This window comes from Setaria viridis, chromosome 1 (genome assembly GCF_005286985.2).
Source record: "Setaria viridis chromosome 1, Setaria_viridis_v4.0, whole genome shotgun sequence".
Lineage (NCBI taxonomy): Eukaryota > Viridiplantae > Streptophyta > Magnoliopsida > Poales > Poaceae > Setaria > Setaria viridis.
The window spans coordinates 12,916,136-12,986,609 of record NC_048263.2 but is presented as its reverse complement, the minus strand read 5'-3'; the positions used below and the strand labels follow the sequence as shown (position 1 = coordinate 12,986,609).

Here is a 70,474-nt window from a genome sequence, read left to right as displayed (position 1 = left end):
CTATATGGTTTGCCATACGAAAAGCGATTCATGAAAATATTTTTCAGAGCCCGTTATCCACCCACTGCTTCGTGGAGGTGGTCAAAGTACGTCGGAGAAAAAGATGAGCGAGAAGAGGAATGTGTCTAAATGGATTCCTCCTCCGACGGGTTTTGTTAAGAACAACGTCGATGCAGCCATATCAAAAAACTCAAGGCGAGGTTCAGTGGCAGCAGTGGCACGCGACATAACTGGAGCTTTCCTGGGAGCTTCGGCTGTGATCACGGAAGGGACAACGGAGCCAGAAACGATGGAGGCTGTGGATACGAATATCATGACCGTGTCCTCTTTTTTTAGAATCGAACCTCTTCCATGACGAAGTGTGGTGCCGCCCAGTTGAGAACATGCTTGTCAGATGATCACGGTCTTCAAGTTCAACAAGTTCTGCAGACATACCGTGTTCATCTCGGTAAGCATGTTCTCCGTGGAGCAGCAACGGATGTTAAGGAGGAGCTTCAATTTTAAGAAAAAGCGGCAACAAACATCGTGGAAGACTGTGTCCCCTTTCTCATAAAATTGAAGCTCTTCCATGACGAAGTACGGTGGTGCCCAGTTGAGAACATACTTGCCGAGATGATCATGATCTTCAAGTTCAACAAATTCTGCAGTGCTAAGGTAAGAATTTTTGTACATAGATGGCTTCTGCTACCGGGACAAGCCTGAATCTCACTCTTTTCATAAAGCAGGTTATAACTAATCAATGGGAGATTTAACTATGTGAGCTCTTGATCGAGAGCCTCAACTATTTGAATAGTTTTATAACTTTGCGTAGAGGTGTACACTTTACCCGCACGTTCGATCAGCCCATACCTTGTATGGAGGTGGTATTGACCCACAAGACCCGTACCCACCCGTATCTATTCCTAGACAACATTCCCTAACTCTGCCCACAGATATGGCTGGGGTAGGTCACACTATGTCCACTTGTGGACTCTGTCCCGGGAAAAGATGCATCATAACTTGACATACAATGTCAACAGGTCCTACGGACCTCAACTCATGACCCATGCTGACCAGACCTGGGACTCTGCGAAGGTCCTGCTCCAGTCTATCTGTTGCCCACTGTGGCCCCTTGGGATGGTTTATTAGGTTTAGTTGTTGGGGTGTGAATCTAGGTCTCACATGTTTAGGCACTCTTGAAGGGTGTACCTTTTTATCACGCGCGGCTGTACTGTCCACTAGAAAGACTTTCCCATGAGCCGGTCCTCATATGACTAAAGTAAGCTTTTAGGATACGATCCTCTACCGAGGCTACCCTCTTACTCGCGGGTCTAGCCTTAACTGGTTGCTAGACTCACTTTAGTTGCATTTATGCCATTTCTAAAAGTACTCTCACTCTTCCTTAGGATTTGTGAGTCATGATATGACCTAGTGTATATGGGGTTCATGATATCAAGGAGGGCTCAAAATTATTAGGATGAGCTAAGCAAGGAAATAAAGAAAATATGTAAAGCTTATAAAGTAAATTAGTTATTATCTTAGTTTATTTTGTTAATAAAGCTTGGGATCAAAAGATGATGATGATTTGTGGTACTTGCCTTCCTTGAAGTCCGGATCGTTCAAAGCTTCTTCCTCATAATCCGGGTCATCAAAAGTGTTTCCGGCATCGTTGTTTTCTACATAATTGTAGTTATACGTAAGAAATCAAGCAAGCAATCATAGAAATACATAAACATGGGTTAAAAGAGTATAATTGGGGTTTGGAGTAAAAGGGAAATTGGCTCCCCGTTACATTGACTCTTATGAGATTGTGGAAATTTGCGGACCCGTCGCGTACCGAATCCAGCTACCCGAACAGCTCTCAGTCATTCATGATGTTTTCCATGTCTCCCAACTGAGGAAATGTGTCCAAGTCTCGACTGAAATCTTGGAACAGGAGCAACTTCAAGTTGAACCCGACCTGACCTATGCCGAGTACCCGGCCAAAGTCCTCGACCGTAAGGAGAGACACACCCAACGACAAATGGTGAAAATATACAAGATTCTATGGAGTAACCACACAGAGGATGAAGTAACATGGGAAACAGAGGAGTATCTGAACAAGCACTTTAGAGGCTTTCTTTTTAGCCAAGGAGGTAAGCATCGCACACCCCCAGTGGTTGCCCTTACACCCGAATCTTGGGACGAGATTCTTTTTAAGGGGGGTAGGCTGTAACGACTTAGGTTTTATTAGCCGAGTTAATCTTAAGACAAGTCCCTAATCCAGTTGACTCAGCTTTTCTCGAGCCATATCCGCTAAAGTCCAGTTATCAGCCCGACCCCTGAAACCCAACAAATAGCAGCTTTTCTCTAAGTCCCGAAACCAGTGTCTTCCCAACTTTGGGAGAACCAAAGACCGGAGGATGGACCCAGAAATAGATCCCATGGATCTCTCGGGTCAGGCGCGTCAGAGCAAGCGTGCGCCTTGTTTCAGAGCCTCTCCGCCGCGTGGCTCAGCCTCCCCAACGAGCGCCGCCTCGCCCAGTCGCCAGCTGCGACAAGATGGATCAGCGCGCCTCGTCCCCAATCACGTGCGGAAGCGCCCAGCAGCCCTTTCCATCTCGTCTCATCTCACCCGCAACCTCGCCGGCCGTGCCAGGCGCCCTGTCGCCGCTACAACCAAGGATTGGCCGCTGCCGTGCCACACAGCCTCGCCTCCCGCGCGCATCTCCTCACCAGATCCCCGGCCGCGTCCCAATGCCTTCCAACTTTTCCGTCACCCCCTCAGTTGCGCTGCCCACGCATGCGCCCCGCGACGATACCGCCTTCGCCAACCACGGCTCCGGCAGTGATAACTCCTTTTTCCGCCTCGCCAGTAGCGTGCCCCAGCAAAGCCGCTGGTCTATGCCTGCTAGCGTCGCCGCTCGCCCTGTCACCTCGCCTGCAGCGCCCTCACCTGCAGTGCCCCTTCCTTCCTTCCTACCGCACGCTAGCCGAGCCGCCGCCCCCAACCCGCCGCTTGACACGACCAGACCCGCGCTCGCTATCGCCAATCCTTCCTTCCGGCAAAACCGTGCCTGCACAAGCTCTGTATCTAGTGCCCAATGACCGAAGACCCTATCCCCGAAGCTCCGCTTCGCCGGCCAATGGAGGTGTCGACCAATCGCCACCATGGCAGAGCACTTCATCCTCTTCCGGCCTGATCCTCGCACTGCCCGGACTCCTTCTCTTCCGCGCAGCTATAAAAGGGAGTACCAGAGCCTCTACCAGAGTCCCCGTCGCCATCGTTGCCTTGCTGCACCTTTCTCTGTTTCGCACTCAAGCGCTACCGCATAAACTCTTAAGGAACCCCCCCTCTCCGCTTAACGCTCGCTTTTTCCAACCCACCAGCCGTTTGTGTCCTCCGCACGGTGCTAGAGCTTACTTGTTGTCCACAAGAAGCACCGCCGCCGCCGGAGCACCGCCAGACCCTATCGCCGCCTATGCCTTAGCACCTTAAACCTTTCCGCCTTAGTCTGTTCCTTCCCAACCCCAAGACTTCACCAGTAGGCCCAAAAGGTAAGCTGTCGACCCCTATCCGGTTCGCCCGACCCCTTTTCCGTCTCGCCCAACCCTATCTGTTTCGCCCGACCTTTGTCCGCCTCGCCCAGGGCTCGGTTGTATCCTTTTCTTTTGACCAAGGGTATCTGTGTAAAATTCGGGAACTTCTCTGTGTTAAGTCTGAGGACCCCGGTACAGTTATTCCTTAGGTCTGAGGGTCAGATCATAAGTTTTTCCCCAATCCGACTCTTTTACCTTATTCTCTATCAACAGAAGCTGGGATTTCCACACTTTTCGTGTAGTTTTGCTACATTTTCTAGTCTAAAGCTTGCAAGTGTTGTTGAATTAACTGTCTAAATGTTTAACCCCTGCATTTGCATTTCCGTGTAGAACTAAACCTCACCGACGGCACCTACGAGCTGCACCCGGTGCCAAAAGACAGAGTGGTAGCCGAGCTGCCAACCCCAGGAGCTGAAGTAGAGCATGCCAAAGACCAGTTTGCTTCCGCCCCGCTCGAAGGCAAGCCCGGGAGCATAACCCAATCTTTCTAAACTTGCGCATGCCTTCTTTTGTATGTATGTGCATTTACGTTATAGGAGTGGTTTGAAACCATAGATGTATGACTCAGTTCCCTTGATCTGAACACTAGTCTGATAAGTCCGAGTAGTTGCAATGCTTAACAGGACTCGGTAAAAGTCAAGTGGTTCCCTGTGACTCGCAAGTTATAGGAGTTGCTTGTTCTCCTTCTAGTTACAACTATAAGGACGGTGGATGGGGCAGAGCCTTGTGAACTCTTTTTGGTAGTTGGTGGATTGCCCCGTCTGTCTACATGAATCTGTTAAGGTCAGAAAGTGATGGTGTTCGTGATTAAGTGTTTGAAGGTACTAATCTCATACCTAGTATGGGATGGGGAAGCCTAGTACCTGATTGAACCTGGACGTGAGCGGTTCGATCCACTGTCTCTGGAACAGAGTTTCCCTTGCGGCTGCATGTGGTGACAAGTGTGGTCACAGAACGGCAGAGGCCGGGTCTGTGGAACATTGCACCAAGAGAAGTGGGCCTGACATGGGTCAGGGGATCCATGGGGACGGCCGACACAGGAAGCGACCCTCGGTGGTGCGCGGATGTCGTGAGATTAGGTTCGCCATGCATGGTTAAGAAACTCAAATCGATTCGTCTGCCTCTCACAGTTTGAGACTGCTTGATCGCTATGCTACACTGAGTAAAGATGGAACATGAGGATGATATGAACTTGATGCACGTTCTATATACATATTGTTTGGAACGATGTTTGTTTAGCATAAGCTGCTAATGTAGACTGGTTAATAAACTTAGAATCGGAGCTAAAATATTGAAAGTAAGGACCTACTGTAGTTGCTTTTGACAAAACAAACCCCTCAGCCAAAGAGCCTTGCATGTCTAGAAGTTGGAGGAGTAGTATTTCCCACCGGTCCGTTAAGTCTTGTTGAGCTTAGTAGCTCAGCCTTGCTTGTGGCATCTCTTTCAGGTGAAGTTGAAGCTTCTGAGTGTGCTGCTGTTGGCACTTGGCCTCCCCAGCTTCCTCCTGGGTGGACGGTCGAGTGGGATCCCTCCTCGGATGGCGAGGAAAGAGATCACTGATGTCCTAATCGGCCTCATCAGGGACACCAAACCCAGCGCTAGCTTCTGCGATTTATCTTTCCGCTGCTTTTGAACCTTGTTAAAACTCTGATTTTCGAACCAGTGTTGTAATAAAATTTGTACTTGTTTAAGAGGTTGATCTGTTGTATTCTCTGGAACCACTCACCTTCGTGTGAGCTATGCTAACTCGGTCCTGTAAAGTGGTTTATCGGATGAAATCCGACGGATCGCGAGTTAACTTGATTAAAGCATGTGGATCGCGTGTTAGGCGACTTAAATGTGCTTTAGTTAAGTTAATCCGAGGTGTTCCGCCACACGTACTTTCCGGCGATGGCTAGTGAGGTAGCAATGAAGGGTGCAAGAAGGCTTTTATAGGCGGCCAGGGCTGCCAGCGGGGCTCGGGGAGGCCACAGCAAGACCCCGGGACAGGTAGCATGGTGTGGCGGTGGCTTGGCGACGTGTGGCTCCAGCGACGGGGGTGGATAAGGCCGAGGAGGCATGCACTGGCATGGGTTGAGGAACGCATTGAATGCGCCTGGTGTAGGCGCATGTGGTGCTCTTGACGAGGAGGCAAATCTGGCTGGGGATGTGGAGATTGGGGTGGCCATGCCACCGGTCGTGTGCTCCGGTGCGCGCGTGGGTGGAGGGGATAGCCGGGTTCCAGGCCGGAGGGGGCGCTCTGGCTCACTGTAACGACCGACCCCTAATCCTTCCAAGTTAGGCTTGATCTCAGCCCTTAACCTTAGTCAGCTGTTTTGCTTAACCGCACCTAGGTGCCCAGTCTTCCGCCAAGTCCCGACCCCTGAGATCCGACCCCTTCTTGCTTCGCTCCTCTCCCGACCCCGGCGAGCTCAGTCCCCCGTCGGATCCTGCTGATCTCCCTCACCCGTCCGATCTACCCACCGGTGGACCCGCGAGATCCTTTCCAGATCCCCCGCGCCAGCCGCACTCGAGTTGCATGGCCGCCTCAGAGTCTTCCTGCCGCGTGGCTCGTCTTCTCCGACGCCATCGCCCAGTTTTGTCTCTAGCAAGCAACAGGGTGGGTTCCCGCGCCCCTTTTTCCCCAATAGCAGCGGAAACCCTCTGCACCCTTTCTGCAGAACCTCGTCTCCCGCGCCCATCATCACGCCACCAGATCCCGGCCCCAGAGCCCGATGTCGCCCGTCTTTTCCGTCCCTTCCAGCCACAGTTGCGCCACCCGGTCGTCGCTACACGACGATTCCTCCACCGCCAACCCCGACCGCGGCCGCGACAGTTCTTTTCCCCACTCTGTCAGACGCCGCCCGACAATCTGTTGTTCCGTGCTCTCCCCCGCGCCCGCGTCCGCCTGTCTTCTCACCTGTGCGCCCTCGATTCTAGCGCCGTTTAACCGGTCGCTTCCATCGCCTCTTCCGCACGACGACGCCCGCTCTCCGCCAAATCTCAACCACCAATCTACCCGCCCCTACGCCGCCCTGACGGCAGAACGCAATGATCGCTGGCGTCACCCCCGGAGTTCTGCAGCACCACCCTGGTTGCTCAATCGCCGCCACGGCAGAGCACTCCATTGCTTCTCCCCGGCCTTCGCGCCGCACCCCTTCTCTCTTTCCGCGACGTTTCCGTTCCTCTGCTCCAGCAGCTATAAAAGGAATGCCCCCGTCGCCGGAGTTCCCTCCGCCTCTGTTGCCTTCAGCTTCTCCATCCCTCTGCTCAAGCTCCTAGCGCCATCCACCCAGTTCTTGAGGAGTTCTTCTCCCGGTTCCCTCTCAGTTCCTCCAGTCACCCAGCAGCTTGCTCCCCCATGCTGCGTAAGAGCTCTCTTGTGTTCCGCAAGAAGCAGCGTCGCCGCCGGAGTATTGCCAGTCTCAGCCCTTGCTCGAAGCTTTAGTCCCTCCGCCCAAGTCTGCCTCTTCCCGACCCCAAGCCTTCCTTTCAGGAAGAAGGTGAGTTGCCGACCCCAAGTCCGCCTCGCCCGACCCCTCCTATCCACCCGACCCCAGTTCCGTCTCGCCCGACCCTGTCTGTTCTGCCGACCCTTATCCGCCTCGCCCGAGGGCTTGGCTGTGATCTTTTTCTTCAACTCGAGGGTGTATGTGTAAAACTTGGGAACCCTTCAGCGCTTGCGTCTAAGGACCCCTAGTTTCTCACATCCTCTAGTGCAAGGATCAGACCACTAGTTCCTTCTACCCTTACCTTTTGATCACCATCAGCTCTTGAACCACCATCACCACCTGCTCGTTGTCGCGAGTTTCTGGGCTCAGGCGAGCCAGTGTTGCTGTTGAACTAACCGTCTAAGCTAACCCTTGCATTACATTCGTGTAGAGCTGCACCTCGCCGACGGTTTCTACGAGCTTCATCCGGCGCCCGAAGAAGAAGCTGTAGCCGAGCTTCTGCCCTCCGAAGCCGAAGTCGCCCCCGAAGCCGAGCAGTTTCCGTCCTCCTTGCTTGAAGGCAAGCCCCGGTTGCATCAAAGTCCTACGTGTTTTACCAGTCTTGCGCATGCCTTCTGTAACATGCTTGTGCATTTACGTATAGGAGTTGTGTGAAACCCTAGATGCATGACTCAGTGACCCATGATCTGAGCACTAGCTGTTGGACCGAGTAGCTGCATTGCTTAACTAGGAAAACGGTAAAAGCCGAGTGATTTCCTGTCACTCGCGAGTTATAGGAGTTGCATGTTTACTCTCCTGTTATAACCATAAGGACGATGGACGGGGCAGGTTTTGGGTAACTCTTTGGTGGTTGGATGGTCGCCCCGTCTGTCTATGAAAATTTTGCTAAGGCCCGACAGTGGTGGTGTTCGTGATCAAGTGTTTGAAAGTACTAGCCTCATACTTAGTATGGGATGAGGAAGCCTAGTACCGGATTGAACCTAGACGTGAGCGGTCGCCCCATTGTTCTTGGAACGGAGTTTCCCCTGCTGGTTGTCACACGTGGTGGCAATGTGTGGTCACAGGACGGCAGAGGCCGAGTCTGTGGGACCTTGCACCAAAGGAAATGGGCCCGACATGGGTTAGGGGATTGATGGGGAAGGCCGACACAGGAAGCGACCTCCAGGTGCGCGGATGTCGTGAGGCTAGGTTCACCATGCATGGTTAAAGAACTCGAATCGATTCGTCTGCCTCTCACAGTTTGAGATTGCTTGATCGCTATGTCACCCTAAGTAAGTAAGGAATCTGATGATGGCAATGTTGTTGTTATGTTTACACATCATGTTTGGCTCTATGATTGCTTAGAATAGGTTGCACAACCTAGAATGGTAAGTGAACCTAGAACTGGAGCTAAAACTTGAAATAGGGTTACTTAGTGCTTTTGGCAAACAAACCCCTCAGCCAAGAAGCCTTGCATGTCTAGAAGGAGGAGTAGTCCTTACTCCTATCGGTTAAGTCTTGTTCAGCTTAGTAGCTCAGCCTTGTTGTGGCTTCTGTTTCAGGTGAAGTTGCCGCGTCTGACCCCTCTCTGGTTGGTGCTTGGTCGCCCCAGCTCCCGCCAGGCTGGACGATCGAGTGGGACCCCTCCTCGGACGGCGAGGAGAGGACTCAGTGATGTTCTGGCTGGCCTCGCCCGGACATCCGACCCCGACGAAGTCTTCCGCTAGTGTTTCCTCTGTTGTTCTTTTGTTTCATAAAACTCTGATGTTGGAATTTAGGATTGAACTAAAATAGGTGAAACCTGTTTAACTCAGTGGACTTGTTGTATTCTCTGTAACCACTCACCTTCGTGTGGGTTTGCTAAACTCGATCCTGTTAAGTGGTTAAATCGGATGAAATTCGACGGCACCCCGTGTTAGCTCGGTTTAAGCAGGAGTGTCGCATGTTAGGCGACTTAACCTTGCTTAATCAAGCTAATCCGAGGTGGTTCCGCCACAGCTGGTATCAGAGCCGTGTTTAGCATTCAGAGAACCCGATGAGCCCTAAACACTTCTTTGAAAGGGATAAAAGTTGCAAGAAACTTTTGAAAACCTCATACGATCGTTAAGGATGACTTAGTGCGAGAGGCCCTAGGGGATTTTGGGGGGTTGTTTTAGGTGACTAATAAGTACTTGGTTATCTTGCTAACTCTTCCAGCACTTCGCCACGTCTATCATACGTGTGCCGGATTTCGCATCACGAGTATGCGAGGGTTGATAGGGAGCTCCATTCGAAGGACCCTATCTTCGCGGTTGTTTTCGCCCACGTCTATTACACGTGCGCAGGTTCCGTATGTGCTCCATACGAAGGTTGGTACGGTTCGATTCTAACGAACCTATCGGCACGGTTGTTTCGCCACGTCTATCATACGTGTGCCGATTCCGCATCACGAGTATGCGAAGGGTTATATGGATCCATTCAAAGGGAGCCTATTTCCACGGTTGAGTGCTGTCCATGCAGCCTTAAACGCATGGGTGCCGTTCCTATAGTGAGCGGTAATGTTTGGGAACGCTTTCGTGGGTGCTGGCACGGAAGGTTCGTGTGTGGTGTTTTCTGCAGGTTGCTAACCGCGCTCGTTAAGACGTTGCTAGAACCGACTAGTTATTATAGGGAGAGACGTATTGTTGCCTTGTCACCGGCGCTGACTGCGTAAGACCCAAGGTTTGGGCAGTTGTTTTGGTTAAGAGTACGGTAGGCCGTGCATGCGTCATATCTAAAAAGGGTGTACGGTCCCTTTTCTCAGCAGCAACCCTGTCCGAAAGAGTTCTTTTGGTCTAAGGATTTCTAGTTTCTCTTAGTTGCTCTCGGTGAAACCCGTCTGCTTTTCTATCCGACCCCTGATCCTTCAATCTATCTCACGTGGTTTTCGGTTTTTCTTGGTTCCAGATGGCTGTTCCCGGACATGTGGTTTTTGGAGCAGACGGTACCTTCCAGTCAACGTGCCTGCATTTCGAGGGGTTTCCCGCGATTTTGTGGGATACGCTGCAGTGGTTTGGGTATCAGTCCCCACCCTTGTATGCCGGGCGGTTATATATGGAACAGGGCATTCAGACGTGCCAGGTGCAAGCGTTGGTACCACCTCCCCTTGCGCAGCCCGACTGGCCCTCTCTGGGCATAATAGCCTATGGTCTTGCTCCGGAAGACACATGGGAATCCGCCGCCCTCCAGTTGCTCACCCAGTTCTGTCAGTTGCACCCCGTGGAGATCACGCTAGACCCGATCGGTCTCTTCCCCATCAGGAGTCGGCTGGACCCGGCCTGGCTGGACCGCATCGGAAACATTGAGGTGTTGGCCACTACCTGTGCTATGGTTACCATCTCCACCAACGTCCGATGCATGGCCGCCCTCTACAGGTTGATAGAGCTCCAGGGAAGAGCCATGACCCTCTTCGCCCGGACGGCTGCAGATACCCACGGTTACCTCTAGGCAGCAAGAAGGGACATGGTAGGCCAAACCTACCAGCTAATCCAGCGTGGTATCCAGATCCACGATATGCAAGATCGTATCTCCGAGCTAGAAGGAGAAGTCGCCGACCTCGTGGACGGCATGATAGAGCTCTCGGAGAAAAAGATGGAGGTGGAAATGGAGCTAGCAGTCGCCAATGCCCACCTGGAGGAGCACCAAGCCGAGCTCAAGGATATGCATGCCCTTAACATGCAGCTCGAAGCTCAGGAGGACCCTGAGGAAGACGAGGGAGCGTCCAGCATGGACATAGAAGAAGATGGCGCCCCTTCTCCGACTCATAGTGTCCAGTGGTAGTTTAAGGGTTCTCAGGGAACCTTCTTTCTTTTTGTTGTACTCCTCGGCAGCCTAGATTTTGGAAAGTTGTAATAGGTTAGCCTTGAGTTGAGTACTCCCTGTGTTGAACCATCGTTGTCTATAAAGTCAACCGGTACATAGTTTTATCCTTTTCGTATGGTGTGGATGCTAGGGTGGAGTAAGTTGTGTCGTAACCCTAGGCTGTTTTCGGGGAGCCTGTTCAGTTGGCCGACCCTAGTTTGCGAGCCAGAGTGCGCCAACCGTTGAGGCAGTCTCCGCCTCGTCCGACCCTTTCCGAAGTATGGACCGTGTCCGACCCCTTGGTTTGAGTGGATCAGATTCTAGGAGTCGGTATGTGGCATGTGTGCCTGAAGTGGAGTACCAGGATAAGTAGAGGTTATCTATGCTGAAAATGGGAGGAATGTGCTTCCTCTATGAGGACGTGTGATGCACCATTGGCAAGAGTCGCATTAAAGGATTTAATTCATACGTTCCCATTTGTTGGAGTACACCTAAGGTTATGAAACTAATGGGGCATTAACTCTTGCAGATGGCGCACCGCACTAGGTCTGGATCTATGCCCAGTGGTAGTGATCAGCGACAGGATCTTCCCCCGTCCCCGCCCCCATCGCCGTTGGAGGCAATCCTAGCAACTCAAACTGAGCTGCTAAGGCATCTGGTGCAAGGACAACAGCAATAGCCACAGGGTGGAAGAGCACAGCAGCAGCCGCATATCGCGCGGTACGAGGACTTTCTGGGGACACAGCCCCAGCTGTTCCAAAAGACACAAGAACCGCTCGACGCTGATGCATGGGTTCGTACGATCGAATCCAAGTTCGAGCTCCTCACCGCTCCATGCCCCGACAACAACAAGGCGCGGTTCGCAGCTCAGCAGCTGCGTGGCTTCGCACGGCTTTGGTGGGACCACTACCATGCCATGCTGCCGGCTGGCCACGAGGTCAGCTGGAACGAGTTCAAGACGGCGTTCAAGGCGCATCACATTCCCGAAGGTCTCCTGGAGCGTAAGCTCAACGAGTTTCTGGCCCTCACCCAAGGAACTCAGGATGTGCTGCATTACGCCCAAGCGTTCAATGACCTATGCCGTTATGCTGGCTATCATGCGGACACCGATGAGAAGAAGCGGGACAGATTCCGCCGAGGACTGAGCTTGGAGCTCAGGGAAAGGCTGAACCCCATCAGGGTGGACACCTACAACGAGTTGGTCAACCTGGCCATCTCTCAGGAGGACTGCATGCAAGCTCTCAAGGACGACTAGAAGAGAAAGGCCTCTGTGGCATTTCCGAGTCCGCCGACTCGAAGGTTCCGGATGATTCCTCCACAAACCCCTGGCCGACCCCAGCAGTCAGGGAAATGGATCGCCCGACCCCCACCAGCAACAACGCCTCGTTTTCCAGGCTTCCAGCCGCAAGTGCCCCGGCCGACCCTGCCAACGCCACCTCGCCCGACAGCCAGTAATCGGTGTTTTACCTGCGGCAATGAAGGACATTTTGCAAAGGACTGCCCCAGGAATAAGAATCAGCAGCAAGGCCAGAACCCCATGGCAACCAGAGGAAGAAGGCCCAAGGTGCAAGTCCGACAAGGCCGACTCAACTACACCAGCTTGACCGAACTTCCCGAAGGTGCGTCAGTAATGACGGGTACTTTCCTCATTTTAAATCAAGCTGTTGTTGTGTTGTTTGATTCGGGAGCTTCTCATAGCTTTATCGGGAATAAGGCAAGGGAAAGATGTGGGCTAAGTGTCGGTCACACTAAGGAACCCTACGTGATCGCCACTCCTGGAGGAAGGATAACGTCGGATCAGGTCGTTATTCTTGTACCTCTCCAGCTAGGCCCCACCCTCTTCAAGGAAAACCTTATCATCCTTGACCTAAAGGGCATAGATGTCATCCTTGGTATGGACTGGATGGCCCGACATCATGCTGTTCTAGATACATCAGCCCGATCTCTTTACATCAGTTCACCCTCTCATGGCAGTTTTACCCTATCCTTGACCCATCTTGAGTCTCCGACTCCTTGTGCTTACCCTCTCTTGGGAGCCCGTCTAGAAGACCTCCCTGCTATCTGTGAGTACCCTGATGTGTTTCCAGAAGATTTGCCGGGTATGCCCCCTGATAGAGAAGTGGAGTTTTCCATAGAGTTGATTCCTGGCACAACCCCGATATCTAAGAGACCCTATCGGATGCCACCCGCTGAGTTAGCCGTGTTGAAGACCCAGTTGCATGATCTGTTGGAAAAGGGCTTCATTCGACCCAGTACATCATCTTGGGGTTGCCCCGCCCTGTTTGTGAAGAAGAAAGACGGCAGTTTACGGATGTGTGTGGACTACCGACCCCTCAATGCGGTAACAGTCAAGAACAAGTACCCACTGCCACGCATTGATGTCTTGTTCGATCAGTTAGCCGGAGCAAAAATGTTCTCCAAGATCGATCTTCATTCTGGTTATCACCAAATCAAGATTCGACCTTGCGACATACCCAAGACAGCCTTCTCTACCAGATATGGACTGTACGAGTACCTAGTCATGTCCTTTGGACTCACCAATGCACCCGCTTATTTCATGTACCTTATGAACTCGGTGTTTATGCCCGAGCTGGACAAGTTTGTCGTGGTGTTCATTGATGATATCCTAGTGTACTCGAAGAACGAGGAAGAGCATGCCGACCATCTTCACATAGTTCTCCAACGTCTGAGAGATCACCAGCTCTATGCCAAGTTCTCCAAGTGTGAGTTTTGGTTAGATAGTGTCAAGTTTTTGGGACACACTATCTCCAAAGATGGTATCGCCGTTGATCCCAGTAAGGTGCAAGAAGTCATGGAATGGAAGTCTCCTGCCTCGGTACACTAGATCAGGAGTTTCCTTGGACTGGCAGGTTACTATCGGCGTTTCATACCGGATTTCTCCAAGATAGCTAAGCCGATGACCGAGTTGCTGAAGAAGGAGGTCAAGTTTGTGTGGGACACCAAGTGTGAAGAGGCCTTCAAGACCCTGAAGCACTTGCTGACCACCGCCCCAGTTTTGGCTCAACCCGACCCCTCTAGGCCGTATGACGTATACTGTGACGCCTTTGGTACTGGACTCGGATGTGTTCTTATGCAAGACAGCCGAGTCATTGCCTATGCCTCACGTGCGTTATGACCTCATGAGCTAAACTACCCGACACATGACCTTGAGTTGGCAGCAGTGATACATGCCTTAAAGATATGGAGGCACTACCTAATGGGAGCTCACTGCAACATCTACACCGACCACAAGAGCCTCAAGTACATCTTCACTCAAGCCGACCTCAACATGCGTCAGAGAAGATGGCTAGAGTTGATAAAGGATTATGAGTTGGAAGTGCACTATCATCCTGGCAAGGCCAATGTGGTGGCCGATGCCCTCAGTCGCAAACCCCATTGCAACTGCTTGCTGTCAGCAGCCTTCACCAAAACCCTATGTCACGAGATGGGAAAACTAAGTTTGGAGATTATTCCTCATGGAACCCTTGGTCACATCATCCTTGACTCAATTTTGGAGGACCAAATTCGATCGGCACAAGTTAAGGATGAAGAAATAAAACGGATCATCAGTAAGATCTCAGTAAAGGATAAAGGATATAAGCAATTCCGTCAGGACGAAACAGGAGGTGTGTATTATGGAAACCGACTAGTAGTGCCCGCCGACCCTGAGTTGAGGAAGCAAATCCTAGACGAAGCTCATCTCTCCAAGTTCTCGATCCATCCTGGCAGCAATAAGATGTACCATGATCTTCGTCAAACCTTTTGGTGGAGTGGAATGAAACCAGAGATAGCTCATTATGTTTCGGAATGTGACACCTGTCAACGTGTCAAGGCCAGTCACTTGAAGGTAGCAGGAACCTTGCAGCCGCTACCTATCCCCTCTTGGAAATGGGAAGACATCAGCATGGACTTCATAGTTGGATTACCCATTACAACTCAACGGTATGATTCCATCTGGGTTATAGTGGACCGTCTGACCAAGACGGCACATTTCCTTCCCGTTCGTACCACCTATACGGTCAAGCAATATGCAGAGTTGTACCTCGACCGTATCGTTTCCCTACATGGTATACCCAAGACCATCATCTCTGATCGAGGAGTTCAGTTTGTGGCCCGTTTTTGGGAGCAACTACAAGCATCTATGGGCACCAAGCTCATCCGAAGCTCGACGTATCATCCTCAAACCGATGGCCAAACCAAGAGAGTTAACCAGATTCTTGAAGATATGCTAAGAGCCTGTGTTATCCACTACGATAAAAGCTGGGACAAGTGTCTGCCCTTAGCAGAATTCTCCTACAATAACAGCTATCAGGCCAGTTTGAAGATGGCACCGTTCGAAGCCCTGTATGGCCGGAGATGCAGGACACCCTTGAACTGGTCCCAACCAGGAGAAAGACAGGTTTACGGCCCCGACTTAGTGGCAGAAGCCGAAGAGCAAGGGAAGGTAATTCAAGCAAATGTCAAGGCTGCCCAATCTCGACAGAAGAGTTACTCCGACCAGCGGAGGAGACCCCTGCAGTTCGACCTTGGTGATCATGTGTACCTTAGAGTATCCCCGACCAAAGGAGTGCAGCGGTTTGGAATAAAGGGCAAGTTAGCTCCCCGCTATGTTGGCCCTTATGAGATTGTGGAGAGATGTGGACCCGTTGCTTACCGGATCCAACTCCCAGAACAGCTATCAGCCATACATGATGTTTTTCATGTGTCTCAACTGAAGAAGTGTGTCCGAGTTCCAACAGAGATCTTAGAACAAGAACCGCTTCAGATAGAGCCCGACCTGACCTACGCCGAGTACCCAGATCGAGTTCTTGACCAAAAGGAAAGGCACACCCGATGCCAAGTGGTAAAGATGTACAAGATCCTCTGGAGAAACCACACCGAAGATGAAGCAACATGGGAAACGGACGAGTATCTGAACAAGCGTTTCCCAGGTTTTCTGTCCCATCAAGGAGGTAAGAACAGCACACCCTTGATCCTTGAATCTCGGGACGAGATTCTTTTTAAGAGGGGTAGGCTGTAACGACCGACCCCTAATCCTTCCCAGTTAGGCTTGATCTCAGCCCTTAACCTTAGTCAGTTGTTTTGCTTAACCGCACCTAGGTGCCCAGTCTTCCGCCAAGTCCCGACCCCTGAGATCCGACCCCTTCTTGCTTCGCTCCTCTCCCGACCCCGGCGAGCTCAGTTCCCCGTCGGATCCTGCTGATCTCCCTCACCCGTCCAATCTACCCACCGGTGGACCCGCGAGATCCTTTCCAGATCCCCCACGCCAGCCGCACTCGAGTTGCATGGCCGCCTCAGAGTCTTCCTGCCGCGTGGCTCGTCTTCTCCGACGCCATCGCCCAGTTTTGTCTCTAGCAAGCAACAGGGTGGGTTCCCGCGCCCCTTTTTCCCCAATAGCAGCGGAAACCCTCTGCACCCTTTCTGCAGAACCTCGTCTCCCGCGCCCATCATCACGCCACCAGATCCCGGCCCCAGAGCCCGATGTTGCCCGTCTTTTCCGTCCCTTCCAGCCACAGTTGCGCCGCCCGGTCGTCGCTACACGACGATTCCTCCACCGCCAACCCCGACCGCGGCCGCGACAGTTCTTTTCCTCGCTCTGTCAGACGCCGCCCGACAATCTGTTGTTCCGTGCTCTCCCCCGTGCCCGCGTCCGCCTGTCTTCTCACCTGTGCGCCCTCGATTCTAGCGCCATTTAACCGGTCGCTTCCATCGCCTCTTCCGCACGACGACGCCCGCTCTCCGCCAAATCTCAACCACCAATCTACCCGCCCCTACGCCGCCCTGACGGCAGAACGCAATGATCGCTGGCGTCACCCCCGGAGGTCTGCAGCACCGCCCTGGTTGCTCAATCGCCGCCACGGCAGAGCACTCCATTGCTTCTCCCCGGCCTTCGCGCCGCTCCCCTTCTCTCTCTCCGTGACGTTTCCGTTCCTCTGCTCCAGCAGCTATAAAAGGAATGCCCCCGTCGCCGGAGTTCCCTCCGCCTCTGTTGCCTTCAGCTTCTCCATCCCTCTGCTCAAGCTCCTAGCGCCATCCACCCAGTTCTTGAGGAGTTCTTCTCCCGGTTCCCTCTCAGTTCCTCCAGTCACCCAGCAGCTTGCTCCCCCGTGCTGCGTAAGAGCTCTCTTGTGTTCCGCAAGAAGCAGCGTTGCCGCCGGAGTATTGCCAGTCTCAGCCCTTGCTCGAAGCTTTAGTCCCTCCGCCCAAGTCTGCCTCTTCCCGACCCCAAGCCTTCCTTTCAGGAAGAAGGTGAGTTGCCGACCCCAAGTCCGCCTCGCCCGACCCCTCCTATCCACCCGACCTCAGTTCCGTCTCGCCCGACCCTGTCTGTTCTGCCGACCCTTATCCGCCTCGCCCGAGGGCTTGGCTGTGATCTTTTTCTTCAACTCGAGGGTGTATGTGTAAAACTTGGGAACCCTTCAGCGCTTGCGTCTAAGGACCCCTAGTTTCTCACATCCTCTAGTGCAAGGATCAGACCACTAGTTCCTTCTACCCTTACCTTTTGATCACCATCAGCTCTTGAACCACCATCACCACCTGCTCGTTGTCGCGAGTTTCTGGGCTCAGGCGAGCCAGTGTTGCTGTTGAACTAACCGTCTAAGCTAACACTTGCATTACATTCGTGTAGAGCTGCACCTCGCCGACGGTTTCTACGAGCTTCATCCGGCGCCCGAAGAAGAAGCTGTAGCCGAGCTTCTGCCCTCCGAAGCCGAAGTCGCCCCCGAAGCCGAGCAGTTTCCGTCCTCCTTGCTTGAAGGCAAGCCCCGGTTGCATCAAAGTCCTACGTGTTTTACCAGTCTTGCGCATGCCTTCTGTAACATGCTTGTGCATTTACGTATAGGAGTTATGTGAAACCCTAGATGCATGACTCAGTGACCCATGATCTGAGCACTAGCTGTTGGACCGAGTAGCTGCATTGCTTAACTAGGAAAACGGTAAAAGCCGAGTGATTTCCTGTCACTCGCGAGTTATAGGAGTTGCATGTTTACTCTCCTGTTATAACCATAAGGACGATGGACGGGGCACGTTTTGGGTAACTCTTTGGTGGTCGGATGGTCGCCCCGTCTGTCTATGAAAATTTTGCTAAGGCCCGACAGTGGTGGTGTTCGTGATCAAGTGTTTGAAAGTACTAGCCTCATACTTAGTATGGGATGAGGAAGCCTAGTACCGGATTGAACCTAGACGTGAGCGGTCGCCCCATTGTTCTTGGAACGGAGTTTCCCCTGCTGGTTGTCGCACGTGGTGGCAATGTGTGGTCACAGGACGGCAGAGGCCGAGTCTGTGGGACCTTGCACCAAAGGAAATGGGCCCGACACGGGTTAGGGGATTGATGGGGAAGGCCGACACAGGAAGCGACCTCCGGGTGCGCGGATGTCGTGAGGCTAGGTTCACCATGCATGGTTAAAGAACTCGAATCGATTCGTCTGCCTCTCACAGTTTGAGATTGCTTGATCGCTATGTCACCCTGAGTAAGTAAGGAATCTGATGATGGCAATGTTGTTGTTATGTTTACACATCATGTTTGGCTCTATGATTGCTTAGAATAGGTTGCACAACCTAGAATGGTAAGTGAACCTAGAACTGGAGCTAAAACTTGAAATAGGGTTACTTAGTGCTTTTGGCAAACAAACCCCTCAGCTAAGAAGCCTTGCATGTCTAGAAGGAGGAGTAGTCCTTACTCCTATCGGTTAAGTCTTGTTCAGCTTAGTAGCTCAGCCTTGTTGTGGCTTCTGTTTCAAGTGAAGTTGCCGCGTCCGACCCCTCTCTGGTTGGTGCTTGGTCGCCCCAGCTCCCGCCAGGCTGGACGGTCGAGTGGGACCCCTCCTCGGACGGCGAGGAGAGGACTCAGTGATGTTCTGGCTGGCCTCGCCCGGACATCCGACCCCGACGAAGTCTTCCGCTAGTGTTTCCTCTGTTGTTCTTTTGTTTCATAAAACTCTGATGTTGGAATTTAGGATTGAACTAAAATAGGTGAAACCTGTTTAACTCAGTGGACTTGTTGTATTCTCTGTAACCACTCACCTTCGTGTGGGTTTGCTAAACTCGATCCTGTTAAGTGGTTAAATCGGATGAAATTCGACGGCACCCCGTGTTAGCTCGGTTTAAGCAGGAGTGTCGCATGTTAGGCGACTTAACCTTGCTTAATCAAGCTAATCCGAGGTGGTTCCGCCACACTCACGAAGGGGACAAAGGGGGTGTAGGCGATAGCGGCGCGCTCTAGGGCAAGTGGGGAAGGTGGCCAGAGGGTCGGGTGCGTTGCACAGCCGACGTGATGTCGCGCACGGGCGAGGGAGAGGGAAGGGGGGAGGAACCGAACGTAGGGGATGATGGGGTTGCTAGCTTGGCCGGTTGATGGGCCTTCGTGTGTGCATTTGAGGAAGGAGGGGCGGGACAAGCTGGGCCAGAAAGGGAAAGGGGGGCTGGTTCCGAGGTTGCCGGCCAAGTAGGTTTAAATGGCCTTTCCTTTTAGTTGGTGAGGTGTTTTAAGTTCAAATTTGAAATGCAATTTTAAATTTGAATTGGTTTTGATGTAAGGGCTTGGAACGAATGTTAAGGTGAATTATTTTGGAGCAGAGGGAATAGTTAGCTCAAACATATGCACATGAGTTCATGAAAATTATATTTCAATGCATAATTTCAAATACAAGGCTCTAGGGTTTGAATTGCTAGGTAAATTTTAAGAAAAAATTTTGGGGTTCATATTTTAAATGCATATGAAAATTAGGATGTTACAGACCTACCCCACATAAAATAAATCTTGTTCTCGAGATTCGACTGGTCTTTCGAATAGGTAGGAGAATTCTTTCCTAAGGTTTTCTTCTCTTTCCCAGGTGGCTTCTACTTGTGTGTGATTGCTCTACTGTACTCTACATAACCTTGATGTTGTCCTCCTTGTTTGCCGTATTGTTGTATCCAAAATACATATGGGCCTTTCTTGGTATTGTAGGTCAGGTTGTAGATCCATTACTTCTAGGGGTGTTTGTTCTTCTGGTATTCTCAGGCATTTCTTGGGTTGAGACACATGGAACACATGATGTACGTCTCCTAGATCATCTGGTAGATCCAAGAGATAGGCCAGTCTGGGCGGCACCGTCCGTCCCCGCGGTGGCTGCGCCTCCAGGCGTGTCCTCGGTGCGCTAGGAGGCAATCCTGCAGCCGCAAAGAGCACACCTAGGGGGCCATCAGCAGGCCTTCCTACCACACGAACAGGGTGCCGCTAGTCCCTCCGTTGGTCGTATCTTGGAGCTCACCACCAGATCCACCCCTTTCAGCCACCGGAACCCCTTTTCGGCCGGCAGAGCCACCTTCCCTTCATCCATTTCACCCACTGCTACCTGACCGTGATAGGGAGAGAAGCGGATAGAGATGAACGGTTCATGGGATGAAAATGTTGTACTGATTCAGGGAGGCGGTGGCAATTTAGGTGTAATTTACAACAAAGTTCAGGGGTAGTTTCGTAACGATTGGTGGACATACGAGGAGGGAGCTGCAGAGAGCTAGTTTTTTCGGCTTCGCCTCGTTAGTACAAATTGGAGACCGGCTACTTGGGTGCTCCGCCTCCGAAGCTGTTTTTTGAAAGAGCGTTTGGTACAACTTCAACAGAAATTGTCCGTTGAGCCGCAGCAAAAGCCCTGTCAAAGGGGGTCTTAATGCTTGGAGAGGAGGATAAGCCGGTGAAACCACTTTTTTGGCTCCTTCTCTTTAGTGTAAGCCGTTTTGCAGCTTCTCCCTAGCTTCAATTGTAGAGCCGTTTTGAATTTGGCTCTTTGGTAGGACTTCACCAAAAATCGGTGGAGAAGCTGTTTGAGAATCCCTACCAAAACGGCTCTTTATGTGTAATTTGTCCAGATAACTTCTTATAGGATAACTTTATTTCTTGAGAAATCTGTTTAGCACGCGTATCATAGAAATGTTTTTAGGAGATTTTTTTCCTCAAAAAATGGGTGTGTTGGTGGGTGCAGCATGGGCATTTTGGAATTATAACCTTTCTTGTCTCCTAAAAATTGGGAACTGCTTTTCTGGTGTACATTCTTGTTGTTGACTATTTGTACATAATTCTCTTTTTAATTGTTAAGGATGTAAACTTAACATGCAAGTATTTCCCCGGCAAACTACAAATTTTGTTAGTGTAGATTTTCACAGAGCTAATCCCAACCAAATAGGTAGATTGTTCATCTATATTAAAAAGGGTAGATTGTTTACTTGGCCGCTCCGAGAACAGAACGGGCACGTCAGGCTTGACTTGAACCACTCTCCACTCTGCCTTGGCCCACGTCCCAGAGGCAGAGAGGATCCTGGAAGGGGACCCACCAGGCCACCACAGCTCCCGCGTTATCTCTGTGGCGCCCGCACGCGGTCAAACTATGGTTTGACTGAGCATCCCGATCGATTGTTTTATTTCGGAGTCGAGTACGTCGTCGTCTTCGTTCGTGTTCCCCTCTCCTTTCGTTCCCGCTTCCGCCAACCCTCTCCTCCTCCGTCTCCGTGTCGGCTTCGTCAAGATAAACCTTTCCACGCCTCCGCCTCGTCCTGGAATCTGTGCTTCGATCCGCCAAGTCGGCCGGACGGATCGTTATTACAGACATAATCTTGTCTTGTCCCTCCCTCCGATTCGGAGTATTTGGTTGTTGATGGTGATATAGGCGAAGTGACCGAGGAGGCGAGCGAGAGCTCCTGCTGCTCTTCTTGTAGTCTTGTTCTTGGCGGGAGCGAGGAGGGAGGATGCCGTACTGCGTGTTGACCGCGGCGGCGGCGGCCGTTGCCGGCGGCGCCCACACGCCGGAGGAGGAAGTGCGGATCTTCTACCAGCGGTACGGCCATGGCGCCACCAAGGTCCTTCTCATCATCGGTATGGCTTGCACATTTTCCTCCTCGTTTTCTGCTTCGTTTCTGCAATAGCTCTTGGTTTGTTTCGTTTGTCACCGACCAAGAAACACGGAGCAACTTTCCTAAGATTTTTCCCCAATTGGAACGCAGGATTCGCGGGCACGTACGAGTCGTGGGGCCCGCAGGTGAAGGGCCTGACCGGCGCCGTGGAGCCCGTCGACGAGGAGGCCCCGGCCGACGACGACTCCGGCGCGGCGGAGGGCGTCGAGGTCTGCTGCTTCGACAACCGCGGCATGGGCCGGAGCTCCGTGCCGGCACAAAAGTCGCAGTACACGTGCGTGCATCGCGATGATTTCCCTCTTCACACTCTTCTCCACTCGTTTCCGTTCGCTTTACCGACGGCGACACAGATTCTTGCAGCCTCAATGTTCCTGACGATATTGTTCATGCTGTTGCTCAATTTCTTGGCAGGACGGCGACCATGGCGAAGGATGCATTGGCACTCCTGGATCATCTGGGATGGCGAAAAGTGCATGTCTTCGGCCACTCCATGGGTGAGGCACATGTTCTTCATTGGTCTTGCAGAAGATTTTGTGTTTATGAGCGTCGCCTGACAAACTGTATCTGAAACAGGGGCAATGATAGCTTCGAAATTGGCCGCAATGGCGCCGGACCGGGTCGCGTCGCTGGCGCTGCTCAACACCACCGGAGGAGGCTACCAGTGCATCCCAAAGGTAGGTGTGGTCGCCCAGCAATTCAGATACTGCAAATCATGTCACTTTTTAGCATTTCTTTTCAACCGGTTCAGAAAAAAAACTCCATTTGTCTGAGACTTCAGTCACGATCAGATGGAGGATATTTTCCGTGGGTTTTTGTTGTGTCTCCACCGTTGCTTTCTGCTATCCATTCTCCGGCTTCTGGATTGCTCATTATTGGGTTGGAAAAATCGACCGAAACATGATACGTAAATTCGACGGTAAAATCGAAAATCTGCCAGCCGACATTGACTAGCACGGGGAGGAAGAGTCAGAATTGGCTAGAATCAACAATTGGTAATGACTTTGTCACGCCAAATTGAGGGAAGCATGGGTGTGAAGCATCTAGTTGGTCGCATTGAATTCAGTGTTACAATGTGGACATCTCTTATGTGCAAACATCAAAACTGATTTAGTTTTTCTTGGATAAGGAAAAATCAATTTACCTCTAGATTTCGTGATAGTGATTTGCTTGAAAGCTAGGATCTTTTGCAACATGATCACGACCTCCTTACTTATATGCACTATATTTCAGAAAGCTAGAGTTTTGAAGTTTTGGACTATTTTGTAGCATATGGATAAATCTCCTTGGACAGATATATCAACACATCGACTTTTGTAGCATATAGATTTTTTGGATACCTTTAGCTGGTTACGATTTAGAACACTTCAAACATTCCATTTTTAAAAAAAAGAAAAAAAAAGCACTACATACTTGAACACAATCTTGCCCCCTTTATCATTTTGCCCCAAGTTAGAGTGGCCACATAGACATGGAAAAGGTTTGACGCCGTGTATTTTTCGTTTTACTAATAAACAAATGCACTCACGTTCTTCGCAAAAGGTCCATTGAACTCTTCAATGGGTTGGTCAGCCAGACTCTGTTTTTGTTTAGCCATCGTCAGCTGTTGTGTTTGGTAAACTATTTCTTTGTTGTTGTCGCTGCACTTGCACTTGCCTGGTTATTAAGAGGATAAAAAATAAACTTGATCCTGATGTCAATTACGTTTTCCTTTCCAGGTTGATTGGCACACGATATCTCTCGCCTATCGTTTTCTACGGGCAAGAACTCCTGAGCAGAGAGCGATTCTTGATCTTGAAGTCCATTATACAACGGTTCGTGGTCACTTATTTTTCTTCTATCAATATTACGACCAGCTTATTATATGCAAAAGAAAACCAATTTACGAATCATATCACATTGCAGGAATACCTTGAGGAAGCTATTGGATCATGTACCAGAAGACAAATGCTTTATAAGGTAACAAATTTTGATGCATTGTAGGACAATGTTGCATGACATTCATAAGAAATTGGTGACACAGTGAAGGAAGTGAACTCTAATGCATATCTGTAGATATACTAAATTTTCTCCAGTACATAATGAACCTGACATCGTTTACATGTTCTATGAAACTAGATTAGGTCGTAACAAAGATGACACGACACTTACGATATCTAAAGTACAAGAATGCATCAAAGCTAAAGATGCAAAACAACCTGTTAGCTCTTGCACATGCCACTTGTCATATACCCATATCTGATTAAGTATGTTTTTTTTAATTTTTAGGAATATGTTAAAGGTTTGTCATCTGGTGGCATGCAATCCAGACATGGATTCGAGGGGCAAATGAATGCTTGCTGGACACATAAGCTCTCAACGAAAGAATTAGACAGGATTCGCTTAGCAGGTTTCCTTGTTCTAATTATTCATGGCAGGTAACCGAAATCTCTGGCAATCCCGTTATGGTCCACTAATCCACACAATACTGATCACCTATATGGTGACATTCCGACAGGGATGATGTTGTTGCTCAGCTGTATTATGCAAGGAGGCTTGCAGAAAAGCTACAGCCTGCTGCCAAGCTAACTGAGCTCCATGGAGGCCACCTAGTGAGCCATGAAAGACCAGCTGAGGTAAACATAGCATTTGTCAGACTTCTGAATTTTGTTGATTTTCTCACTATTCTTCTCCAGATAATCATGAAAATAAGCGATTCAAGTTTTTTCAACTGACAAGTTCGCTTGCAGGTTAATATGTCCCTCATGGAGATGATCAAGGCTTCAAAATCGAGTACAGGCCTAGAGGACTGGTCAAACCTTCCAAAGAAGTCCGATGGTATGTACTTACTGCCAAATCGCAATTTGAATGACTCTGATATGAACGTAAAAACATCAAAATAAATATTTTTCTTAAACTAGATAACCGAAGTGATTTCTGGTGTTTGCTGGATCAGCTGGTTTTCTCCGTAAACGAGATGGTGACATGGTGAATTACCTCAGAGTTACACACAATCTACTCGGAAAGCTCCAACTTATCTTGCTCTTCTTGTTTGGAGTGTTCTACTTTATTCTTGAGCACGCGAGGAGGGTCCTAAGAGTTTTGAAGCCTGTCAGAGTTTCTGCTTCCACGCTATAGGTAAATACTGTTTGACTGACTCCTTTCCTGTCCTAAATATGCTTTTGGTAGACTAGAAATTGACAAGAAATTTATCTTGCAGAGTAATTAGCCAGCGAACGGTTGCAGTTGTTCTTCGTTCTTCGGACAAGTGTGAATTCAGAGAGATAAAGCCATATAGTGCTTCCAGCAAAAATGTAGTTGCAGAGGCTGGACATTACAGACTGGTCCTCCAGGGAATTGTTTTGTAACTTGCCCCCTTAGGTTTTGTTAGTGGGAGGCAAGTCATTTTCTGCAATCCAGTGAGGATGTGCATTTTATTTTATTTCCTCTAACATGCAGGGTGTGTATTGTATTGCTGTTCAACATGAATAAAGTACACATTTTTCTCATTTTTCCGATAAATGAAGTTTTATTAATTTCAACACATTTTCCTCATCAGAACGCTTTTTGCTTCCGACTTGCTCGTGCATAAGCTATAACAACTGAAAGCAGTATGGATTCAGAGGACACAACTTTGTTCTCCAAATATTATTCAGAAGTCAAAAAATCTGCTTTGGGGCCAAGAAAGAAACAAACTAGTACGATATAAACGACAGAATCATCGTTTGGAAGAAGATAAACAAAAGCTTCGATCTCAATTCATCCATAATAACCACTCATTTAGAATTCTCGAGTTTTTGTTCGCAATCCTTTAGCCAAGTATTCAGGCTCAGGCGTTTACAGAGGCACGAGGCACCGGCGCAAACACATCAAGCTATACATAGTAGTTACATACGTCGCGAACAACAAAAACATTCAAAAATGAGTCGCGAACACGTCCCAAAGACTCATGACGACGCAATGGGTTTTGTCTTGAAGGCCAGGCTCAAGTCGAGCTCAAGTATAGGCCACCCTGCTCGGGCGCGTGCTGACGCCGAGCCGCGGCGGCGTCCAGTCCCCCGTGCAGCTCGAGTCCGGGCTGTATCCGGCGAGTGCGCTGCCGTTCTGGCCCGAACTCGACGTGTCCCCGGCGAGCCCGCCGCCGGAGCGGCTCCTGCCGTGCGTCGGCGTGGTCGGCATCGGCGGCGCGGGTCGCGCCTTGGCGCGTGCCGACCTCGTCGCGGCCATGTAGCCCGGGATCGCCGGCGGCCGCCGCCCGTGCGCGGCCTGGTTGAGCTGGCTCCGGAGCGACGTGTCCACCTCCGCCGTCTTCTCCGGCACGCCGCCGGAGAAAGCACTGGCCGCCGTCACGTAGGCGTAGGACGCCGTCGTCCTGGTGGCGGCGCCCTGGTGCGTCGTCATTGCGTGGTCCGGCGCGTCCGGCTGCCGCTGCGTGGCGGCCATCCAGCGCTCGAGCCAGTGGAAGCCCAGGCCGGCCTTCTCGTCCTCCTGCCGCTGCCACTGCCGCTGCTGGTACGCGTAGGCGTAGGCAAGCGCCCGTTCTCGGCGCGCGGCGGCGTCGTGGCGGCGGGCGCCCTCGGCCCTGGCGTCCTCCAGGGTGCGGCTGCTCCCGTCCCAGCCGCCGGCGGAAGAAGGGCTCCTCCCTCCGCCGCCGTTGACGTCGTCGCCGCGGCCGAGCCTGCCCCTGCTCCTGCTCCGCTGCTGCAGAAGCAGCAGGTCCGCTGCCACCTCGCCGTCGTCGCTGGCGTCGTGGTCACCGCCGCCCACCGACGCCAGGTCGAGGCACGGCTGGTGGTGATGGCGTGCTGCTCCCGGCAGGGACAGGGAGGGGCGGCTGGCCGTGGCTGGAGGGGTCGGCGGCGGGAGGAGGAGCGGGAGGTCGGTGAGGCGGCGCGCCCGGACGCGGGCCTGGGCGCGGACGAGGGCCTGCATGCAGCGCATGGTGAGGTGGACCTGCCGCCGCACCTGGTGGCCGCGCACCAGCGCCTGCAGCCGCACTAGGCCGCGCAGCGCGCGCAGGGCTCGACGGGCCTGAAACAAAACAGAATGTGGAGAGATGAAATCTTTGAGGATGAAATCACTGCTGCTTATTTGCTTAACAAATCTAAATTTCAACTGATTTGGTTTAAACATCTTTTAAAACTAATTCTCCGCTGCGTATTTGTTGGATGAAAACATTGGTATGCTCCAAACGGAAACAGATTTTCAACTCTCTGGCAAGATCAAATAACAAGTTTGTAGTAGAGAAAATTAAATTTCTTGAATGTCACTGGAAATTTTAGCGATCCCTTTATTCGCTTTCTTTTCATGGGCATTATTTAAAAATTTTGTTCCCTTACATGCCACTATTGTCGCACAACGGTATGTGAGACTAGTTTATACTAACCTCTCTCCTCGCTCCAATACAGAGTACTTAGCATTTTGGAGAGACCCCAACACTACAAGGTTTTGTCACTAATGCGACCAATCTTTTTTGCAACAGGCGACTTTCATTGCAATATATAGGGGTTATTACGACAATAGTCCGTTTTGTTTGCAATAGGTGTGTCATAATGCCACCATTTGTGTAGCCTTGCGATAACAACTTAGTCGTTGCAATAGGCACGCTATATCGCAACAAATATTTGTTGGTTGTAATTGCGGCGACGTATTGCCACGCTATTTTATAGTGGTGGCAATTAGTTGTCCATATTGCAACGATTATAACACGTTGCGATAAGTACTATCGTGCGTTGCAAAAGAGTCTTAGATATAGCAACGAACCTAGTGTTGTTACAAAAGATATCTTGGTTATTACAACGAAAATAGTGTGGTTGCAAAAGAAATCTTGGTTATTGCAATGAAAATATAGAATGTTGCAAATGAGTCTTAGATATTGTAGCGCTAATATGAATCGTTGCAACTAGTATTAGATATAGCAACGAAAATGGTATTGTTGCAAAAGAAATCTTGGTTATGGCAACAAATACTGAAACCGTTGCTGTACAGGAGGTGCTATTGCAATAATATATAGTCGTTGCAACATAGGGGAACGCATAGTTGCAATAGATGAGTTTGTGGGTGCCGCTAGCTTGGTTATGTTCGTGGGCCTTTATTTTGGCCCACACATATGGCAGGCCTTTCTTTCACAAGCTGAGAGGTCTAATCTTGGTCTATGTCGTCCTAGCGTCGCCTCCCCTCCTTCTTCGCACGACTCCTCTCCTCCGCTTCTCCTCGCGTGATGCTACCGCGCGACCGCCGCCTACCATCGTCTTCCCTAGCATGTGAGTTTCCGAGTGCCAAGGAAGAGTCCCCTTGTTAGTCCTCCACGTTCTCGTCGCCTCCCCTCCTTCTTCGCACGACTCCTTCCCTTCATCGCGCGGTCGCTGCCTGCCATACGTCGTCTTCCGATCCCTAGCTCGCGAGTTGTCGAGTGCCAAGGAATTGAAGGGTCCCCTTGTTAGTCCTCTACGATTTCTCGACGCGCGGGATGACACGGGCATTGTCCGATTCCATCCTCTCAATGCAAGGTATAAAATCAATCCAGACCTATCGCAATTAATTAATTAATTAATATGCATGCTGAAAAACTTGAGTTATTCAATTATTAGTACATATATTGATTCAGTTTTTATAATACTAGTTGATAGTAATAATATGAACCTATATTTTTTTTAGGTTATTCAGGAGGTTATTCATGTGTCGAATATTCTGTTTTATCATGAATGGTGTGCATGAACGATGGATTGATTTAATTAATGATATATATGTGGCATCAATTATTGTTTTGGATTTTCCGTTTTAGCCGACGACCAACAAGCATATGACGACGACATATTTTCCGTTGCGATATTCATTAAGCGTATAACCACATCCCATATTGTGTGGCAATACCCTGTACGCATATAACCACGACATACTCCGTTGCGATATGGTTGAAGCATATCACGACGGCACGTACATCGTTGCGATACCTTGTACCCCTATTGCAACGATTTCACGTCGTTGCTATATCCATTGAGCGTATAACCACAGCATATGTCGTTGCGATATGGTTGAAACATATAACCACTGTTAAACATCGTTACGATACCTTGTACCACCTATTGCAACGATTTTACGTCGTTGCTATATCCATTGAGCGTATAACCACGACACATTTTGTGACGATATGGTTGAAGCATATAACGACAGCACGCACATCGTTGCGATACCTTGTACGCCTATTACGACGCTTTCTCGCCGTTGCGATATCCATTGAGTATATAGCGACGACCCATATTTCGTTGGGATACGGTTGACGCATATAGCCACGACTAGTATTTCGTTGAGATAGCCTGTTAGCATATTGCAACAGCATAGATCTCGTATTGCAATAAACATCCTTACGTTGCATTATCGCTTGTTTGCAACAGCGCAATGTCGTTGCAATAGCCTCTATAGTAACGACACCTACCGTTGCAATAGCCACTATTGCAATAACAATGGGCGTTGTAATATCCACTTATTGCGATGACACACGTCGTCGCAATAATGCAACCTTATTGCGACGGCTGCCTGTGTCATTGTAATAGCATATTGCAACGCCTTTTTACACGATGACATGATTTTTAGTGCCACGACACGAAATCGTTGCAATAGACCCCTATTGCAACGAAATGACCCCTATTGCAACGATTTCGTGCCGTTGCGCTAGTAACAAAACCTTGTAGTGCAACCAATCTTTTTAGAATTCGAGTTCAAATAAAATTTTTAAAGTATTTTGTTTTGAAATACAGAAGTTTAAATGCCAATTTGTCTTGGAAAACATTTTCTTAGGCTCATAAATTCATTGGATTTTGAAGTAGGACACATAAAGTAATATATACATGCACGCATCGTCCTACCTCCATGAACACATCCAAGAGAAACACCCTTATTACAACAAACAAAAACACACATGGTGGAGGAACAATGGTGCCTATTCAATAGAAAAGCTAGAATCTAAGTACATGCAGGGTTTACAATTTCAGTTTCGGATTTTTTCAATCACCTCCGAAATTCACGAAATCAACTGAAATTTTGCTGAAACGTTTTTAGAATCTTTACCAAACTTTTTTGGATCTGAACAAATGATTAGTATGATTTATGGATATACACGGAAGAATATGCAACATAAATAATAATAGAAAATATGAATCTAGAGTACTATGTTTACAATAAAGCGTATGGACAAGTCAAATAGTAAATTTCGGAATTTTCTTTCGGTCGCCACTGAAATTATCGAAATTCATAAAATTTCAGCGGGAAATTTGGAACCCTGAGTACATGCATGCTATCAATGTAGTTTCTATGGTTATGCTCCCGATATTAGAACTTCATACGATGGTAGCTAGAGTGAGCCCAGTCTTATGCGATGCAGAGTTTCTTCTAGAAGATCTATATATGGAGCTGGAAGCAGATCGATATAGCTTGGAAAATTACTGTATACCCTTAATTTAATTGAGGAGGACAGGACACAATGAGCACTGCACCTACTTGGCCATTCATTTCCGTAATTACACCCTCAATAATGGATTGGGGGCAGGTGTAGAAATCATTGTTCACCACTGCGCTACAACATGTATAGTAGCTAGCGTAGTATCAGCAGATTTATTAGCACAATAAAGCCGTACACCGAGAGCACCACAGCACATCCTTTCATCGGTACATATGCAGTACGGTTTGCCATGATAAAATCAAGGCTTCTTCGTTCAGCTATGTTTGGTTACTGCTACTATTCTAATTTAACCTAACTCTTTAGCCTGTAAGTCCACTTGTTGTAATGCAAGTACGTTTGGTAAACTTAATCTAGGATTAACTAAAAACCAATATACACAGCACTAGAATTCGTTGCAGACAAAAAAAAAACATGCATGTGAGCCAGAGAGCAAAGTTGCGGTGCTGCACGGTGGCGTTCTGTCACTGTTAGTTGCCGGCGGCGGCAGCCATCTACCCCAAAGAAGAAAGAAGGAACCGGCCGTGCGCCCCCATAACTGAGCTCGGTTGGGCTGGTCCGGTAGGTGTGCGCGTGTGGTCGGGATCATTGGTTTTGGATCCCAACAAGCAACAGAGCATTAGTACACGCAGGACCTGCACCTAATCACCACCCACGGAATTGATACGATGCATGATTGCATCCCGCACCAAGTGAGTCACCATGTCATTCTCGCCAAATCTCACTGCTTGCGCTGTAAGCAACAACCACGATCTTGATGTGCTTTGGTCCTCGATGCTTCTCTCCGGTTTCTCTCTCTGCTCTCTCTCTGTTCTGGCCGGCGACCGGCCACCTTAAAAATGTCACCGGCTGATTTTAACGCCGGATCTCTTGCCCATCATTGGGTGAAAAACAAGGGCTCGCCACCTACCGCGACGCGACTCACTGACCACTCAACTTTTCTTTTACCCTTTAATTACTACCTGGTTTGGTTGTATACGGAATTTGTTTTTGGTTATTACGGTGACTGTAGGTGATTTGGCCTATCGACGGTGTAAGGAGTTTCACGGTGGTACGTACTGATCGAATTAGTGCAAGGAGGTTAGTGATTACTAACTGGGGGGCCTTAATTACATGCAATCCAGATGGAATGATGAGGACCAAACATAATCCATTTTCAGCATTCATGTCGACGATTGAGAAATTGAAATTTATACCGACAAGTTCATGTATATGCATAGGGCGTCCGGACGACCTATGGGAATTTTTCCGTCGGATGCTCCGTGCAACATTAAAACTAAATATCTACAACATCGAAAATCTATAATTGAAACATTGAAAATTATGCGAAAAAAATGACTAAGTCGTTCGACTCTGGGATAGAAAATTCCTGCCGCAATATGAACCTATGTTTCATGCAATATTCACTATGAAACGTGCAAAAACAAGCAATATATACCGGAGCGTCCGATTTTTTAAAGATTCCGGACGTTCAGCTCTTAGTATTATCGATATGTATATATATGCATATATGCAAAGAAAAAAAAAGTCTGAATCCGTTTGACCAGAATGAATATGCTTGCACTCATATCAACTCTACATGATGCATATGATCGGTGGTAATAATTGCGCAAGGTTTTCCACGTGATGCATATGATCGGTGCTAATAATTGCGCAAGGTTTTGGAAAGATATACTTATGTAGTACTCCCACCGTTCCAAACTATAGGTATCTAGACAATGCATAATAATATTCGTATATTTGGAAAAGTCAAAATGATTCACAATTTGAAAGGAGTGAGTAGTAAATGTTACTGCGAGCTTAATTCTGATTTAGTAGGGGAGACATGAAGACGTACACGGGTAGCTGGTTGGTTAGTTGGGCATGGGAACGTACGTACCAGGTACCCGCGGTAGTAGGCCTGGATGCGCACGGCCGCGCGCTCCTCCCGGGACAGGCGCCGGAGCGCTGCCAACCGGACCACCCTGGCCGCCGCCTCCGCCGCGGCCACGGCGGCCTCGGCAGCGGCGGCCAGCGCCCGAGCGCGCTCCATGTCGTCGGCCTCCTCGTCGTCCTCATCATCAGCCGCCTCCCGGCCGTCCTTCCGCCGCACCGGCGCCACCTGCAGCTCCCCGCCATCGCCGCCCTCGTTGCTCGCCTCCGCCGACGTCTCGGACGCCGGGAAGTGCTCCAGCAGCAGCACCTCCGGCTCCTCGCCTCCTCCGCCGGTCACAGCCTCCTCTTCGCCGGCACCGTCCTGCATGCCATGACCGCATCATCAACTCGCCATGAAGGTTCGATCGCCGGATCACCATGCCATGCCGATCGAGATGCATGTCAAGAACTACGACTGCTGATGCCTACCTGTTTCCCGTGCTGCACGGAGTTCTTGTCCTTGTCTTTGGAGGAGGTGGCAGAGGAGGAGTACGACGACGACGGCCGGAACACCTTCCTGACGGCGGCGAACCAGCCGCCGCCGCCGCCGCCACCACCACCTGTGGCGTGCTTCTTTCCCATGGCTGCCTGCCCGCGCGCGCGATCACCCGGCCGGCTGGCGACAAGCTGGTAAAATCTGCGAATCTGAGGAGCGGCGGGGAAGGAGGCGGCAGTAATGGAGGTGGACGCCACGCAATGGCGCCAATTTAACGTCGCTCACGGGGGGTTGGGGGACCCCCAGCCGCGCGTGCCTGTGCTAGACTGCTATGGGGCCGGGAGTGGCATCGTGTCTCTGCATGTGGACCCGGTCTAGCTTCGCGGTCGGAAGGACAGACCAGTGGGTGCTACCAGATTTCCCTAACGTCGTCCGTCTTATCGCTTTAGTAATTTTACCGTCTGTTTGGCTCTTGGGATTTTCGTTCTAAACTTTTCAACTCCAACTGAATTAAAAAAAAAAGATCTTCGTTTCTTAAAGGCCTCGAAATCGCGACAAAGCGATGTGTGGACGGAACAGTGTGTAGCTGTAGCAGCACAGTACTATGCAATAGAAGTGTAGTCGTGTAGAGACCTTCAGTAGAAAATAGTCATGGAAGCAGAATTAATTCTTCACATAGTATGTAGTATATAGCTCTGTGCTGAGTTGGTAGGTGCAGAGCCAGTACAGGGGTCGGGGGAGGAGCTCGCATGCAGGTGGAGTGACTGACCTCTGCAAGCCTGGACGGGGCTTGCTGAGTAGGATGGACACGGCTGCCGATCTTGAGCCCCGAGGGATGGTGTGAGGCGCAAACCTGTGTCTAGATGAGTAGCTTGGCTTGGAGTCCACACAAAAATAATAAGGGAACTAACTACAGACAAACCTTTTCTTAGGACAAACATGTCTTATTATCTACTAGTAGAAACCATCATGCATCCCGTAAGTGGTGCGATATGATTGAGTTCCAATAAGATCTACTTGCACGTACTCCCTCCGTCCCAAATTATTAGTCATTTTGCCTTTTCTAGATTTATAGATTTGCTATGCATCTAGATACATACTTAAATACATAATAAAATAATAATTTAAGATAGAAGCAATATTTTTTTGAGGGGGCAATATCTACTAGGTACGACATCGATCACCATGGTGCAGCCTAAGAATTTGCCAGCCCATGTAACAGAATGTAGCTCGATAGGCATGTGCAAATGCAGTCCCTCTACGGCCCAATTTAGACTTGTTGGTTTTAAGACTGTATGATTTTATAATTTATTTCACTATGCCGCCAAAAAGGATCGATACCAAACAAAATGTTCCAACGGTATTGCTCGGCCAGCTTGTGCAACATATTCATGACAAGTGCGTGTATTATTTGTAGGTTCATATTCACGTGGTATATTATGTTAATGAAAACATGCGGATGAACCAAGTCGTCGCATGGAACTGAATTTATCGTCTAAGTTATGTATACCTATAATATTTTTTAAAAACACCATTTGGATAAATTAGGCTCTTAGTTGTGGCCCTTGTATTGCCCATTGCAAAGCTCCGCCTCAACTTCTAAGCCCATTGAGTAGCCCACTAAGCACCAAGCGCTAAATCAAATCGCGGCCGCTAAGTCATAGCCTGCTACGTCCGGCCTGCTACCTCTTAGCAGTAGCACTGATGGCCCGCTACCGCAATTGCGACCGCTATAGCGGCCGCTACGAACGCTATTTAGTTCCTTGGCACCAAGCGTGGCGCTTCTATAGTTCTACTTATATGGTTGTGCGTGTGCTGTACTACCTGAAATAGATAGCATTTTTCGGACCAGATCGAAAAACTGTTGGTTCATTTTGAGTTGAAAATTTATACAAGTGATCATCTCATGGGCATTAGGACTTCCCATTTTTTTTCCAAACAGTAAATAAAATAAATTGTTTTGATGGACTCGAACCAGCCTGAACCTTTTTCGAGCTTGGTTTCTGCTGATCAAGCCCAGCTCTAAAAATGCTGAGAACCTCTTGTACGGCCTTACCAGTACGAAAGTACGCCACTTCCACAAGCTCACGACCACCAAAGCCCTTGTCCATGGATGTTCATCAGTAAAGATGGCAACGAGCAAAATGCCCGCGAATACAACCTTCATATGCCCGCGCTCACCAGCTAAATCTCTCGCCCGCACCCACGCCCTCCACCCACCACGGGCAACAAACCATGCCCGAGCCCTCCATCCGCAGGACGGGCACGCCCGTGTGCCCACCAAGTTCACATTTACATAAACAACCATAGTGCATTATAAGATGGATGAAGATACAGATTCACAGCAAATCACATTGATAACGTTAAACGTAGTGCTTGCACTCTAGGTGTAACATTTTGTCCAATTCAACATTTTCATCTAGAGCAGTTTTCTCAAACTTTTCATACAACCCAATAAGCAATACTCTATCGGATGTTTGTAACTGATGTTCCAATGACTTCCATACCATCTTTGACAATGAGATTCAAAATGTGTGCACAGCACTTTATATGCAGCCATTTTCCTTTCAACAACATATTAGGTGCACCAAGCCATGTCTCCATTATGCCAATCATGCTATAATTGGTAGTGCAATTGTCAAGGGTCACAATTGATACCCTCCAATCAAGATCCCAACTCTAGAGATATTTGTGAAATGCATCATAGATAGCCTCTCCGGTACGAAGCATCCACAACCAAGCAAAGTCTAAGTACTTTGGAGGTATCTGATCACCAAGCCTGAGGCTCTCTTCACGCACCAGTTGGGCCCCTCGGACCTGGAAGAAGTTGCGCATGATGTTCTTCGCGATGTTCTTGGGAAGGGGAGGCATGCGTTCTGGAGTCAAGTCAGCATCCGAGGGCTAGAAGTATGAAGCCTCACGCAATTGGTGAAGGTCAGTTTTGTTGATGCTTTTCTCAGAGGTAGCACAATCCGAGGGATCAGCGAACACACGGAGTGGGCCAGGGCCCAAACACCGACAGTCGTGCACAACTCGCCAAACATCTTGCTCCCTGTACCAAGCAGTTCAGTGCAAATAGAGAGCCACTTGCAAAACTCCTATACGGAGCAAGAGCCAAAGCTCAGAAGCGTAGTTGATATTCCAAAGGAGCAAGAGCATGAAGCATATCTTCACGCTTGCTTCTCATCAACCTCTTTCTTAAGACCGTCGGTTTCCTATCTGAAGGCTTCACAGGAGCCAGCAGCTTGGCGTTGAGCGTCAAGCTCGTCACAGAGGCCATTCATGCCCTCGCGTAGCTTCGCAGCTTCATCAACAGCTCTCTCTTTCTCTAAGGCAAGGGCAGCCGCTTGCGCCTTTTTCGAAGCTAGCTCTTGCTCCAGGGCAGCAAGTCGGGAAGTGAGGGCAATAAAAATTTTCAATGCAAGATCCTCGCAAGCTTCAAACATAGCCTCAGTCCCCAGCTGTGAGAACCTTTCCTCCTCAGGCGAAAGACTGAAGGTATTGCCAGCCTCGGACAAAAATTTCCTTTCATGACCACCACTTAGGAGACCACCTTGCCACCAATAAGGACTGTACCCTTCGGAACCCAAGATGGGTGATGTGGATATTCTAGCCATACGTAATCCAGATGCCTTGGTTACACCGGATGTTACACAAAGTCCACCTCCAGTTACACATCGAGAATCAAGTGCAAGACCGGTTACACAAGACCATGCATCGGATACTCAAGCACATGTGTATGAAGGACCGGTTACGCGCAGCCATGCTACGAAACTCCAACAAGAGGTGCATGCTTTCCTCTCTGAGTTACATTTGAATATTGATGAGAATAATATCCTACCTAAGTCTTGTACTTTACTCCTACTGAGGTTTACACAAGAGGCTTCTCTATTGGGTTACATGGAGGGCATAGAAGGTTACATGGAGGATACCAAGAATGCTGTCCAAGCTGAGAAGGCTTACGCACACAAGACTCAGGGTTACATGACATATGCCTCATCTTCATGTCCAATCCCATACCATCTCAAAACGATACAGGGGCCAAGTTACACATGGTTGGAAGCTCCTTCAAGTCTAGTTTCCAATGCAACAAACGGAGCATCATTTGGACTTTCCAGCTAGGAGTTATGACCATTTTACTGAAGACTGCGTAGAAGCTGAGAAGATGGCGTGAACCGAAGAAAACTCCACGAATGATTCCACTAGTTGGCCTTCCACCTCCCAACATGGTGATCTCATTTCATACTTATTCTACACCCATCTAGGAGGGTTGTGCCTAATATAAATACCCCCTATGTACTACTAAAAACTCAACTTTGATCAATATGAACTGTTAGCCTCTATGGTTTCGCAGCTGAGTTGCTAAGTGCCTTGCACACCTTTGTTCTTCCCTATTATTCGAGGACTTATGAAGAGATCTCTCTGAGGTCCCCTAATTCGTACTCTATGGCTTCGAGTTAGGCTACACCATTTTGTGTGGATTAGTTCCGGATTGTAGTTCTACGGTCATTCGATGATTGAGTCGAAGTCTTCAAGGTTTTGGCGCCTCTCACCCTGTTGCTTGGTCGCATCCAACCTTGGCTAGTATAAAGATACCTTGGATTGTGGTTCTGTGGTCATTCGGAGATTGAGCCATAGTTCTCTTTGAGACCTCCTTTCCCGTCACTTGGTCGCATCCAACCTTTGTTAGGTATAAAGCTACTTACCCGCTGTTTGCAGCAAGTTATTCTTGTTACCAAACCTACTGCCGTGAAGATCGAGGCATCCAACGGACCTTTCTTGTAACGGTCCATACCATGTGGTAATCATTTTCATGGTAGGTTTTGATATCACCCTCATATTTATTCTTTACTTTACCATCTGATTTTGTTCATGTCCTACGGTCCACTAAAAAGCTAAAAAAAATCCCATAGCCTTTTCGTGGTACTGTTGCTTTGTGTGTTACGTTCATCTATGTAATAACTCTACCTTAAATTGGTGTACTTAAACTTAAACCAGTTGTTAGACGCTAAGCAAAAGAGGTGAAATGTCCTTGACCCAAAAGAGCTCTTCTTGGAGTTTAAAATAAAACTTGAGATTTTTGTGCAAACTTAAAGTTTTGTCCAAATAAGAGTTGTAAAACTTTTTATTTCAAGCAACTTTTGTCAAAGACGCCTTGGTCTAATTCTACTCAGAAGCTGCCCCAAAAGTCGAGTCAAAGCTAGCCCAACTTCAGAAATCTCACCCACTCGGCTGAAATTCCTAAGTCTGAGAACTGTGGTTTTGGGCAAACTTGGCTTGAGTTATCCCCGAATCCTTTCAAAATCTGAGCTTAGGCCTTCAATAAAAGTTGATCTACGGCCAAAGTTCTACAAGTTTGCTTAAGAGGTTTTGAAAGTTCAGTTCAAAAATCTTGAGAGAAGAGCCCCCAAGGCCAGTCAAGTTGCTGCCTCAACGCTAGCGCGCCCGAGCATGTTCGCCCGCGCGTCGCGTGCCGCGTGGCCGCCAGCCACCGGTAGCTCATCGACGCCCTATCCTCGACAAAGAAGCGACAAGACGGAAGCCTCGACGCTCAACCCATGCCTGCGACAGGACGGAGCGAGCACCGTGCTGACCAAACGCCGGCCGAGCACATCCTTGCCCCTGCCGCGCATCCACGCCCGCCAACCAGAGCTTTGCCCGCTCACCGGAAAAGCTTCCACGCTACCGTCGTCCCACGCCTCCGCCCGTTCACCCAACCAGAGCCTTGGCGCTCCGCTTCGCCCGCCCAGCAGATAGGATGCACGAGCTACGCTTCGCCCGTGGCCAACCATGGCAAGAGCGCGCCTGGAACTCCGCTTCCAAGGGCCAATGGCGCTACTGGCCAATGTCCGCCTCGCCCGCGCACCCTCCTTCCCCAGCCCTATCCTGCCGCACACCGACCGAGCTGCCACCCCCAATCCGGCGCGTGACGCGACCAGATGCGCGCTCGACCTCACCAATCCTTCCGCCCGGCAAAAAATCGCACTTTCCAAACGATATGTCCTTTGCCCAATGCCGGAGGATCCTATCCCCGGAGCTCCACTTCTCTGGCCAATGAAGACGTCTCCCAATCGCCGCTGCAGCAGAGCACTTCCTTCTTCCCCAATCTTATCCTCTGGCTGCTTGAGCTCGTTCCTTCCCCCGAACCCTTCCGCACAGCTATAAAAGGGGTACCGAAGCCTCTTACCGGAGTTCCCTTCGCCACCATCGCCCTTGCCACATTGCTTGCTTGTTCTTCTCCAGTGCACTCGCCACCGCCTGAGCTCTCTGTGGAGCTCCCCCTTCTGCCCAACACCACGCTTGGCCGATACCACCCACCGTTTCACCCTCCTCTCGTACCGCTCTAGAGCTTGCTTGTTGCCCACGAGAAGCCCACCGTCGCCGGAGCACCACCGGACCTCGCCACCGTCTGAAGCTTACCGTCTTCCGCCGTTCCGCTTCGACTTGTATCTTTCCCGACCCCAAGACCTCGTCTGTAGGACCAGAGGTAAGTTGCCGACCCTTGTCCGTCTCATCCGACTCTATCCGCCTCGCCCGAGTGCTGTCTGTCTCGCCCGAGGGCTTGGCTGTATCTTTTTATTTTGACCGAGGGTATCTGTGTAAAATTCCAGGAACTTCTCTGTGTTGAATCTGAGGATCCCGGTACAGTCTTTCTTTAAAGTCTAAGGGTCAGATCGTAAGCTTTCCCCAACCTGACTCTTTTAACTTGTTCTAAATCAACAGAAGCTTGGAAGTTACATCTTAAATCGAGGAAAAAGCGGAAAAATGAGATATCACTTTTGATGAAATTCTTGTTCTGCCCAGTTCCTTGCAAAATAAGTAATTTTTGGAAGAGGTACATAAAAACATTCAGAAGTTAATAACTCGCCTTCTGCACTTGAGCCGCCCAAATGCAACCTCCTTTCTAACAAATCCACACCTTACATCGTTTGTGTGCAACATGAGTACAGCTGACCTCCTGCATGTGCATGTCGTGTAGAAGCAAATCTCGCCGACGGCACCTACGAGGTCCACCCTGCGCCGGAGGAAGAACCCTCCGCAGAGCTTCATCACTTGGAGGGCGAGCCCGAGCAAGACCAAGACCCCAAAGAACAGCTAACTTTTCCTGAAGGCAAGCTCCGGCACATGAATCCCCTGTTTTAAATTTATGCAAGTGGTTGATGCTTATGATTGTGCATTTACATTTGTAGGAGTTCATTGAAACCATAGATGCATGAACTTAGTACCTTGATCTGAATACTAGTTGCTAAGGTCGAGTAGCTGCAATGCTTAATAGGTCACGGTAAAAGTTGAGTGATCTTCTGTCACTCACGAGTTATAGTAATTGAATGTTTTACTTATGCTACAACTATAAGGACGATGGACGGGGCAGGGCTTATGTTCGGTACTTGGTGGTTTGCCCCATCTGTCTAAATGAAATTGGACTAAGGTCGAAACGTGTCGGCGTTCATGATCAAGTGTTTGAAAGTACTAATCTGATACCTAGTATGGGATGGGGAAGCCTAGTACCTGATTGAACTGGGACGTGGCTTATACTCCTGCTGACCTTGGAACGAGGTTCCCATGGTGCATCATGTGGCTGCAAGTGCGGTCACAGTGCAGCATTAGGCCGGGACTGTGGAGCATTGCACGCCAAAGGCAGTTTGGCCCTGACACGTGCCTAAGGGATCGATGGGGACGGCTGACAAATGAAGCGACTATTCATGGTGCGCGGATGTCGTGAGATTATGTACGCCATGCATAGTTAAGAAATTCGAATCGATTCATCTGCCTCTCATAGTTTGGGATTGCTTAATCGCTATTCTGCACTGAGTAAAGATGGAACATGATGATGATATTAATCTTGATGCTTATTCTTTAATTGTTTGGAAATTATGCTTAGTATAGGTTGCTAATTTAGACGGGTTAAAGAACGTAGAACTTGAGCTAAAATATCAAAAGTAAGGACCTACTATAGATATTTTTAGCAAAACAAACCCCTCAACCAAAAAGCCTTGCATGTCTAGGTTCTGGTGAAATTAGTTATCACCCGACGGGTGAGTCTTGCTAAGTATTAGTTGCTCAGCCTTGTTGTGGCTTAACTTTTTAGGTGATGTTACTACCTTGGCTACTGGCACCACTTGGCCGACCCAGTTGGTAATATGCGGACATACACACCGTATAATCTAAATTCATCAAACTGCAATCATACGGCTTCCTCTGTTGCATTTAGTACGTGGAAACATGGCCGCAGCCAAATTAGTGCTGATATCCACAGATTAGTGCAACTCCAACAACACCATACTGGTGGGAGTCAAAAACAGATATCCACATATATCTAAATGGTACTAAAAAGTCTTGATTTATTATTTTGAGGCATGACAAAGTAGGATATCAAGATGCTGGCTAACTGATTCCCATATTGCCAGATCATAGACCGATACAGATAATGAAGTTTTCATATGAGTCATCAAAATAGACTCTAATAGCAACTTTTTTCTATCATTCTGAAGCTATCACATGCAATGTGCAACTTCAGTGAATGATAAAATGTGATTCTATCTAATCACTCACATTATCCATAAATGATAATGTAACTTGTATTGCTTTGATGAAACGAAGGTACATATGAGCAATACATTAACTTATTGCCTAAAATGTTTAATCCTCATTTTTACAAAGTGAGGGAATAAACATCTTGCAAAATATACTCACTGATGTACTTATCCCCCACTACATCGTAGAATGATGTGTATGGTAAGTGGTGAGTAACAGCTTTAGATTTTGCAAGGCTCAGGGGGAACTCTTCTGAAATTCTAACATCATATTGTACTCTTTCACCTATATGAATTTTTCCTTACAAAGGTTTCTCATAAAAGGTTTTAATGAGGCAATATCAATACAAGAATATATGTCATATCACCTATTTTCCCCATCAGGGTTTTTAAAGGTTATTCAAGACATATTACATGTCATATCTTCTATTTTTTCTACAAGAGTTTTTTAAGGAGGTATAAAAGACATACAATTCCTTCTCATATTTTCCAATTGGATTTTGGGGAAGGTTATTCGAATATGATCATCAGAACATAATATTATTGATCTCCAAACTTACTTATGAGTTTTCCTTCTCAAGGTTTTTCTCATATGAGTTTGCAATGAGATAATAATGTAAATATGCTATATCATTTCTCCTTATATTTTTCCACAGGGTTTTAAAGGAGTTTTAATAGCATATGGACATACAAGTTGGTTTCTCCTCAATATTTTTCCCATAAGATTTTTGGAAGAGTTTTCCCATATGATAATCAAAGATGATTGAATGATGATTACATGAAGCTTACAAGGCTAATTGATCAAGGGCGAGTGTTGTGAAACACTTTATGTTAGTGATGAATTAGGTAGATAATTTTGACCCTTTCATGAAGGGGCCAACCCTTGAAAGGGCCAACCCTCGAAGGGGCCAACCCCTCTGAAGGGACATCTAGCCCTTTGGGCATGTCCTTTCACCATGTATCTAGAGCGAGGTAGAGGGGGTGTGCCTCTTTAGCTTTATGATTGATTGGAAGTTTGGAACCCCTTGTGCTCGGAACGGCCATACTATAGAAGCAGAAAATACTTCATACAAATAGAAGTCCTATTGTAGTGCTGTGGTTGAGCAATGGATGTTCCTACATCTAGGCCAGGATTCAAATCACCACTTTTGCACCATATTCACCTTATATTTTATTTTCCCAACTTATTTTTTAGGATGATTTTCCTAAGTTATTGTATATCGCTCTCAGCCAGCAAGGATGGACTTCAAACATGGCCCAATAATACATGGCCGGGGCATAGTTCTTTAGGCCATAAAGAACTACATAGAAGAACTGTCAGGCCGTCGGGCCTAAACACACATCGTATGGGCTTAGTTACTTCTTGTTGCTTTATGGGCTTTAGTATGGACCTTTTCTTTCTTTTTCTATATATAGGAATTAAAGGAGGGTTTGGGGCCTGTCCGGGGGATAACATTGCCTCCGCGGGTCTGCTTAATGTAAGGCCCCGCCCTTGACATTTTTGAACGAGAACCATGATGACAAGAATTATATATAATTGCCATGGAAATGTAAAAGCATAAATCAAACTAGTTACCTGAAATCAATTTATTTCTCTAAATTTAAACCCTAACCCTTGGATAATTCAGATGCTAGGTAATGGTGAGTCCGTGAGGCAATCTTTGATCGTGGTCAGTCCCCTCTAGGCTGCAGCGACCGGCACAGGGGCCACGAGAGGTGAGCGTTAGCAGTGGTGAGCAGGATATTGATAGTGGTGGGTGAAAGTGTTTCTACATGCTTCCCAACAGTTAAAAGTGTGTCTAAGTTTATGTCATTTTGAGATGTACAAAATCGTATAAAAAAATTGTCTCATGGTGCCTATGTGCGGCTATTTAATATGCTTTACTATATGTCTAGATACTATACACAGTTAAAAGCATGTCTAAATTTGTATCAATTTGATATGTTTTTAGTATCATGTCAAAAAACATCTTTAGGTGGCTATACACGACTGCCTAATACACTTTATGACATGTTTATAGGTTACTGACGGTTAAAAGCATGTATAACTCCATGTCATTTTAAGACGACCTCAATAGCATGTTAAAAAGTGTCTTTATACATCTATTAACATTGAAATCATGTCAAATAGCATGTCAATTTGACTCGTTCTCAAAATCATGTCAAAAAGCGTCATTACATTCCGATGTAGAGACGCTATTAGCCGGCGTTACTACCACAGCGTAGCAACAAGGGGGCTTTTCTAGTAATGGGAGAAGTATGGTCACTCGAGATATAGCTTATTACAAGCATCCGTGGAAATAGGGGGAGACATCCTCCAAGATAGTAAATGCAAATCAACATCATGCATGTTGTTACACACTTTATAGATATTGAAATCCAAAGCCTACGAATGTTCAACATTCAAAAGCCCAGTACATGTGCACATAAATTAAGGCACTGGGTCATTGGAACACCCTAACTCTATCATCATGGGAAATGAGATAGGAGTTCTAAAGAGTTAATATTTTACATGCTATATTGGTTCCATTGAATCAATCATACAAAGATTACAAATTGTCGACATATGCTCCTCAAAATTAACATACACCTTAAATTGGATCCACACCAAAAGTTCTAGGCAGAGTGTATTGTAACACCTAGTGTTATTAAAAGACTAAGAAGATAATTTAGATGTTAATGATGAAATTTGGATGCAACAGAGGTATTATGGACCAAAGTCAAATTTGGGTCAAATTTGACCAAAGATTCAAATTTAAGATTCAAGATTTAAAAATTCAAAGGACTCCCACAACCAAGAGTTGGGCAACAACTTGAGAAATGGAATCTTTAATCCATGGTTAACCATTCCAGAAGTTCTTGGCCCAAGAAACATGAATTTAAATTCCCGAATTAGAACTCAAAGAGGGGAAACAAGTTACTATCGAGCTATCTGTCGAGAACTGAATGGCAGAGCACTCGGGGTGTTAAAAACACTCAAGAATGGCCAAGAGTAGGATATGACAAAGATTTGGAGGTTAATGAGCTTTTATGGCCAAAGTCAACTTTTGGTCAAATTTTAGACAAAAATGGCAAATAAGAGCTTCAAATTCAGAAAAAGTTGACTAAAGTATGAATTTGGACCTTATGGATATTTGAAACTTAAAGAGACCATTTGAGAAGCAAATGGACTTTAAATTGTCCAAAAATCAGAAATGGAGGATGTTGCTATTCACTAACTGGATATAGGCATACTGGATATAGGCATAAATGCCTTTGAAAAACAGTACTAAATGGAATGAACTTTGATTCAAGAGATTTTGGAGAAATGCTATATGAGCCTTTAGTTTTATGGGCAAAATCGAACTTTCATGTCAAGCTTAGCATGATCTCCAAATTTGGCATGAAACAAATGTCATTTGAAGTATTAAATGGAAATTCAAAGTTAAATGGAGGATTTTGGTACTGTTCTGTCGAGATTGAAGCCATTCAGTGCAATTTCAATTCAGTAAAAAGCAAGAATTGGCAGCCAGCTTCAGGACCAACTTTGGAAGGGAAAAAGAGAGATTTGGCTTTTGAGATGAATAAGAGAAATGTAGAGAAATAGGTTCTCTACCACTTCTATAAAGGAAGTTTTGAGAGTTTAAGTTAAAAAATGGAGTAAACACAATCTGAACCTTCAGCTCAGAAAAATTGACAATTCTGTCAATACTGGAGGATGAACAGTATCAGTTGGTTTTGGAAGCAAATTTCGAACCCTTAGAGTCAAAATCAGCAGAAACTCCAAATGTATCAAAGATAGTCACAAACATTTCCTACAACTTTGTTTAAGGGCTCTAAGCAAGCCTCTGTTGAATTTTAGCCACAAAAATCAATCTAAAGATAATCTGTCAAAGGCTTAGCTGTTAAAAAGGGAAAAGTAGCAGTCAGATTCAGAAGGAAATTTCGCTCAATTGGTTGGGAATCTGAAGGAGGTGTAGTAAGATGAATTGAAATTCAGCAAATTTCCTACAACTTTTATAAAGGGACTTTTGAAAGAGCAGTTTGGATTTTTGTCGTAATTGTCTATTGAAGTTTCTGACAGCAAGGTTCAAAAGGAGAAAATTCAGTTAAGTTGAAGTTCAATGTCCAAAAAAGTTCAGAGACATTTTTCACGAGGAAGGAGCGAGATTCAGCCAAAAGTCCAAACCTATGAAAGGTAGAACTTTGGATTTCCTCCAACTTTGATAAAGGAAGTTTTGGATGTGTTGCGGGCTAGAGAAAGTGGAGGATCCAAATTTATAATGGAGCCCAAAGATTTCAAGTTGAGCTGATTTCAGACGAGAAGCTGAAATAAATTTCTAAGTCTGAAAATCACAGCGATTAGCAATGTTTGGAGCAAATTTCGGAGAAAATTAGTGCAAAAGGTATATGGGTCCTTGTGCAAAATGGAATCTTTGTTAGTTGTAGAACATATATAGATGAGGGTTGAACCCCATGGAACAAGTTTGAGCTATTCAAATTGAGCCTAAAGTAGGGCAAATGGCCCTGTTCGTAACTTGACGAAACTGAATCGCACAGGTTCAGTTACACAGTGATTTTGCCCGAACTTTGGGCTTAAAAATCTTGGTCCTAGAGTACTTATCTCGGCTTGGGGTCAATCTAGAAAATGAAGAGTGTTGATTCCTCTACGAGTTTGCTTAAGGGATATTTGAACGTTTGGATTCCAAACTGGTCGATTTTGAGGTCTGAACTTTGGAGAAAAGAAAGAAGAAGAAAGGGGGGAAACGAGCAGAGAGCAGAGACGTGCCGCCGCCGGCACTCCTGCCCGTCGGCCAGCGCGACGGCCACGTCCGCGCCCACGCAGGCCTGCAGGTCCTCGAGGTGGCACACATGCGCGGTAAAAGTTTCGTATCACTACCGCCCCGCCCTCATCCAATTAACCATCCGCCATTTTTACTGCCGCGAGTCGAACTCGGGCAAGCAGTGCTGCGCTGGCCGATTCACTCACGCCGCCATTCCTCTTCGCGGTTTCCTCCGCCCACAGCTCCGCCAGCTCCTCCTCAATGCCCCACGCCCCTCCGTTCATCAGCTCCCCGCCAACGAGCTCCACTCGCCGCCGTTTCTGTCCGTCGGCCGCCACCACCGGCCCCTCCGGTGAGCTCTCCGCTCTTGTGCTCGGGTCTAGAGGTTTCTTGGGTCACGTAAAGGCCGTAGGTCACGTCGAAGGCCGTTTTTGCGCCGTCGTCGTGCCTAGCACCGGCCAGCCGCCGGCCAAGTCGCCGCCGCCCGTGGAGGGGCCAACTTCGGTTGCCTCCAAGGGGGCCGCCGCCACCCACGGGTGCGCCGCGGCTTGGGGATGCCCCCAGCCCGGCCACGCCGCCGGGGAGGTGCCGCCGGCGAGCCCCGCCCCCTGCCTGTCGCGCCCCTATTTTTGGCGCAGGGAGGAAGAAGGCCCTGACCGCAGGGGCCCGCCTGTCAGCGGCTTGGGATAGGAGAGGGGGCTGGTCTAAGGGGACCCGCGGGTTAGTCGTAGGGGGTAGATAAGGGGTGAGTGAGAAAGGTTTTTCCAAGGGGGTTTCGGATAATCATAGATTTTTCTTTTGCAGATAATAGTTTAAATTCGTTTATCACTTTTTAATTCATTAGAAATTCTAGATTTGACAAAAATAGTGAAACCAATTTTATTAGGATTGTTTATTTTCCTTTATGCATTAAAAATTCTTAAACCCTAGGAAAAATAAAAAAATTAGGTATTTATTTAATGCCTTTTTACTAAGGTATTTAAATAAATACTTAACCTTTATTAAATGCATAAAATTTTAAATAATGTTTTCATATTCACAAATTATTATTAATCCATAGGAATTAAGTTTTGAGATTAGAAAATTATTATAATACTTTTCTAAAATAAAAGAAAAGGCTTAGGTAGGTTAGTAAAGAAATTAAAATTGTGGGTTAATTTTATGGGTAATTTAGTGTTGGCTTGCAACTTTATCATGAAGATAAGTTGTATAGTCACTTGTTGGCTTGGAAATTTATCATGAAGGAAAGTTGTATAGTCATGTGTTCAAAAGTTTGCATCTCTAACTCTTGCATGTACTAAATCGTAGACGTCGAAGCTCCTGAAGTGGAATTCGTGGAATTCATCTGAAGATTGTCAGAGTCCGAGAAGTGTTGAAGTGCTTCTTTTACTAAAGGGGTTTTCCGAAGGACTAGCATTTGTTGATCCCAGGCAAGCTCCGGTGCATCTATGCCTATCTATTTTGGAGTTATTATTTCATGTGTCCAATTATTGGTTATTTTCTTTATGAGTACATTAAGTCTAGGAGTTGATTGAAACCTTCTCTTATGCATGATCCTACCTTGTTTAGAGGACATCTTTGCCACTTGTTCACTAATTAGTAACTATCATATGCTTAGCAATGCTTAGATACTTCAAGCAACTTGGTTGCTTAGCTCTAAGGTAAATTTTGGTCATACATGTTAGTCAAGGAAAAATAGCCTGGAAATTGGAAATGCAGATAGAAGTTAGAGATGGTAGTTCTGTCTGCTAAGTTAATTTGGTTAAGGCCCAATCGTTGTCTTAACCTTTGATCAAGTGAGTTTTACCTGGTTGCTTATTGGGTATGGGACCAGTAAAGCCCGGTAGGTTAGTTGGCTCCCTGATCGGGAATATTTCGTACCCGTGCTTGATGTGACGGAGAATGGCAGGGACGTAGCCTGAAACTCACATGGAGATTAGGCCAGACGTGGGGTCCCATGTGGGGGTGCGTCACTAGGTTCGGGTAGTCATATTCCCAATCTTTGAGTGCAACTAATCGAAAGGTCGTTATGTGCAACCTGGACAGCTGTACATACCTGGTGGTCGGGTATCTCCTGTAGGATGTAAATTGATCCGGATCGCTGCAATTCTCGGTTATGAATGTACTTGATCACTGTTAAGCATCGTAGTGTAATCCAGTTGAATGCAATGTTTTTCCGAAATTAAATATGTTGTATGACTTAGTTTTCAACTGGTTGCTAAAATATTTTTTCGCCATCTAGACTGGTCAGGTAATAAACTCAATCTGAAATAAAATAACAAAACTAAGGTTCCACTTATAGTAAGCTATTTCTGCAAAAATGTGAGTCAGCCAATACATTAAACAACTATCATTTAGTTTTGGAAAAACTATCTATATTGGTTAGTTGGGTCAGACTTGCTGAGTACTTCGTACTCAGGGGATCCTTTGTTGCTATTTTCAGAAACCCAGGAGGGACCCACCGAGGAGGAAGCTCTGAAGAACTAGGGTATCTCATGAGTCTCATGATACCCTAGAATAAAACTTAGACGTTTAATTACTTGCCCCGGACTGGTTTATATTTTAAACTCTTAGTAATGGTTTAACTTGCACTGTTAAGTTTCTTTCAATCTATGGTTTGTAATAAATCGTACCTCTGTTATGTACATAAAAATGTAATATTTGTTGATGATATCCCATCGTGGAAGTGATCCTGATGTATGGCTATGGAATACACCGTGGAGGTTTTCGAGGAGTTATGTGAACCCTCGACGGACTACCGGACTTACACTGTTTTAAGTGTGTTTTGGATAATTGCTGTTTTGTTAGTAATTAGGCGCACTTAAGCTAGTTTAAGTTGGGCGGTTCCGCCACATGTATCAACACTCAAATTGGGTCATATCAAAGGTGGCAATTACAAAGAATTTTTCTTGCTCAATGATGAGAAGTATTTACCACAGTAATATCTTTTTCTCACAAATGCATTCTTTATGAAAGTAAGGTGGTGAGATAACGAGAGCATGTAGCAATGGTTTCACGCAGAGACTGAGCAACATACCCTTGTGGTATATGTGAAAATTATGTTCCCATATTTAATCATTGGCAGATCAAATAGCTTTGATAGATTTGGATATACAAGTCCTTAATAGACTTCACACTCTAAATTTTTAAATACAAATTGCAACATATATTGTGTATAATTCAATTCACTCCATGACTTGAAATAGTCAAGTTGATTGTGGTACAACTGACTAAGTGAGTATCTTCTGTAGAAGGATTACTCTAATCACTATGATTGCATGTGTGTTCATAAACAAATCTGACTTGGATTTTCCATCATCTCAATACGCAAACAAACAAGCAATCATTTTATGATGGAATTTGAGATGAAATTTGGGTAAAACTAAATTATTCTTAAGTTTACAACTTATGCAAATATATCAGTTTACCAATATTCAATTGTATTAGTATTAGACAAGCATATCCATCAACACTTGTGGTTATTCAATCCCTAATGATGGATCAATATTCATTTAGACCTTGGGATGATGAACTTAGTGCCAGCAAAGCACTTATGTGTTATACAAAATGCAACATGCCTGATAATGCATTTGTACATATCTTGCTATAGTGCAAACGAGTGCAACTCCAACAACACCATACTGGTGGGAGTCAAAAATAGATATCCACATATATCTAAATGGTATCAAAAAAATATTAATTAATTTCAAGACACGACAAAGTGGGATATCAAGATATTGGCTAACTGATCCCTATATTGCCAGATCATAGACTGATACAGATAATAAAGTTTTCTTGTGAGTCATCAAAATAAACTCTAATAGCAACTTTTATCTGTCATTCTGAAGCTATCACATGCATATGTGCAACTTCAGTGAACGATAAAATGTGATTCTATCTAATCACTCATATTATCCATAAATGATAATGCAACTTGTAGCTTGGATGAAATGAAGTTACATATGAACAATATCATCAACTTATTGTCCAAAATGTTTAATCCTCATTTTTACAAAGTGAAGGAATAAACATCTTGCAAAATATACTCACTAATGTACTTATCCACTACTACATCGTAGAATGGTGTTCATGGTAAGTGGTGAGTGACAACTTAAATTTGGCAAGGCTCACGGGGAGACTCTCCTGAAATTCTAATCTATTCAAACATCATATTGTACTCTTTTACCTAAATGAGTTTTCCCTCACAAAGGTTTCTCATAAAAGGTTTTAATGAGGCACTATCAATACAAGAATATATGTCATATCACCTGTTTTAAAGGTGGTATTCAAGACGTATTATATGGCATATTTTCTATTTTCTCTACAAGAGTTTTTAAGGAGATATAAAAGACATACAATTCCTTCTCATATTTTCCCATTGGATTTTGGGGAAGGTTATTCGAATATAATTCTCAAATCATAATATTATTGATCTCCAAACTTACTTATGAGTTTTCCTTTTCAAGGTTTTTTCTCATGTGAGTTTACAATGAGACAGTAATCTAAATATGCCATATCATTTCTCCTTATCTATTCCTACTGGGTTTTAAAGGAGTTTTAATGGTATATGGATATATAAGTTGGTTTCTCCTTAATATTTTTCCCATAGGATTTTTGGAGGAGTTTTTCCAATATGATAATAAAAGATGATTGAACAAGGATTACATGAAGCTTACATGATCAAGAAGGAGTGTTGTGAAACATTTGAATTAGTGATCAAGTAATATTAAATAATTGTAGAGGATCTTTCATGAAAGGGTGTGGACATTTCGTGAAGGGGCCAACCCCTTGTATAAATATGTAATCAGAACATCCATTCAATTAATGAAGAGAATTCTCAGATTCATTCTTTCAGTCTATTTTTCTACTCTCGACAATTTGGAGTTCCTCTCCATGGAGAATCTCCAACCAGTGGATGCGAGGCTGGGGCAATTGAGATGACGAGCTCATGGGGGTTGAGGGGGGAGGGTTCTGGGCCCTATGTTTCATACACCCTATCATGCCACACAAATTTACACCATATATTTGAATGAAAATTCTGAATTTGTACTCACCTGTATTCCTTTTCTAGCTTCGTGCCTAAAGGAGCGTATGAGTGATTAGGGGAAGAAGATAGATGGTGTTGGGCATTTGCATATTAGTCTTTGGAAGAAGGAACCCATTTACGGGTTAGTCCCTACAAATTTGTAGATATCTAATGTTAGGTATGGTGTCAGAGAAGAAGAGAAGAGTGTGAAAGTTTCTCACCGTATGCTGTGTAGAAAACAGAAATTGTCCATTTGGAATTTCTCTCCATGGTATGTGTCATGCTAAGTTGCTAACCGCATCTAGTTGCAGCCTAAGGTCACATAAATTTTTTAATTGAGACTCATAACTGATACAGGGCGCATAGCACATCGGCAGAAGCCCACCCAGCCGCACGAGGGGAATGCTAGTTGGGCCTGGCCCAGTTATGGCATGGAATTTTCGACGCATCGGCCTTCATAAGCCCCCACCTGTTCCACGGATAGGGAAGCCCTAACCAAGCCGCCCTCCCAACTCCTCCAGCCCCCAGACGAACACACACCGGCGCCACCGCTCCAAAGCCCAGCCACGGTGCGCATGGCGGCGGCGGCGGCGGCGGCGGCGGCGCTCCGCTGCTGCTTCCCCGGCTCCGCTATCGGTAGCAGCTTCGTCAGACCCTCTTCCTGCAGGCGGGGCCGACACGCAGCAGCCGTGGCGTCGTCGTCGAGGGAGGCGGAGCCGGCCGCTTCGCTGGGGCACCTTACCCGCGTCGACTTCCCCATCCTCCACCAGGTCGCTCCGCCCTCCTATCTCCGTTCCATCCGGCGTTGCCCGGGATACTTGTTCAAGCTCAATCAATCCTTAACCGGAGGTTTATATAGCATTGCACATAATTCCTGAGCTTCTAATTGTTTACTACAAGCCGTTAGTTTTTTTTTCTGGGTGAAAATGCAACAATGTTTACAGCTTGGGAATAAATTTAACAGTTTGCATTTCTGGCTACTACTAGTATATCATAAGTTTTTGTTTTCATTTGGTGGATTAGTGTCATAGGAGGTTTTGGTATCCATCCACTCCAGCTGCGAAATTGCATGGAGTCCCACTAGTTATAAGGAACGTTTCTGAGTTAGATTCAGGTTATCTTTGTTCTAGATGAAATCCCATCAAAACCTCTTGTTGGTTTCTGTGCCTTGGAACGGTGTAAGTGAATTTCTTATGTTTGTTAAGTTTTGATACTGAATGATGCTTTGGCATATCTTGGTTTAGGTTAAGGTTAGGGCTTGCAAACTTTGCTGATTTAGTAGATAATATGAACTGATCTTTATTTGTGCCTTGCAATTCGCAGCCTTTCCACTATTCTCTATTATGCATCTGTTTTCAATGCTGCTTGTCTGATCATCAGTGTCCCATGAAAGCTGAATTAGCTCAACCGTTGTGGTTGAGTTGGGTGCTAAGATCTTAATGAGTGCATTAAGCTATCTTGATTGTAATATATGTCTATTTGCTACGGCCTAGAACCATTCCATTTTCTTATAAAGATGTGGGTATCTGTACCACATTGCTTGTCTGCTGCATATATTAATCTAATGTTGGTGTGTGGATTTCTATCAGATTGGTCCTATTTCTATGATTGCTTACGTTACTCTTAACCTGATTACATGTTATTCTTTGAAGCACAAGTGAGGGCCCATTTTTAATTGCTTGTTCCCTTTGACAGTTTTCTGTCAATACGTCCGAGGAAGCACCAATGATTCTCTGTTGCACTGTTGGATCCTTTCATTCATATTGCAAATCATAGCCTTACAATCTGTTTAATACTAGCTTATGTTAGTTAGTAGACTGTGATTGAAACTCACAGGAATTTTACTTTGCCAAGTTAATTTTCTTTTTTTGAATCATCAGTATCATAGCAGGTTTTTGAAACAAATGTGTTTCCGACAGTGCTTCCCCCTGTATCCAGGAAGTCCAGCAGAATTTCGAAGAGGCTCATCTCTGGTGACTTGCTGTTGCTGGTGCTAGAGGGTTAATGAGCCCAGGTCTTGGATAATTGGGTGGACTTGGTTGTTCTGTTCAAGTTTGGTCCTTTTTTTATTTATTATCTGGTGATGTGTTCTGAGTTTCTTGCAACTTGCTCAGACCTCATTTGTTTAGGTGAGACCGTTGCTTTTGTAAGGGCTTTTCTCTCTTTAATACAAAGATACGTGGATCTCCTGCGTGTTTTGAAAAAAAAAGTATCATAGCAGGTTTTGGTATTCATCCATGCCAGCTAAGAAGTTAATCATGGAGTGCCACAATTTATTGAGGGCTGTTTCTGAGTTAGATTCAGGTCCTGTTTGTAGAGATGAAATCTCATTAGAACTCTTGTTGCTTGTTGTCTCTGCTTAGAAAAAAATTATTTTCTCATGTTTGTTGAGCTTTGACAATAAATGATGCCTTGGCACAATTTGGTTTGGGTTAAGATTAGGGCATGGAATTTTACTTATTGAGTAGTCAATATGATTTGATCTTTGTTTATGCCTTACAATTTGCAGCCTTTCACCAGTCTGTATTTGGTTTTGCTGCTGCTTCTTTGATCATCGTTGCCCCATGGACATGCGGATACTGCTGTGTTTGTTGTTAAAGAGCTAAATCGATTTTTATCTCAATCATTGTCCTTCAGTTGGGTGCTGAAAGCTTAATGAATGAACTTAGCTATCTGGATTGTAATATGTTTTATTTGCTATGGCCTAAAACCATCTCCATTTGCTATAATGAAGATGTGGGTTTCTGTAGCGCATTGCTTTTCTGGTGCATGTATCAATGTTGCTGTGTGGATTTCGAACTGATTGATCCCATTTCGAAGCCTAGCTATATTTCTCTTAATTTGATTACAATTTATTCTTTAAAGCACAAGTGGGGTCCATTTTCAATTGCTTCTTCTCTTTGAGTTATTTCTGTCAATGCGGCTGAAGAATTGCAACAATGATTTTCTGTTGTATTGTTGGATCCTATCATTTCATATTGTAAATCATAGCCTTACAATCTGTTTAATACTTGCTTCTGTTAGTAGACCGTGGCCTCATTTATTACCACTGAAACTTGCAGGAATTTGATGGTGCCAAATTAGTTTACTTCGACAATGGTGCAACATCACAGAAACCTTTTAGTGTAATGAAAACATTAGATGAGTACTACCGATCATACAACTCGAATGTTCATCGTGGTATTCATGCTCTCAGGTAATAGATACAACTGTATGTTATTTATTGATGCTTTGTATCAAAACTATGAAGTCCATGCTAATACTATCTTAGAATGTGCGTTCACTATTTCCAAGTGTCGGAGCCAGGCTCTAGCTATGCAGGACTGTGTTTTTGTTTCATTTTGTTAACCTCTTCCATGTGTATGATATAGAATCATGTGATATTTGATGATGTTGGCTTTTCAGTAATATGTGAAAAATAATCCAACTTGTACACTGTCAATAGGAAGATATATTAAATATGTCTGTTCATAGTATCATTTGTTTAATGTTCTTGCGTTCATCTTGTGTTTTCAGTTTTTGGTGTTTTTCTTTTGTTTGTGTACACAAGTTGTACCATATCTGACATGCTTGATTCATTGGCATCAGCGCAAAAGCTACTGATGCATATGAAGGTGCAAGAAGAAAAGTTGCAAATTTTGTCAATGCAGCTGATAGCAGAGAGATAATTTTCACACGTAATGCTACAGAAGCTATCAATTTGGTAGCCTATTCATGGGGCCTATCTAACATAAAACAAGGAGATGAGGCAAGTCCTCTATTTCTTATCTGCCGATACAATGTTTTACAGTTTATCATACCTGCTGCTTGTGTTCCTAACTTTCTGTCTGATTCACTTTATTGTGAAAATAGTGCTTCTATCAGTTTTTGGCTTTTCACAACCATCTAATAAATGCCAGAGAATAATGTTTTGTGGTCTGTTTTTTTAAGTAAAGTGTCCATCTAATGAATGCCAGAGAATAATGCTAGTTTGTTGACTTCTTATTTTGTCAAGCAGTATATCTGATTTATGTTCTTGGAAACTATGCAATCTTTTAAACTTCTTGATAAGAAAATTTTCTCCTATTTTGTTTGTCAGATTCTTCTTACAGTTGCGGAGCATCATAGTTCTATTGTTCCATGGCAAATTGTTTCCCAGAAGACTGGTGCCACTTTAAAGTATGTTGGGTTGACTAAAGAAGAGGTTCCGGACATTGAGCAGTTAAAAGGGCTTCTGTCAAACAAGACAAAGATGGTTGTTGTCCATCATGTCTCAAATGTACTCGGTAAGTTGATGTCTTATTTGGGACGGACTTAAAGGCCATGTCAATTATACTGGAAGAAAGTCTTTGTCAAAATCCTTCAATATATTGTAGTAATGATAAAATTGTGGTTCGAATTGCTGCATTAGACCCTTATATCATAGGGGCCTTTTGGTTCCGATTGCTTATTTTTAGCACCTATCACATTGAATGTTTAGATACTAATTAGGAGTATTAAACGTAGACTATTTACAAAACCCATTATACAAATGGAGGCTAAACGGTGAGACGAATCTATTAAGCCTAATTAGTCCATGATTTGACAATGTGCTGCTACAGTAAACATTTGCTAATGATGGATTAATTAGGCTTAATAGATTCGTCTCGTTGTTTAGCCTCCATCTGTGCAATTAGTTTTATAATTAACTCATATTTAGTCCTCCTAATTAGCCTCCGAATATTCGATGTGACACGGACTAAACTTTAGCTCGAGGAACCAAACGCCCCCATAATTTATATTTTTCTTAATACCCAATCAAGCTGAAATTAAGCATATTATGATGATGATTATGTTGTAAGCTAAGCTTCTGGCAAATGTTCCGTGATTTTATCATACTATTTAAGTTTGATTTCATGCTATTCCTCTCAATTTATCTTGATGGCACAATCACTGATGTGTCTTTTCCCACATTTCTTCACTTACAGGTTCAATGCTTCCTATTGAGGAGATTGTAACATGGTCAAAAAGAGTTGGAGCTAAGGTTCTCGTGGATGCTTGTCAAAGTGTTCCCCATATGCCAGTTGATGTTCAGAAACTTGGCGCTGACTTTCTTGTAGCATCATCACATAAGGTTTTATTATTAACAATCTGAAACTAATTAAATTTATAGTCATGTTGGAATAGAGCATTAATTGACCTTCACAAACTATGGGCTAAACTTCTCAGATGTGTGGCCCTACAGGCGTTGGATTTATGCACGGCACATTTGAAATGTTGTCATCTATGGAGCCTTTCTTAGGTATTGTACTGCAGGGTGTAAGGAGTTTGTTCAGTCTGTGTCAGAGGATAAATTCAGTACTTAACACTTACAGTAGCGACACACTGATGTGATAAGGCAGTTTTGTATTTGCATCTGATTTCACTGCAGGTGGTGGCGAAATGATTGCAGATGTGTTCTATGAGAAATCCACATATGCTGAGCCTCCCTCTAGGTGAGGAATTGCTTTGATCTTTCTAGATATTCCATTGATTAGTATCGTAGTTCTGGAGAAGGTCAGTACAGGCTATAGAATATCTGATAAAGTGATAAAAAGTTACTATAACAGGGCTAATAATACTGCATTTACTATGATGGCCATGGCATAATCTCCTTGAATGGCCTTCAAACAGACACAGTCACAAGCACTAAACATCAAATCTCTTAGAAGTTCCTAATCGAAAATTTCTTCTGCTTTCTTCTGCAGCTAATGTTCTTCTGGTATCGAACTTGAATATTTCATTTTGATATGGCACACTTTGAATGTTACAGGATATTAACCTTTAATTATTGCAAGTGACACGTCATTACTGTAATGTTCTTGTTTTATATCTCCCTTGTTTACTTACATTTGTTGTTTCATCTCTTACTGTATGGTCATCCGAAAAGATTCGAGGCTGGAACTCCTGCAATTGGAGAAGCTATAGGATTTGGAGCAGCAATTGACTATTTATCATGCATTGGCATGGATCAGATCCATGAATATGAGGTCAATACAAGATCTGTATCTTTGTGTCATATCGTTTTCTGAAACATTTGTTTTACAGAGGCTTATTGCACTCCAGAAAGAGTAAGGAAGCAAATTCTTGTGATAACATGCTCACTTCTGCTATTTTCTGCTGTCCAGAAAGAGTTGGCGATGTATCTCTATGAAAGCCTACTTTCTGTTCCAAATGTCCGGATATACGGTCCGGCACCTTCCCAAACAGATCACCGTGCTCCTTTATGCTCTTTCAATGTTGAGAATGTTCATCCTACAGATATTGCTGGAATTCTTGATCTTCAGGTATGCTGAAGCATCAACCATTTGTTTTATATGTAAACATAATTTTGTTTTTTTAATCAACAGTTATTCAGATTGCGTAAATAGAACTTTTACAATAACTTCATAACTCTGTGTTCCCATTTTGTAATGCTGATCTTTTATCTTTCTAAAGTCTGTTCTTGCTCTGCTGCATTGCTTAGCTATTACTGTAATTTGAGGAGCTACAGCTTTTTAGATATTCTGAAATTTATCAGAAGCAGAAGCTATAAATTTAAGCATCCAGCAGTAGCTTCTATGTGATGCGAATTTTTTTCCCTGTTTGTTCTTTGTCTCTCTGACTGTATTGTCTACTTGTTTTGCACTGAAATATTGTGTACCAGTACCAGATTTTTGGGTTAACCATTTTCTATATGCTTCTTTTGCCTACTTCAAGTGAATGATTTTTCATCAGCACTGCTAATTCAGTATTGTTTGCTGACCCTTTGTTTCAGCATAACGTAGCAATTCGATCGGGGCACCATTGTGCACAGATTTTGCATAGGACCCTTGGTATCGATGCAAGTGCTCGTGCAAGTCTTCACTTTTACAATACAAAAGAGGAAGTGGATATTTTCATCCATGCACTTAAAGATACTATTGACTTACTTACATCTCAACACTAGTGCAGTTGAATTAGTAAGTCCTCCCCTTTTCCAGTTTCCTCATTTTCTTGTTTGGGCCGCTGTTTGATATGGTTGGAAAAAGGAAAACATCCAAAGGCTATGCCTACATAAACTGTCAACTCCCTTTTTGACTGCTCTTGTAAAATGAAGTGCAGAATGCAAACTACCTTTCTAATCTCCATCGATATGAGAAATGAAGTTCTGGGTCAGCATTATGCAGGTTCTATTTGCTTGTTGGATGTGGATCTGTCTCAACTAGTTCTAGCTAATGAACACTCTTTCTGTGATGGTGTTGATAAATGATATGTGGTTAATTACTTCTGCAGTAACGTGTTTATGTGTATAATTACCTGCAATTTGGACCAGAGTAGAATGACCTGAGGGCCAATAAAGGACAGGTATATGTGCATGATTTGCGGGGCATATGGAGTTCCAATTCAGAGAAGCTGCGCAGCTGCCTCCTTGTGTCCTTTAGGACCTCTGGGTTGACATACTTTGCTGATACAATGACTGGTAAAAGATAAAATGGGCAAGAACAGTAGTTTCTTTTGCTTGGATCTGCTGTTGATACCCATTATCAGCGGGTACTAGATTGGTTCCAATGCCATTGCTGAGCAAAGCATGGCAGATTAATACTGGATCTGAATGACTGATCTCGATGTTTCCAGATTGTATTGTACATACTGTTGCTGAATTGCCAAATTGGAGACCGCAGATAGATTGTTTGAAGTTTATTATAGTCATGCTACATAGATTCAGGTTTTCTTTACTTAAATTTGCATCAGAAGACAGTTAAGTATGCTTATTGTTATTGTAACTCAGACTCGATACAGCAGGCATTGAATATGACGCACTGCAGCAGCATCTTTCTTTCGCCTGTATTGCCTTGCCTTGGAATAATTGCCCAGAAGAGGCCCATTCTGGACCGAGTGTCATCAGAATGCTGCCTTTTGAGCTGCCTGCATGTTTGACCTTTTTCGTTTATCAATTCCCGCCGCAGAAGATTTGTAGGATTTAGGATTGGGTTCCCTCTTTTGATCTGTAACCTTTTCAGGCGGCAACTCAGCGTGTCGAAAACAAGCAGCAAAGGAAGCTGAGGCAACGGTAAATTGTCGTCTCAATGATTTCTACTATGCTGACTTCTCAGTGGCGATCTGTACGCTAACTGTATAAAGGATTCCAGGCTAGTACTAGATGCATCTTGACGGTGGTCGGACAATAAGCTGACATCTTCGATGCGAGGCCTCAAGGACAGAGATACCCTGCTGTTGAAATTGATCTAGCAGGGAGACAGACTTTCAGTTTTTGGCACTGGCAATGGCAGAGCATCGATCTGGTACTTAATTAATGAAGATTAAGACAGGGATTAAGCTGGATAATGTTGTGTATATACTATCTTTTGAATACCCTGTTTCGTTTGGATAGAGGACGGAAAATGAGGTGGGAATAATTGGATAAAGTTTTAATTGACTAAAATACCCTTGTTCATGAACCAATTAGGAAAACACTTGTCACAGTTAGAGGGGGAAAAACCACTTGGCACTGTTAGAGACATACTTGCATACGTGCAACTATTGTTGGACAAAGCAAGTTCTTGAAGCTTCAGTTCATGAAGCCGAACATGCATACAGTCATCCAACCTTAGCAAGAGGTTTACACACAGTAGAATTCTAAACTCAAACATCACAGAAAAATAAACAACTTGCCGGTAGCAAATGTAGGATGTACTTTTCGGTTAACCATGGACGAATGTTCACCAGTGACCTTTGATACCATCGTATGCTATTTGTGCTTCACAGAAGGCAGCACTAGAGCTCTAGCACTTCGAAGTCATCTGAAGTAATTAAGGAAATATTCGATGTTGCTTCGCCCCTTTACCGGTCACGATTAACCAGATCGAAATTAGGATGCATAAATGGGCACTGAAACTGCTGGTCACATACAAACCGTGTACTGTCCAGTGTTTATGGATGCGAGTATAAAAGGATGTCTTTTCCTTGTTAAAGTCAGTTATGCTATATATTAGGCAGCAAGAAATTTTGTCGAAATCATTTTCAATTTTGTCAGTATCGTAATTTTGAAAGAGCAAGGAACAAGAGATCGAGTTCAGTGTAATACTCGCAATCAGACAAGCAAGAATCATGTACAATAAATTATTTGCTCGTGTGCGAGAAAAGTTCTAGTACTCCCGGTGCTTGGGGTGCGTGGAAAGGTAAAGTGGAATTGCCTTACAATAATTATGTTAAAGTGGATGATTACTACTATTTTTTTTCGAACGGCACGAGACTGTACGCCATTTCTATTAGAAAAGAAGGAATTTACAGGTGGGCCGAGCGGGCCACTGACGGAGGGAGAGCTTACATATTACACTCCAGATACAAGTTGCACCAAAAACTTCGCACCAGCCAAACCCCAAGCACGGACCTCTTCTTTAATCTTATCGAGCAGCCCTAAAGTGGTTAACTCCTTATTGTTGTACCGATTGGATGCGGCAGCGCGAGACGGCTGCTGGGGTGAGGATGAGGAGGAGACGTCGCCTCGCTGGGGTGAGGATGAGGAGGAGACGATCGTGATCGACTACTTCCTCTACTTCGACACGCATGTACATTGGACCGGCTGCTCCAACTCTTCTTATGTTGCGCTATGCGTCTAGTGGTAACGATCTGTAACCCCTTTGTTTGCAAGCTTCCTGGGTGATGTGGTAGATGTAATGCTAGAGTAGCCTACCCATTTCCCTACAGTGGTAGATTCTCGCATTTCGCTCTTTCCAGATTTCCCAAACCACAAGCAAAATCAGGGATCAAAGGCTCTTCTAATATGAACCCGCTAGGGTTGATTCCCGATCGTTTGATAAGAGAAGGTGGATAACTCAATTTGGGGATGGAGATGATGTTCACGGCCCGACTACAACCATCCAAGGATGCTGCATCTTTGCAACCAATACACCACTTCCAATGGTCGTCGCGATCTTGTGGAGCATGATCAACCAAACTACTAGGGTAATTCCTGCAAGCAATCAAGGAACAAGCAAGAACAAGTATAACAACTCAATTGTAAATGCAGAGATAAAAACCAATCTGAACTCACAAAGTTGGGGTTCTGAATCGAGTAGAATGGATGGTCTAGTCGGCACACGCGTCTACAAGAAAGTAGCAATGACTAAACTTTCAACAAAACAAAAACCCGATCTGTTTGTGGCAGCTCTAATCCTTATTAATACCTAGGAGGACGACCAGGGGGTCCTGGTATCGTGCTCCAACCCTAGGACACGTACTTATTGGACCTCACTTGATACAAGGCCCATCAAGCCTAAATAGGGTGATGCAGCACTGTAGGTAGAAAATGTCTCTGGAACAATTCGATGATTGCAGCCGCCTCAGAAAATATATATCCATGAGTCTGGATCCATACAAAAATAGACTTCATAAGGATTCCAAGGAGTACTTGAACGCTCAAAACGGAGTCCGGATGAGGTTGTGGCGGCCATCGCAAGTTGGAGCAGTGCTGCAGTCCGAATCTAGCCCAAAAACATGTTGGATTTGATCTCTTTCTTTCCTTGGGCCAAAGAAGACGTGATGGCCTAGTGGAGAACGTTAGGAATAGTTGGACTTGTCCCTAATCAACTTCTTTGGTCCTTCATACCTTCCATGTGTGTTTAACACTCTTTTTGATCCACATACGTATTTATGAAAATGACAATGAATACAAATCATGGTGCAGCATCAATTCATCAAATATATCAAATACAATCATGATAAAAGAATTATTTCATCTTTGAATCAAAAGTTGCCAATATGGTTGTATCTGAGCAGGTGATGTCCTCATCACCTTCCTCGGTACGCCAGGACACGCCCCTAGCATTTTCCACCACTCTGCTACAGTACACTACCGCTTTGGCTCCCACTCGTTCGAGTTCAGTTGGGGGTACTAGACCCATGCAACGATCAAATCCGTCTTGAGTAACAGCAACTGGCCAACAGGTGCAGCATTGTCTCTTGGGTCTAGTGGCAAAGTGGACATGACCCACATGTCGGCCATCCTCGTGTCGCTAAACGGTCTGATGTCCAGACCTGGTTCTGGATGATGAGCCACTCAAAAAACTTGCACTTTGGTGGTGCCCATGGCTTCCAGATTAGCGGAATTGGGTTAGCTCCTGCATTTCCAAAGAATTGGGCATGGTAAGCCGATGATGCCATGTACTTCCCTCACTGTGTGAACTTCTAGGAGATTTTGTACTCCTCTCCTTATGCGAGATTGACCGCCTGCACCTGGCTCCAAAGTTCAACAAATTGCTGGAGGTGTGTAACTATCAGGTTCGTGGCGATGTTGAGAACATGCACCCAGGTGTTATTCCCTATAGCCTCGCGCAGCTTCCTATTTTTCTTTCCTGGAAATTCGAAAGACCGTAGGGGCAATGTCCTTGGGTCTGCGTCCTTGCACCCAAGCTGAATGCCAGAAGGAGGTTTCTGCTCCGTCTCCTATTTGCATCGTTGTGGCAGCTGTGAAGAGCAGTTTGTCTTTCTCATTGCAGGGTGTTCCCAAACCCACACATGGTTTTTTAGGCTCCGCCCACTCTTACCACAACGAATATCCAATGCCCTTGTAAACTTTTCCAGATTGAGGACCCTGAGTCCCCCATATCCTTAGGTCCGCTGACCATTAGCCAATTGACTTTACACTTTCCTGCTGTGAGCGCCTCATCTCCTGCCTAGAGGAAAAGCTTCTTGAATCTATCAAGCTCATCGAGCACCTCTTGTGTGGTATTAAGGGACTGAGAAGATACACCGGCTACAATGGGAGGACCAATTTGATCAGGATGACCCACCCGACTTGAGTGAGATTGCGCCCCCACCACCCTGTTAGGAATGCAGCCACCTTGTCGACAAGGAGTTGAAAATTTACCCTTCGAAGGCGCATGATTGTTAGTGGTAGCCCGAGATATTTGATTGGGAAGCTAGTCCTATCGGATTTAGTAGTTTGGCAGTCCATCAGGGGGTTACCCAAGTGGTTGATTTGTAGGTAGAGAGGATCGCGAGATCAAGAACTTGAAGATGATCATGAGAACACGAGGGTTTAGATAGGTTCAGACCTTCAGAGAGTAACACCCTACGTCCTGTATTCTGGTGATTTTTATTACTTTGCGCTGGTGCGTGGAATAGTGTATCTGTTGGGATTGAATAGGTCGACGACCTAGGGTTACAAGTCAGTTTGAATCTAATCTAGTCGGTTGTTACATGGAAGGTAACCTGAGTCGGATTACAATATGTATCCCGCAATATCCAAGCTAATTTGAATCGCCCGCCCTTCTTGACTTATGCTCCAAGTATCTTTATGTCCTTAGCTCGCACGCTTTGGTGAGGTGAGCCCACTTATCGAGACTGGCTAGTATCCTGGTCGGTGGGAACCCATGGGGTACCCGTATCCCTCAAGCTCCCAAGTGATGTGTAGGCAAATAGGAACCTGTGGTCATCGCAACGAAGCTTGGAATGTGGTCGGGTGAAGCTGTGATGGCGTCATAGTGATAGAGAGGCTGCGCAGTGCTCAAAAAAGAAGAAAGTCCAAGTGAACACAGAGCCATATGCACAGAGCGAAGTCGAGTGCCAAGTTGGTGGATGTCGGGCATCCAGTAAGTCGAAGCGAAGGACATGGAGGGCGTCGCAAGATGCACTCAATATGGAGTAGCCCGCGAGCATTGAAGCGATTAGTATAATCAGTCCAATGGTCAAAAAGGAAGAAAAAATTGATCCCAGAAGCAGATCCTAGTGCTAGAGCACAAGGATAGATGAAGACATGGAGGCTCGTCGACCAGAAGTAAGCACCCAGCCCCCGTGTACGAGGACTGGCGAAGCCACGGAGGCGTGCCAACCTGAAATAGGCGCTCAGCCTCCGAGTACAAGGACTGGCAGAGCCATGGAGGAACGCCAACCTAAAGTAGGTGCCCAACCTCCGAGTACGAGGACTGACGGAGCCACGGAGGCACGCCGACCAGAAATAGGTGCTCAGCCCCCGAGGACGAGGACTAGCCAAGCCGTAGAGGCATGCCAACCATAAATAGGCGTCCAGCCCCCAAGGTGAGGACTGACAGAGCCGCGGAAGAATGCCGACCAGAAATAGGCGCCCACCCCCCAAGGACGAGGACTGGCAGAGCTGTGGAGGCACGCTGACCTGAAATAGGCGCCCAGCCCCTGAGCGTGAGCGCGAGGATTGGCGAAGCCACGGAGGCACGCCATGAAAAAATATAATGGAAAACCCACGGATTCCATCCAGCGTGGGTGCCACAATAACGGAAAACTCTTAGATTCCGTCACTAGGGTTACGCCATCACGTCCATCAAAAGCCCAAGGGGCACGGTTCCATTTTCATTTCCATCTGCCACATTTGCACCACTACCTCCGTAGTCCACAGAGCACATCGCTACTGCATCCATGAACCCTAGGCCGCGCCACCGCGCTTTCCATTCTGCTCACGCGCATTCCTTCACCACCACCCAAGGCAGCCACCGCGCCGCCGTATGCGAATCAAAACCCTTGTGGTTATTAGATCCAAATCGCAAGGAGTAGAAACCGAGGAGATGGCCCAAGGACAGGTACCAGATCCATCCACATACTGGATGAAATCGTTGATGACGGAGGAGTGCATCCAGGTGCTCGTTGATCGGGGCCTCCTCAGGCCCAAGGCGCTGCTTGACTGGAAGGTGACTGCCGGACAAGAGTTCCCCACTGGGGACAAGATGGAGATGGTGGTCTTCGCATCATTCTTTGAATGTGGACTTGGGATCCCTTGCGGGGACTTCTTCCGTGGATTACTGCACTACTACAAGATCGAGCTGGTACACTTGAATCCCAACTCCATTCTCGATATTGCAGTTTTCATTCATCTGTGCGAGGCATACTTGGGCATTCCCCCGCATTTCAATCTGTGGAAGTATCTGTATAAACTGAAAGTTGTGTCGACCAAGGGGAAACCAAAAGTGATTGGGGGATGTGGGTTTTCACTGTGACCGAAGAGAGTGAAGGAGTACTTCGACCTCCAGTTGAAGGAATCCAACAAGGGCTGACACAAGGAATGGTTCATGGTCGCCAATCAAAAGCCGAGCTCCCGCTGCGTATCAGATATGCGCTAGTTACCATGCCTGAGTGGTCGAACCAGCCGACCTCGGAGGAGCAGGTGCAGGTGAAGCAGCTACTGGAGAAGATCCCCGACTTGAAGGCATGTGGACTCACAGCCAGGGCTGTAAGTATCAATTTCTATCGGAGATTGATACAGCCGAACAAGAATAGGGTCCATCCGGCATATGAATATACAGGGCCACTGGATCCGACCTGGGAGATTCAGCGAAAGGTGACCAAGGAAGAAGTCGCCAATCGGGTAAGCGAGTTTTTTAGTGGTATCATCAAGAACAAGAGTTGCCCCAAAGCATATTCCCTCAAGAGGCTGGCCGACCCAGTATGATTTTAACTGCATTTATTTGGCATCCCCATTTTGCTGTTGTGTTGTCTCTCAATATTCTTGTTGCTTGACCACAACGACGAATTTGAGTTCTTTTGCCCGGCGCCACTTCCTGAAGGGGCCGAGCAACAGCGACCCAAAGTCCGCCCGACCACCGAGTCTGACTAGCCGTCTGCCAGCCTTGATTGGGAGTCAGACTCCTCCATTAGGTCGGACGAAGACATGCCAAAAGAGGTCGGCCGGGGCGAGGGCTCTACGCTAGTTGGACGTTGAACACGGTGGGCCATGCATAAACTTCCCACCTCCAAATCGCAAAAGCCAAGTGGCAAGAGGAAGAAGATGGCCGGCAAAAGGGAGAATGCTGGCCCGAGCACGGCCTCTGTGGCTAGTTCGGCCAGCGAAGCGGACAAGGAGTTAGACACGCCGAGCCTAGCCGCCAAAAACAAAAAGTTCGAGCTCCTTGAGACGACCGCAGCCGACGCGGAGCGGGTCAAGGAGACATTGAAGGCAAAGATCCGCGGGGGGTCTAATGGGGATGTGTCGACGCCACCACCGCCCTTGCGCCCCAAGTTCCGAGTGAAGCAGAGCACCATGTAAGTGCGGTCTGGTTATGTTATCTGTCTTGTGGCTCTTTTATTGCTTGTCTTGCTTAAATTGCTTCTCGCACTGACGATGCAGGAATGCTGTGCTAGATGATGAATCTGGTACACAGCTGACAGGTTGCTTGCTCCATGCCAAAGGGGCGAGCGGCCGCACCGTTGAACAATCGCCATCTCTAGAGGCTAGAAGGGATCAGGATAGCCGCGCTGGAGGAGGAGCTGTACCGGCCCCACACCGCAGCAAGGAGTAGCCGGGGACATTGCAGCTTCAAGCGAAGTTGTTGCGGACACTGCTGTGGTCAGCTTCAGGGCCGAGCAGTTGTCTGGTGAGGGAGCCAGAGCCGAGCCTCACCCGGAAGAATTGCTCTGGGATGATCCGCTGCCGTAGAGGTCCGCCAGGGATGCTGAAGATGATCCTGATACCATGGACTTCTCCGGGATTAACCTTACTGGGGACGCGGCACAGGACAAGAATGATCTTGCCAAGCTGCGGCAGTCATCCTCAGAGGTTTCCAAGTTGTTATTTGTAAGTATGCCGACCATCTCGGAGAACCTATATCTTAATTCCCGTTTTTTTGCAGTGCTCTAATTTTTAGACTATAAAAAGGGTCTGGCCACTTGTGCTCATAAGAGGGCAGATGCGATCCAACGAGCTGGGCAATATCACCTGAAGGTAGAGCAACTTGAGGCCGATCTCAAGAAGGCCAAAGAGGACGCCGTGCAGAAAGACCTGGATCATGCTTTGCAGCAACAGATTCTTGCTGCACACTTGAAAGGTACGTTGTGCTGACCTGTCAACTCAGTTCTATCCTTGAAGTCTTGGTGTTGATGTATACTTGTTCGAATGAGCACACCTCAAAGAATACGAGGATTCAAATGCTCATCTCCAGCAAGAGCACGACGTGGCAGTTCACCGTGAGTATGCTGTGTCGCAAAAGTTGGCTTACGAGGCTAGCTTGTGCAAAGATATTGAGCACTGCTTAGAAGCTACAATGCAAAGTCTTCAGCATGACCAATTGGTGATTGTAAGGCTAGAGGTAGAGCTGGAGGATCTGTGCAGGGCGGCCGGCTATGTGATGGACATGATCCAACCGGAGATTGACCCGACCGCGCCAATGCCATTAATCGATTGTCTCAAAGCCGTGCCTGGTTGGCTAAAGGAGCTGTTGAAGGACACTGCGGTGGACTGCGTCAAAAATGTTTTGGCAGTGTTGAAGACACACTTCCCGCGACCGATTTCAGTGTGGAGAAATTTCCAGAACTGGCCGACCAGTTTAATGATGTAGCAAAAAACATTGTTATTGATCTGGACCTGTAAAATGAAACTTGCAGTGTATCAAACTATGTGATAAGACATGTGATGTAATTGACTTAACGTATGTGGGAAGAAAGGGGCTCCATCCCTACCTTGGTGTATACGACAGGGCAACGTGTAGCTGAGGCTTGTAGCTGCTAAGCGCCTAACCTTGCCTGACCAGCGTCTTGCTGAGAGCGGATCTTGAGCTTGTAGGAGGGATGAATGCAAGGTTGTCTAGGTTTCGCGAGCTAGAATGCCAACCACATTATTTAGTCGTATTGCCTTGAGAGAGGGGGAGCAGGATGCGAGACCCAGAGGTCGGTGCCCGGGGGAAGCCTCCGAGCTTGAGAGCGAGTGGTTTGTCAAATAGGTCGGACAGTCCTCGAGCGTCAAGAACAGCTCGGATAGAGGAACAGTAAGGCAGTAGGTACGCAAAGAACCTCAGAGGTTTTATTCATTTAATAAAAGAGGGAAAATAGAATACATAGCTTTTAAGTCCTAAGGGTAGAAGCGCCGCAGGTGCTCGATGTTCCACGGATTGGGGACACCTGAGCCATCCGCCCATTGGAGTCGATAGGTGCCTTGCTGGATGACTTCTTTGATGATGAAGGGGGCCTTCCAGGGAGCAGCCAGCTTGTGCATGTCCTTGGTGGACTGGATTTGACGAAGCACCAAATCGCCGATGTTGAATGAGCGTTCTCTAACGTTTCGATCATGGTAGCACCGTATCTGTTGCTCGTGGCATGCATGCTGGATGAGAGCTGCCACTCGATGCTCCTCGAGGCTGTCGATGTCAACCCGCCGACTTGTTTCTACCTCGCCTTCCTCAAAGTACTAGATGTGTGGGGCGCCAAAGGCTACGTCGGATGGCAGGACGACCTCTGAGCCATACACCATGAAGAAAGGGGTGTAGCCGGTAGCCCGGCTTTTCTGGGTCCGTAGGCCCCGATGACATGGGGTAGCTCGCATAGCCACTTGGTGGCGTACTTGGACACGTCGTCGAAGATGCAAGACTTGAGGGTCTGCAGGACCATCCCATTCACATGTTTGACTTGTCCGCTGCAGCGCGGGTGCGCTACTGAGGAGTAGTACACATCGATGAGGTTGTCATGGCAAAAGTCCTAGAACTCAAAGCCTGTGAACTGCTTGCCAAGGTTAGTGATGATTCTGTTTGGAACTCCAAAGCGGTGTGTGATTTCCTTCATGAACTGCATGGCTTTAGCCGACTCGATGCTGGTGACAGCCTTGACCTCAATACACTTGGTGAATTTGTCAAAAGCCAGATGTGAGTGTAGCCGCCCAGAGCGGTCTTGAAGGGTCCAACCATATCCAGCCCCCAGCATGCGAAGGGCCATGATGATGGGATGGTGCATAGGGCTTGGGCTAGTAGGTGTTGTTGCTTGAAGAAGAACTGACATCCTTTGCACCTTTGGATGAGCTCCTTTGCATCGGCTACCGCTGTTGGCCAATAGAAGCTAGAGCAAAACACTTTGCCGACCAAAGTTCCTGAAGCAGCGTGGTTCCCGTATGTGCCTGAATGGATCTCGTGAAGGAGGTCAATGCCCTCACTGCGCAGAATGCACTTCATCAAGATGCCTCTGGATGCAGCCTTTCTATAGAGTTCCTTTCCGATGACGACGTAGTTTGCACTGCATCGAGCTAGTTTTTTGTGTTCTATCTTGTCCTCTGGCACCATCTGGTCAGTGATCAAGGCTATGAATGGAGCACACCAGCCTTCTTCTGCCTCAATCCTCATAACATCAGTAGGAGCTAGGTCGGCCGGAGCCTCAGCACTATCGTTGACTTGGTCCGGGTCCAGAATCTTGATGGAAGGTTTCCGGAGATCTTGTACAAAGACGCCGACTGGGACTTGTGCACGCTTGGTGCTGAGCTTGGACATGACATTGGCGGCGACATTGTGTTCCCTAGGGACATGATGGAACTCGAGACCATCAAAGTGGGCCTCAAGTTTGCGGATTTCCATGCAGTAAGCATCCATGGTCTCCTTGGTGCAGTCCCAGTTCTTGTTGACCTGCTCGATGATGACCTTGAAGTCGCCGTACGCAAGGATGCGCTTGATCCTGAGGGAAACGGCAATGCAGAGGCCGTGGATGAGAGTCTCCTACTCGGCGCCATTGTTGGTGGCCTTGTAGTGGATCTGGAGAATGTAGTTGAGTTGCTCCCCTTTGGAGGATATGAAGAGGACCCCCACACTGGCTCCTTCAAGGGTGAGGGCACCGTTAAAGTACATTGTCTAGTGTTCCGACCTCTCCAGGGAGGGCGGCTTCTGGATCTCTATCCACTTGGCCATGAAGTTAGCTAGGATCTGCAACTTGATCGCATGACGTGGGCAGAAATTGAGGTCGAACTCGCTGAGCTCTACAGACCACTTGACAACTTGGCTGTTGACATCCCTATTGTGGAGATTTTGCCGATTGGGTACGAGGATACCACGTGGATCTTGTGCACCTGAAAATAATGGCACTGCTTTCTGGACGAGATCAGAACTGCGTAGAACAATTTTAGAACTTGTGGGTAGTGAATCTTGGAGTCGCTGAGGACCTCGCTAACGTAGTACACCGGTCGTTGCACCATGTGTGCATGGCCGGGCTCTTCACGTTCCACAACTAGCACGATGCTAACAACGTGCATCGTTGCAGAGATGTAGAGGTGTAGCCTTTCTTGGTTGGCCAGGGCTGTCATGATGGGAGGAGTGGTAAGGAAGGCTTTGAGCTCTTCGAGTGCCTTGCCAGCCTCGTCATCCAACTCGAACTTCTCTGCTTTTTTGAGCAGCTTGAAGAAGGGCAGACCCTTTTCACCGAGTTTGCTGATGAAGCGGTTAAGGGCCGCCATCATGCCAGTAAGCTTCATGACGTCTTTCTTGTTAGCTGGTTTCACCATGTTATCGATTACGTCAACCTTGATGGGGTTCGCTTCGATGCCGCGCTGGCTGACTATGAAGCCCAGGAGCTTTCCAGATGGGACACCGAAGACACATTTGCTCGGATTAAGTTTCCAGTGGTAGGCTTGGAGGCTGTTGAAGGTTTTTGTGAGGTCAGCTATGAAGCTCTCCTCATCCTTAGCCTTGACAACCACATCGTCAACGTAGACCTCGATGTTCTTGTGTAGCTGTGTCACGAGGCAACCCTGGATTGCCTTTTGGTAGGTGGTGTTGGCATTTTTTAACCCAAAGGTCATGGTGTTGTAGCAGTAGATGCCAAAGGGCATTATGAACGTCGTCTTTTCTTGGTCGGTAGGATTGAGGGCGATCTGGTGATAGCTTGAGTAACAGTCAAGGAAGCACAACAGAGTGCTCCCAGCCGTAGAGTCTACGACATAGTTGATACGCGGAAGAGGGAAGCGATCCTTAGGGAAGTGCTTGTTGAGGTCAATGTAATCGATACACATTTTTCATTCACCGGTTTT

At 46.7% G+C, this 70,474-nt stretch overlaps 3 protein-coding genes across 7 annotated transcripts; 2 read left to right on the top strand and 1 right to left on the bottom strand.

Moving 5' to 3' along the window:
- Positions 1–21,189: 21,189 nt before the first annotated feature.
- Positions 21,190–25,159, top strand: LOC117839935 (uncharacterized). Its single transcript, XM_034720376.2, has 11 exons — positions 21,190–21,636; positions 21,765–21,948; positions 22,086–22,168; positions 22,248–22,348; positions 23,390–23,485; positions 23,577–23,630; positions 23,940–24,088; positions 24,169–24,286; positions 24,401–24,488; positions 24,607–24,788; positions 24,871–25,159. Exons 1-10 carry the CDS (start codon positions 21,510–21,512, stop codon positions 24,786–24,788), a joined length of 1,182 nt encoding a protein of 393 aa, XP_034576267.1. The 5' UTR covers positions 21,190–21,509; the 3' UTR covers positions 24,871–25,159.
- A 227-nt stretch (positions 25,160–25,386) lies between these two features.
- Positions 25,387–32,697, bottom strand: LOC117839927 (uncharacterized). Its single transcript, XM_034720365.2, has 3 exons — positions 32,449–32,697; positions 31,985–32,341; positions 25,387–26,681 (listed from the first exon to the last, which is right to left on the bottom strand). The coding sequence occupies exons 1-3, from the start codon at positions 32,599–32,601 to the stop codon at positions 25,647–25,649; spliced, it is 1,545 nt and encodes a 514-aa protein (XP_034576256.1). The 5' UTR covers positions 32,602–32,697; the 3' UTR covers positions 25,387–25,646.
- Positions 32,698–51,268: 18,571 nt separating this feature from the next.
- On the top strand, positions 51,269–59,199 carry LOC117850215 (cysteine desulfurase 1, chloroplastic). Of its 5 annotated transcripts, XR_004639206.2 has the most exons (12): positions 51,269–51,548; positions 53,841–53,974; positions 54,367–54,526; positions 54,857–55,043; positions 55,725–55,870; positions 55,966–56,038; positions 56,168–56,231; positions 56,666–56,765; positions 56,904–57,062; positions 57,533–57,716; positions 58,758–58,807; positions 58,887–59,199. XR_004639206.2 is itself a non-coding variant. In XM_034732059.2 (11 exons), the coding sequence occupies exons 1-10, from the start codon at positions 51,354–51,356 to the stop codon at positions 57,701–57,703; spliced, it is 1,389 nt and encodes a 462-aa protein (XP_034587950.1). In that variant the 5' UTR covers positions 51,269–51,353; the 3' UTR covers positions 57,704–57,716; positions 58,075–58,577. The 5 variants fall into 5 exon arrangements, 4 of the variants coding, with proteins under 4 accessions (XP_034587950.1, XP_034587932.1, XP_034587941.1 ...); XM_034732059.2 differs by lacking the exons at positions 58,758–58,807; positions 58,887–59,199 and adding an exon at positions 58,075–58,577; XM_034732041.2 differs by lacking the exons at positions 58,758–58,807; positions 58,887–59,199 and adding an exon at positions 58,030–58,577.
- The last annotated feature ends 11,275 nt before the right edge of the window (positions 59,200–70,474 follow it).

Bases quoted from the DNA above. Each gene is read 5' to 3' on its own strand.
- LOC117839935 (XM_034720376.2), top strand. From the start codon at position 21,510: ATGCCGTACTGCGTGTTGACCGCGGCGGCGGCGGCCGTTGCCGGCGGC. The intron at 21,637-21,764 runs GTATGGCTTGCA...ATTGGAACGCAG, and splicing joins CAAGGTCCTTCTCATCATCG to GATTCGCGGGCACGTACGAG. The intron at 23,631-23,939 runs GTAACAAATTTT...TTTAATTTTTAG, and splicing joins GAAGACAAATGCTTTATAAG to GAATATGTTAAAGGTTTGTC.
- LOC117839927 (XM_034720365.2), bottom strand. From the start codon at position 32,601: ATGGGAAAGAAGCACGCCACAGGTGGTGGTGGCGGCGGCGGCGGCGGC. The intron at 32,342-32,448 runs GTAGGCATCAGC...CATGGCATGCAG, and splicing joins CCGTGCAGCACGGGAAACAG to GACGGTGCCGGCGAAGAGGA. The intron at 26,682-31,984 runs GTACGTACGTTC...GTTTTGTTTCAG, and splicing joins CCTACTACCGCGGGTACCTG to GCCCGTCGAGCCCTGCGCGC.
- LOC117850215 (XM_034732059.2), top strand. From the start codon at position 51,354: ATGGCGGCGGCGGCGGCGGCGGCGGCGGCGCTCCGCTGCTGCTTCCCC. The intron at 56,039-56,167 runs GTATTGTACTGC...ATTTCACTGCAG, and splicing joins ATCTATGGAGCCTTTCTTAG to GTGGTGGCGAAATGATTGCA. The intron at 57,063-57,532 runs GTATGCTGAAGC...CCTTTGTTTCAG, and splicing joins CTGGAATTCTTGATCTTCAG to CATAACGTAGCAATTCGATC.